Source organism: Mercurialis annua, linkage group LG4, assembly GCF_937616625.2.
Source record: "Mercurialis annua linkage group LG4, ddMerAnnu1.2, whole genome shotgun sequence".
In the NCBI taxonomy this organism is placed as follows: domain Eukaryota; kingdom Viridiplantae; phylum Streptophyta; class Magnoliopsida; order Malpighiales; family Euphorbiaceae; genus Mercurialis; species Mercurialis annua.
In genome coordinates, this window is record NC_065573.1 from 19,391,334 (window position 1) to 19,463,422 (window position 72,089).

Consider the following 72,089-nt stretch of genomic DNA (forward strand, 5'->3'; position numbering starts at 1 on the left):
TATTTAATTTTTTTTGCTTGTGATTTTAAAGCTTTGAATTTATGCATTTGTTTTGTATTTTTTGATATTCTCAGTGTTCTTCATTTTCTTTTATATTTATTTGTTTTAATCTTCCCGTGTTTTAAATTAAGGATTTTTGTTGTTTTTCAGTTTTCCTGCCATAGTTTTTAAAAATGGTGAATAGGAAAGAGAAGCGTGATATAGCCTTGGAGTGTCTCTCTCTTAGGGGCTCTTCTCTTTCAGATGAACAAGTCATAGAAATTTATTCTAGGTATAATTTTCCTGTGACTATGAATTTAAAAAATCTGGTTCCTTTTTTGAGCGCATTGCTACCCTGGTTCGTCTCAGGAAATAATATTGTTTGAAAAACAATTTCTTAATGGGCTTAGGTTTTCTCTAAACCCTTTAGTTTTTGACGTATGTTATGAGTTGGGCGTGCCCCTTGTAAAACTTCAGCCTGGTGCTATTCAAGTTTTGGTTGATTTTATAGAGTCTTGTAGGCTTCAGGGATAGTCCCCTTCGATGAATGTTTTAATTACTTTTGTTCCTTATCTTGAAATGATGGTATCTTTTTCTTCACCAACGGTAAATCGGGGCGACATGTTGTTTGCCTTGTCTCAAGGGTTGGATGTCGAGGTTTTTCTTAATTAAGCATGATTTTTCCCTTTCTAATCTCTTTAAAAGTCTCTCCTTCATGAAATTAAAAATTTCGCCTTCTCCTTTAAATTTGGTCGAGTCAAATTTGGCCTTTGATTTTTCGTTTCAGTGCGTCTTTCAAAATCATATTTTATTTGTTTTAATAAGTAGTCATCTTAGGCATCGGTGATCGCCTTTGGAGGATCCCCCCTAAAAGGCTTACTGTGAATTATCTTCTTCAAAGCACATTTCCTCCACGGAAGCAGTAGGGGCGACCTCGCTCATCGAGATAAACAAGTCTACTTCAAAACCAAAAATTTTCCTACAAAATAACTTAAAGAATACAAATCAAAAGAATACCTTCGATAACTTCTTCATATAAAATATCAGTCATCCACCGCCAAGGTTAATGATTTTAGGATGGTTCCTGACAGCGCTGTACACTACTAGAAAACAGGGCATTAGTGACAGAATTATCCGTCGCTAATGCCCTTTATTCCGTCGAAAAAGTGAATTTGCGACGGACCTGATCCGTCGCAACAATTTTGGTCGCTAAACATGTTAGCAGCGAATTGTAATTTCCGTGGCAAAATTAGCGACAGATACGGCGTCGCTAATTTTGCCACAATCTGTTGCCAAAGGTCCCCAGCTGAGACCACTTTGGCGACGGATATTGGTTGTTTTGTGACGGAATTTTCCGTCGCTAAATGTGCCAATTGGGAGACAAAATTGGTACCTAAAAGATGATTCTCAAACGCTACCTGGTATCGAACACTAGAAACACACAACATCATCAATCTTAACCATCGATTGTCAAAACCCATGGCAAGCATTATATCTTCAAGATATTTCCACTTCATTCGGTCATATGCTTTTGCCATATCCATTTTCAAAGGTGCAATAGCATGTTTCCCCGCTCTCTTCCGCTTTAGATAGTGAGCAATTTCAGAAGCAATCAAGATTTTATCAGTAATTAAACGGTTCGAAATAAAAGCACTTTGCTCTTCAGAGATAAGTGATAGGATAATTAGCTTGAGGCGATTAGCCAGCAGTTTGGCGACAATTTTGTACAATACATTGCATAGAGAAATTGGTCAAAAATCACTTAATACATTAGACTGTGCTTTTTTAGGAATAAGCACTACATTTGTATCGTTCAAACCTGGAGGCAACGAACACTGATTTGATTTGCAAACAAGCATTGGTAACATCCCTACCCACAATGGACCATAAATGTTGTTAAAAGGCATGATTCATACAATCCAAGCCAGTGGATTTATCAGGGTGCATGCTTTTAAGGGCTTCTATCACATTTTAGCTTGTGAATGGAGCAAGCAAAGTATTGTTTTGGGCAGCAGCAGCTTTCATCGGCATCAAGTTACAAATAGGAGTGGAATCAATTTCTTATGATGAAAAAATGGAGGAAAAATAATCAACAATAAGCTCCTCAAGACCATCCCTTTTGCATTTTCATTCACCAAAACTATTTCTTAAGCGAGAGAACCCATTCTTCCTCTTTCGACCGGTTGCAACTGCATGGAAATACTTACAGTTAGTATCACCCTCACGAAGCCAAAATATTTGTGCCCTTTGCTTCCAATACTCTTCTTGTTGTATGAGAAGCGTAAAATATCAGTGCCGTTCCATTTCAAGATTTTGAATGGAATGAACATCGTGGCCTTGTTGAAGCCACCTTATTCTTTGTTTAGAAACATCAATGCGACTTTGTCAGAACCACAAGACTTCAATGCATTTCCACAATTTTGGATCTGTATAGGAACAATGGTGTACCTATTCCATCCATGGTTAATAATCTGCCTACAATCTACTTCCTCAAGCCATAGATTTTCAAAAAATCTATTATGATGACGAATCTCTTCTCCTTGATGAGGAAGCATCATGATAGCCGCATGATCTGAGCTAAAGAAAGAAAAGTTTATGACTGAGCAATACGAAAATTTAGTAATCCAATCAGCATATGCCATTGCACGGTCTAATTTTGCCTCAATACAGTTACTAGTGCCCTTGCCTCTTTCCCAAGTAAACTCATACCCTTTCATCCTTAAATCAAGCAAACCACAGTCATGAACGACATCATTGAACTCTCTGACCAAATTATCCTGATACAGAGCACCCCCTCTCTTCTCATGGTATGCCAATATGTCATTGTAATCACCGATGCACAACCATGGGAGAGTAGATGTAGTGGCTAAATGTCGCAAAATCTCCCAAGAAATATGTCGACGATGCCTATCCGGCTCACCATAAAACCCTGTCACCCGCATCTCATCCTTACCTTCCAATGCGATTCGCACATCAATATAATACTTAGAGTATCTAAAATATTTTTTTGAGCTATAACTTTAAATTTTAAAAAACCATTTATTACTATTTTTTTTAAAATTTGTTATTATCAACAAATAATTTAATAAGACTAAGAAAAATAGTCAAACATAAAAATAGTAATCGTTAATTTGGATAATTTAAAAATAACTAGTTTCGCATTATGTGCTATGCACGTGGCTCGTAACGTAATTTGTCAATGTATATATTAGTAAATTTATTATAATTATATCAATTTTTTATTTATAATTAATATTAAATTAGTTAAGAATTTTTGTAAAAGTAAATATAATATATTCGGTTATTAATTTTTTTTCATATTGAATTTATTTTTCTTTTGGTTTTATAATAACCATAATTAAATAATTAACTTAATTTTATTAATAATATTTTTAAAAATAATAAGATAGAAATTTAAATAATAATATACTGACCAAATACAATATTTTAATTTTGTAGTTAGATCAAACTAAAAGATAGGTATTCCTACTAATTTGGAGACAATTTAGCTACCTATTCTAATTAGGACTTTAATTATAATAGTGATTAATTAAATAACTAATTAGTTAATGACTATAAAACCTTTATTTAGTTATAAACTGAAAAGGATTATTTAGTAAATTTGTCTGCCCCACCCATCCGTGCTTTTATATATAGTACTAGTTTTTCGCCACGTGCTACGCACGTGAGCGGCATTTACATGACCGGTTATGTATTTAAAAATAATTAAAATATTAAATAAAATAGTGTCGATAGTGAATTATTATGGATTATCACGTGCGTGATAATTATATGACACGTTGTTTATTTACTAAATATAATATTTTAATAATTATTCTATGGTCGACCATTTTTTTAACTAAATTATAGAATTTGTTTATTATCTTCATTGTTCTATTTTTTATCATTATCTTAATTACATTTTAAAAACTGATGCTTACATTATATATATGCCAAAAAAAACATGTACTGTAATAAAATATAAAAAGAATCAAAATAATAAATTTAGAGTGTATAAATATATAAATTAGAAGGTGTTATGGTTAAAATCTATGTATAACTTGAAGGATTGCTTGTAAATTATGAAACATAATTGTAGAATCGATAAAATTTGGAGGGCCATAGTTAAAATTTAAGGAGAATCCAAAAGACAAATATATAAATCATAAGGACATACTTGGAAACTCTTAGAAATTTGGGGGACCGTGACTCCTTATCTCCATGTACCTCTGCCTCCGCCAATGCTTGTAGATAATATTGCTATTAATAATCAAGTAAGTTGATTAGCAAATCCATATTTTGATTTTTTTTATTATTAATTTAGCTTTCAATTATACTTCACCTTCAGTTTTATCAATTTATAGAGAATCTACAAATTTCATTGTGAGTAAATTTATTAGTTAGATATAGAATGTATTTATATGGACTCCATCAATTGGTAGACTTCTTCAGCAATTAGTATAGTTGTTAAGTTTATTTAAATATTAAATTCTGCAATTGTAGCATGATTTTTTAATAAAAAAAGTTAATATTAAATTTTGGAATGTAACATGATTTTTTAATAGAAAAAATTTAGGTGTTCGTGTTTTAATAGGACATAATTAGATAATATATTTGTTTATGTATGTGCTTAGCAATTATAGTTATTAACATTTATCCAACTTCTAAATTTGTTGGAATTTTACTTGTATTCAACTATTCATTACTCCCTATAACGTGATCTTTATTTAATTATATACACTCCTATTTACTTTTTAATTTGTTAAATAATTTTTATATATTAGACTCCTATTCACTTTTTATTTTGTTAGAAATTGACTTACGGTTAAATATTCATTATTAAAATATAAGGTTAATTTTATATATTAAAGATTAATTATTACTATACTGTGTTATTAGCTATATAATTGGCAAAAGAACAGTACATTAGACACTTAAATTTGGATTGTACCCGTTTATGAACTTTTTTTTTGCATGTTGCTTTATTTAATATAGTATTTCATCTTTTTTATTGAAATTAATTTTTTTATGTATACTATATTGAAATTAGACTCTAAATAATTGCAATAGTCTTAATTTCTTTTAGACGTGGATGTTAGATTTTTAATTTGTATTTTCATGCAATTAAGTAATGCATACTTGAAGATTGTTTGAGTTATAAAAAGTCCTATTTAACATCATCTTAGTTTTTTCTCTCTCAAATATTTTCCTACGATTTTAATTTTGTAGTTGTTTATTAGAATTGAACTTCTACATTTTTTAATTGTTTTTAAAGTTTGTTTCTTATTAGAATTAGACTTGTGTTAAACTTCGTAAACTACGCACGTGAGCGATATTTATATGACCCGTTATATATTTAATAATAAATAAAATATAAAATAAAATAATTTAATTGTTAATAAATTACCATAAATAATTTTTTATTTGTATGTTTTAGGCATGTAAGTGATAATTATATGACCCGTTGTTTGATTTAACTATCAATTAAATTATTAAATATAATATTTTAGTTATAAATAACTGGTTTGAATACTAATTTAGTTATTTTCCCCATAGAAATAGACTTAACCACAACTAATACTACATTTTATGATATACACACCTAACTAAATTATAATAAAATTACACTCTTATACTATTAATATTTGTTTCTACGGAAAAAGAAAAAGCAATTTCCCAAACCAAATGTAACTCCATTTGTATGGTTAATAGTTTTTTTTGTTAGAATTATACTTGTAGTGAATTACTATTTATTCCATTATTTCCTTAATAATTAATACCCTTTAAGTCAATGAGCTAGCATGTATTAACCTGGAAAATATAATTTGTGTTGGATTTTTTAGAAATTTGATATGCTTCTTTAAAAAATTGAATACCTAATAAACAATTTCAATAAGTTGAATAAGCTGTCAATTTATAATCTAATGCTTATAATAAAATGTGACCTATAAATCAATTGCACAACATAAACTATTACTGAAAATACACAACATTACATCATTACATCATCACATCATCACAAAATTATTGCATTAAAAAAGTAATTGGAAAAAAAAATCAAATACCTGAGGTTTATTAAATTGTACCTGAAGTTTTTCAAGTAAGTTGAACAAAACAGGGCAATTTCCAATACTCCTAATCATGGTTATAGAAGACCAAACTTTTTGGTACTCATCCCTCGAGGCTCGAATGATACATAGCTTCGTAATGGGATTCACATGCTTGATTTGAAATGATCCAAGCGAAGAAGTTAAACCACACTCCCCATAATTTACCAAAACGCTGTCTTTACATGTACCAGTTTTTAAAACCAACCATTGCTTATCCTTTTACATGCTCAGATCTAGCCCGGGCTGAGATTCAGAGGAGGAGGTGTTCCGGCGTGGGGGCTTACCTGAGGTTTATTAATCTGTTGAAAGGTTTGCAGAGCAAAGTGTTCCGGTAACGCTATTTATAAAATTTAAAAAGAGTCATGTTAACTTAATAATTCTTATTAAAATTATCTGCTATGCTAATTAGACTTCTACTTTACTCAGAATTAAACTTCTATTAATTTTATATTTATTTTAAAAAAATATAATTGTTTATTTTATTAGAATTAGAGTTGTACTTAAGTTCGTAATTTTTTTAATTATTGAAACCTAATAGCGTAATTTTGCCTGTCCCCCCCTTCACACTTATAGTATAGTTATAGATAGATAGATAGATAGATATAAGTCAATATATATTTATTATTTCTTTATATAAGATGACTAAATAAGATAAATGTTATTGTCGGTCGGTAGTACTAATATAGCATGTCCCAGTATTAGGTAAACATTTTGGTATTCCTTATCATCAAGTTGATATGGCCGAGTTGGTCTAAGGCGCCAGATTAAGGTTCTGGTCCGAAAGGGCGTGGGTTCAAATCCCACTGTCAACATTTACTTTTTCTTTTTTATTGTCCTTATCCTCCTAAGTTTCCCTAACATAAATTGCTTTATTTTCATTGTCCTTTTACTCCTAAATTTTCCTAACATAAATCGTTTAACATACGAGAAATTCTTGTGTGAACCTAGTTCGCCACGTAGGATTATGAACCCTCCATTAAATACATGACACGTGGCGTAATTAAATACCATAACTAATCAATAAATATAACATTAATTAGTGATCTTTTAATGAAAATTAAATGCTATTTATTGATTGGTTATGGAATTTAATTACGCCACGTGTCATATATTTAATGGAGGGTTCATAATCCTACGTGGCGAACTAGGTTCACACAAGTATTTCTCCATACATACGAATCACATAGCTCGTAATATGATGGTCTTTCTGTTTCAAGTTTTTTTTTTAATATTTTAATATTATTTACATGTTTCATATGGCTCGTAACATTATTGTCTTTTTATTCTCAAATTTCTCTAGTATATTAGTACTCTTTACGTATTTCCTATATGGCTCATAATATTATCGTCTTTTTATTCTCAAGTTACTTTAATATATTAACATTGTTTACGTGCTTCATACGTGACTCGTAATATAACACATGAATGATATAATAGTTTTAAAATTTAAATTTAACTAAAAATAATATTAAATAATAACAACTTATTAATATGTAAATAAGAACAATCATTTACTTTATTAACTAATTAACATAGAAATTTATAATATAATCTTTAATAATAACTAAGTTAAAAAAGAATATTACTCATATTGAACCAGTAGTGATTGTTTTTTATTTTTATTTTAATAGTAAAATAAAATTAGGATATAATTTATAATTAACTCAAATTATAATTTTACTCAATAGTGATTTAAAAGCATAACGTCTTAAAAATACTAATACTTCATAGGTGAGATCAGTTCTAATCACTACTTTTAAAATTGTTCCATTTAGTTTCACATTTATTGTGTCAATTGTGGTCACTTTTAAAAGTAATTTTAAATTGGCCAAACCCATACTAAAGTCTCTATACTTTATACATTTTTTTTGGTTGGTCGTTAACGTTCAAGTTTCCGTTATCTAGTCCCTGTACTTATCATTTTTTCGATTTTAATATCTTTGAGTGGATGAACTAAGGAGAGTGTACCACACTCTCCGTTACATACCAGACCTCCGTATGACATGTCCAAATAAAAAAAATAAAAAAAATATGACTAAAATTTAAGGATCTGTTATCACCTTTTTCCTCCCCCTCAACGGAGTTAATTTTTTCCGAGCTACTTTTTTTTTAAATCCGGCCATAGAATTTCTTCTCCTCCATTAATGGAGGAGAAACCTGTCATTAATGGAGAAAAAAAACGGGTCTAGATCATAGTTACCAGATTCGCTCACCCCTCTAGTACCGCGAATCGGTTCGTACGTACCAGTTCGCGGTTCTCCGGCGACCTGATTCTCCTTGGTATGCGTATTGATTCGTTGGAGAAATGGTCCGATTCGCCGCCATTGTTTTTCTTAAAGTTGCAGGTTTTAGGGTTTTTTCAAGTAAAGCAGAAGAAGAAAACAGAAGAAGAAGAACAAGTGGGTCACGATATAAATTAGTTTTGTAAACTTCTACTTTATTAAATGGGAAGTTTTTGGGCCATTATGTTTAATTAAATGGGCTTTCTAATAAGAATCTAAATAAGGGAAAGGGATACGTTTTTATTTAGTAGGCAACTTACCTGACTTTATATATTCCCAACGACAATTAATATTTTTAATAACTAAAAAATGTTCCTTATTCTAATTTATGACATTTTAAAGCTATATATGAGTAAATTAGAAATGCATTATTGACTATCGAACCCATAATATTATTTCGGAGTACCGTGTCCCGAAAAAGCGAACCGAAGAGTCCTACCCCCGAAATATCGGATTCCCCGACTATAAGCGAATTAAGTACCCGTTCCCATACCGCGAATCTGGTAACTATAGTCTAGATGTAGTTCATGTCTCCTCCAATAATGGAGGAGACGAGATCTATAATAGAGAAAACGCAACAGGTCTCCTCTATTATTAATGGAGCAGAGACCTGCTGGCCTCTCCTCCATTAATGGAGGGAAAAAGACCACCACTTTTTCAGTGGTAACTGGCCGGCCGGAGTGGGTATGATGGTGGTCAGAGTGTAAATGGGTAACGATTAGATTAAAATTTTAGAATTATTTTTATTTTAAAATTAAAATTAAATCTCGAGATAAATTGATATTTAATTAAATTAAAGAAAAAATTATGTGGAGGGCCAGTCAGAGCGAGGGAGGGAGATGACGGCATCGGAATTAAAATTACGGACTAAATTTTATTTAGAACTAAAAATTAAATCTTGAAATAATTTGAAATGTAAATAAATTAGTTAAAATTTTAATAATTTTATTTTTATGTCTTCAATGCATTACAAATTTACCTATAAAGTCTTTCTATATACATTATTTGAAAAAGATAAAAAAATTAACATGAAAAATATCTTATGAATAAAAATTCGTTAATTAAAATATAATACACAATCACTTTTTTCAATTAGAATAAAATGGAATGAGCATATAATTCGAATTTGTGAACTTAAGAGGTTGTTTTGCCTAATGCTTGACTCTTCTTGTAGAGCTTGACAATTGAAGATTTGATGTCTCTTTTTCTACGTTGACATTGTACTTGTAGAGCTTGAAGCGTGATGGTTGCTCATAGACCTCGACATTCGGTTGTATCCAAAATACGAACCATATTCGAAACGTATGGATTTGATTTTAGTTTATAACTAATCGAAAAACTATATATAAAAATATAAGTAAAAGGTACAAAAAAATCCTCGTAGTTTTTATAAAAGTACAAATCATCCCTTTTACTTTTTTGGGGTATAATTAAGCCCTCTTTGTTTTCAAATAGAACAAATAACCCCTTTCATCTAACATAATTAGAAACACTCGTTAATGGCTGAAAAGTCTCTCATAATCATATAGAAAAAAAGTTCAAAAATAATTTTAATATTTAAAATATTTACCAAAAATTAGAGGGGGTAAGTGTCCCAAAAGTAAACTAAAAGGGTTTATTTGTCGATTTTAAAATAATAAGGGTTTAATTGTTCAATTTTAAAAATACGGAGGCTTAATTGTGCCCAGATAAAGTAAAAGGGCTGATCTGTACTTTTAAGAAAAACTCGAAAACTTTTTTGTACCTTCTGCCAAAAATATATAAAATAAACTAAAATTATTTTGGTAGTCTTGATTTAAGAGTCCAAACAAAAACTTAACGGCCAGAGATACGTTGTTCCTCACTTCCGTCTTTGGTGACTATATATTAATTTAAGTTTGTGGTACTGTAATAATAACTTTTACATTTCTTTTGTTTATGAGTGTTTATCCCACGCAACAGTCATATCACATTATTTCTACGACAAACCAATGTATTTACGATAGGTAGTCTTTAACTATTGCTTATTCTATTATTTTAAATATTTTAATATAGCAAACGCGTCATTCGTTTTTTTTTTTATAATTGAACCCACAATCTAATAGTTTGCTGTCTAACGCTTATATCATTTGATTTAGGGCTACTGGTAAAAAAAACCTAAATCTTTACGACTTGTTGCAATTATATCCAATTTTTTTAATTTTTGCAATAATATCCAAATTGTATTTTTTTGTTGCAATAATATCCAAATTGCATTTTTTGTAGCAATAATAGTCAAATTGATGGTTAAACTTGTTGTTTTCAATTAAGATATTAGGCTAGTATTATTTTTTGATGTATAATAATATAGTAAAAGTTCTAAAAAAATAGCAAAAAAACTCAAAAAATTCACATAAAAAGTGTAATTTGGATATTATTGCAACAAAATAATGAAATTTAGATATTATTACAAAAATTAAAAGATTTGAATAAAATTACAATAAGTCGAAAAGATTTTGTTTTTTTTACTATTAAGCCTTTAAACTATACCAAACGGCTCAATCGTTTGTTGTATAAATAACGTGACATATACATATAGATGGTTAATTTTGATATCAATCCGAATGATTTTATCGAAGTAGTGCATGATTGGGTCTGATTATTACAAATATTTTTGTTAAATAGCCGAATATAAAAGGAGAACGGAGAAGATCATCTTTACTTTTAAGTGGGTTGTTCGATGATATTGAGCTGATTCTTTGACATTTTAGTCTGTTTCTGACTATTCCAATATTATTTATTAATCACCAATCTTTTATTCATTACCATCAAGGATCTGATTCTGATATATATCCTAACCCTAACTAACATCTTAACTAATTTTCTTATTTATTTCATTGTTTGATTTTCCTGAACAGAAGAGTTGGATTAACAGGATTTTGTACAACTTGAGACTAGTAAAAGAGTTGGATGAACAGAATTGTAAATTACGATACATAATATACCACTTAAATAAAATTATATTGGCCTAATGCTTTAAAAAAATCCCGACCTTTCATCTTCTTTTCAATCCTACCCTGACGTTGTAAAGTAGTCAATTTTACCCTATTTTGCATTTTTTTCATTTCAATTGTACCCTATAACATGAAATTGACTTTTTTTTATTTGGCAAAATTCTCTAAATTGATTATTTTGGCATTATATTAACTTTTTACATTAAAATGACTATTTTTAAAGAATTTTGTTGAATTTTTGTCAAATAAATAAAGATCAATTTTATGCTTCAGGTTACAATTGAAATAAAAAAAAATATAAAATGGGGTAAAATTGACAAATTTTCAACGTCAGAGTAGGATTAAAAAGGGAATAAAAGATCGGGTTTTTTTTAAGACATTAAGCCAATTATATTATACACCTTTCATCTTAATTATATTATACACCTTTCATGTAAAAAAAACTTCTTTTAAAAAATCATTTTTAAAAATAATAATTTATAAGCGTATCAAAAGCTAATAATTTTTTTACAAAACTACAAAAACTGTACATCGTACTTTAATCAAAGAAATACGTGGTCTTTTATTAGTCTTTTTAATTTAAACTAGTGAAATAATTAAAATATATTTGACCAAATTTCAGTAAATTTTATAATTTTACATAAGTTAATTTCACTGTTGAAGATTAGTGAAATTTGTATTAGAAGAATTCATAAATCAATTTTATTTTTCTAAAATATTTTTATGAAAGTTTTTTATATTAACTTTTATCTTCTTCTTTTTTTTTATGAAAGATTCAATTTTTTTTAAAAAAAATAGATGAGTGTTCCATTAAAAATTTAATTCTTATTATTGTAGAGTAGTAAAGTAATTTAAATTTTATAAAGTGATTTGTAATAAATCTTATTTTATGTCAGATTATTAAAAATGATTTTATATTTTTCTCTAAATATTTACATTGTTTGAAATTAATGAAAATTATTTTAACATAAAAATATAAAAAAATGAATTTAATTCTTAATATGTTAGACCAGTAAAGTAATTTTTAATTAATTAGAAATAACATGGACCCTACAAAATTAATGTAGAAGAAATTATGCCTCGTACACTTTTTCTTTTGATTTCTTTTAGCAAAATTTCATTCTATTTTTTTTACTGCTGTAAAAATATTTCAAAAATATGTTATTTCACTAATCTACCAACAATCTATTAATAATTATCAATAATCTACTGGGAGTGTATTTTTATAATAAAGAAATTAAAGCATATTTTTACAAATACTTAACTTTTTTTTGAACTATTTTACAAATACTTAATTAGAAATAGATATGTTTATAGAAAAATCCATTAATTTACACAATGTGATAGCTGCAACAACTTGACCTAGAAAATTAGTAACCTATGTTATAGGAAGTTAAGGATGTTTAAATGAAAAATGCTTGAAACATAAAATGACGAAACAATTTTTTAATAAAAATATATTAGAGATATAAATTAAATTATAAATTATAAATTCTAATAAATTTTTGTATAATCCGCTAGTAACAAAGTCGAATCTATTTTACCAATAAACTATAGTATAAATGTTACAAACGCTGAGCAACAAACTGTTAGATCGTGGGTTATATTCTTTTCACAAACGTTCCCCCAACGAACTTATCAAAAAAAAGTCGTATCTATTTTGAGAATAAGATAGATTCCAATTTGGACAGCCATCATAAATTTTAAGCAACAAAGGAATTATATTGAATTCAGAGCTGAAGAGAAATGAGTTTGGGTTGTACTTGTTGGGAGTATGAGTTTATAAAGACCGACTGAAATGCAAAAATCAAATCTAACCGACAAATTCAATTTGGTTTAAAATTATAATAAAAAATTGGATGTTCGATTTAATTTGATTTTTATTCTAAAAAATTTGAATTTGATTTTATCGTAAAAAAATAGAAGATACCTGAATTGAACTGATTGGTCCAATTTTTTTAATAAATACACTTGGTTCTAAAACCGGGAAAAATTATATCACAAAAATTTGCATTGACCGAATGCAAACCCCTAAACAAGAGGTCAAAAATAGACTAAAAATTAAATTTAGACGTCAAAAATATCATGATTCCACAACTTAAAACAATAATTAATTTTTGACAAATACTCTGTAATCCATCTTTTTAACTCACCTTTTATAATCCTCCATGGCAATGTTTTGTCCAATTCCCTTATAAAAAGTATATATTTCAAAAAAATAAAAAATTAAACCATCTACTCTTTAATTGTCACGCTAGGCGGCGGGAGGGTTGAGCAAGAACGAAACCAAACCGAAAAACCAAACCGAACCGAATTTCATTGTTTGGTTTTGTTTTCGGCATAAACAGTTTGGTTCGGTTCCTATATTAGATAAAGTTTGGCGTTTGGTGTTCCGTTTTGTTTGGGTGTTTTGAAAACCGAAAAAATTGAATAAACCGAACTTTAATATAAAATATATATTATTTTAAAACATAATATACATATATATTTATATTTTTTATATTTTTTATTTTTATATATGAATTAATAATTGTTATTTTAACATATATAGAAGTTTATTAGCCTCTAATTATTTAATATTTGAATTATTTTTAATAAAAAAAATAATCAAATTCAGTTTAACTGAACTAAAATTTTCAGTTGGGTACGGTTGAATTTTTTGCCTCCAAACCAAAAGTTCAGTTTGGTTTGTAAATCTTCCAAATTTCGGCGGGTCGGTTTTGGAAAATTTTCAACTGCACCGACCAAATCGAACTGATGCTCAGCTCTATCAGGCGGTACAAAAAAATGGATTAAAAAAAGCGGGTTATTGTTATATTTAAATAGATCACATTTTTTATATTAATGTTATCAATTTCATTCATTTTGTAATGATCTACAATAATGGAATATTAAATACATAAAATCAGTATCTTTAGTTTAGTTCATTCTTGCCGGTTACCAAACGAAGTAATACTACTTTAAGTTTCTTCTTTTAAAATCTCTATATCTCCATTACCTTCACTTTCTTCCAAAATGGAAAACCCTATCAAATCAATAACCCACATTTTCTTCACAATCTCAGCACTATTAATCACCTCCGCCGCCCAAGAACTAGCCATCGGCTTCAAAACGACGCCAAATCCATCAGTCACGTCGTTTCAATCTGTACTAAACGACTCAACAGGCAGTTCCTCACTGGGTTTTCTCCGAGTCAATCGAACCCAACTCGCCCTTTCAGTTGTCCACCTTCCTTCTCTAGAACCACTTTGGCAGACTAACCCAACGATCCCCTCAGCTCGATGGTCAGACAGAACCGAGTTCTTCTTCAATGGCAGTCTCGTAATATCTGATCCACACTCAGGGACATTCTGGTCGACTGAAACTCAAGGTGACAGAGTTGTTCTTCTCAACACCTCAAATTTGCAAATACTTAAACACCACGTAACGGACTCTTCTCCCTTAGTTTTATGGCAAAGCTTTGATTATCCCACAAATACCCTCGTGGAGAATCAGAATTTAACGTCGAGCATGGCTCTGGTTTCATCGAGCGGGATATATTCTCTCCGTTTAGGTGACATTTTCATGGCTCTATACGCTAAATTCGATCATAACTCTGACCAAATGTATTGGAGACACGAAGCACTCGAAGGAAGAACAGTGATCATTGAAGGAGACGGCCCGTTGCTTGCTCGGGTTGAATCAGACGGATACTTAGGTATGTTTCAAAATAAAACAGCTCCGGTTGATATTCAATCTTTTAACAGCTTTCACCGGAATATTAGCCGGTTTCTTTTTGTCCGGTTAGAGCTCGACGGTAACTTAAAAGGATATTTATGGGATGGTTCCAACTGGGTATTGGATTACCAAGCAATTACTGATACTTGCCAATTGCCTAACCCTTGTGGTTCCTATAGTTTATGTAAACCCGGGTCGGGTTGTTCTTGTTTGGACAACCGGACGTATTCGGGTTCTAGCGGGTGCCTTTCTGTTAAGTCAGACGGTGATTTTTGTAGTAGTGGAGAACATGATGGAGTTGCAAACGACATGTCGGTTTTGAGAAGGAAAGGGGTTGAGCTGCCGTATAAAAAACTAATGAGCTATAAAACGACGTCGTCTTTAGAAGAATGTGAGGGTTTCTGCGAAAATAACTGCAGCTGTTGGGGTGCAGTTTATAATAATGGATCCGGATTCTGTTACTTTGTGGATTACCCGATCCAAACTTTATTGGGCGTGGGTGATGAGAGTAAGTTGGGTTATTTTAAAGTGTGGGAAGGTACAGGGAAGAAAAAAGAAGGTGTTATTATTGGTGTAGGGATTTTCAGTGGGGCCATTTTGATTTTATTTGGTGCAGTCGGGTTTGGAGTTTATAAAATATGGAAGAGAAGAGAACGAGCCAAAGGAATATTTGAGGAGGAAAATGGTATATCAACCGGCCCGTATAAGAATCTCGGGTCGGATAGCTTTAGATCAATTGAAATGGGTAATAGATAGTGACGTAAGGCATGACATCATGTTCAAGAGTTTGGTCGGATAAGAGTTGACTGATTTTATCATTAAAAACAGAAAGAAGATCATGGTGACCTTTTGTCACTTTATATAGTGATTGTGGAACGTGGGACCCAGATTAAGTTATTGGGAAGTGGGTCCATTTTGATTAAAATTAAGATTATTCAATTAATAATAATATATTTTTGTTTATACTACAATTTAATTAATATTTAATAATATAGTTTTGTATAGATTTGTGCTTCTAGATATTGTTCAATTGTGTCGTTCAACTACATGTGACAAGTTCTCAAAGTAGGCGATGACTTTAGTGCCCTTCAAGAGAAAATCCTGTTTGGAAGGCAAGAAAATTGAAAAAGAAAATATCATGAAGCCAAGAAAAGTCTCATTTGTGTCAATTTTTATGTAACATCTTGAATTTATACTTTTTAATTGTTTGATTCTTTTGCAATATAAGAGTACAAATAATTTATGAAGGGTATTGTTGGAAGCTGATTAAATATCTAAAATAAGAAACTTTAAAAATCAAATAATAACAAGTGTTTCAGTGAGTGTTTGATTTAAGTAAATACAAATTAGGATATTATCCTAATCATAATCCAAAACTAATTAGGATTAGAAAATCCTGAATTGCTTCAGATTTAAACCTAAAAAACGCATATAAATACAATAATTGGCACAACTTTCTTTTTATGAATTATACTCCATAGTACTGATATTGCTCTTTGATTTGGGTAATTAAATTTAAGATAATTAATAATGGATTATGATTATTACACAAAGCTAGAAGACGAGGAAGATCATTCATTGTGGAGGCTAACAGATTTACCTATAGAATTTATGTGCACCTGTTTGTTCTGGTTAACGGTTGGAATTAGTGTGCCGACGTTGTTGATAGTTAGGTTAATTAGTGAATGTCCAACCACACAATCTGATCCTGTTTTGAAATTTTTAATCTCAAAAATTAGTGTAATTGAGGTTGTTTATTTTATTTGGTTTCTGGGAGGATTAATGTTGACGGTCCATTTTTGTTTAAAAATTGCAAGATCAAGAAGGGTTGTTGCTGCGCTTATGGAGGCATGAAGTGGAAAAATTAGGGGCTTAATTGAATGGTTTTTTTCAGACTTTGAATTTTTGTATTAATGGAAGATGGACTTCGGAGTTGTATGGATAGTTTTTTGTTATTTTATGTTTAATTTTATTATTTTTTGTTATTTTTTCTGTATATAAAGAAGTTTATTACTGTTGTTAATTAGTATTGTTACTTTTTTTTTTTTGACAATAGTATTGTTACTTTACTCTTTGGTTATAACTTAATTAGCTTAATGAATACCTATATTAATTAATACATCTAATGCACCAGTGAAAGAAGTTTTAACCTGAAAACTGTTATAAATTTAATGATAATATAGATAATGCTTGTAGACTAAACTAATGAATATTTAGTGAACACTTAATAATGCAATAAGAGAGCAAATATTTGGGAGGATTTTACTACTTTTGTAAGTATATTTTCACTTGTAAATTTTACATGGAATGGAACCTATTTATAGGCAATTTCACCCCCATGTAATTAATGCATTTACATGCATGTCAAATATGGAGGGTTGAAATATTTTCACCTAATTAGATAGGTAACTTTGAATTTGTCATCCATAATATTCACACACTATTATAACACTCCCCCTTGAATGACAAAATGTTTATTCTAAATTACGCTATGTCGTACTGCCTCATTAAAAACCTCACTAAAGAAAAATCCAATGGGATAAAAACTTTAGTCAGGGAAAAAGAGTGCAGTGCGTAATTTCTCCCCCTCATTGCAACATAGATAATCCTTCATGTATTTCGCAGATGGCGCATCCCAATATTATGAACATGTTTTCTAAATATTGCTGTAGGAAGTGCATTCGTGAAGAGATCAGATGAATTATTATTTGATTGAACATACTGGATGTCAATTTCTTGATTCTTTATAAGTTCTTGAGTGTATGAAAAGAATCTTGGAGGTATATGTTTGGTTCTGTCACTCTTGACGTATCCTTCCTTGATTTGTGCTATACATGCAGCATTATCTTCATATAGAACAGCTGGACTCTTATGGACTGGAAGACCACAAGATTCTTGAATGTGTTGTGTTATTGATCTGAGCCACACACATTCCCTACTTGCTTCATGTAATGCAATAAGTTCAGCATGATTTGAGGAAGTGGCTACAATTGTTTGTTTCTGTGACCGCCAAGAAATTGCAGTACCTCCACTTGTAAATACATATCCAGTTTGAGACTTAACCTTATGAGGATCAGACAAATAACCTGCATCTGCATAACCAATCAATTTTAGATTTGAATCGTTAGAATAAAATAAACCAAGATCAGTGCTTCCACGAAGATAACGTAATATATGTTTGATTCCATTCCAATGTCTCTTCGTGGGAGCTGAACTAAATCTTGCTAATAAATTGACAGAAAAGGATATGTCAGGACGAGTGCAATTAGCTAGATACATAAGTGCTCCGATTGCACTGAGATATGGTACTTCAGGACCAAGAATATCCTCATTTTCTCCACAAGGACGAAATGGATCAGTTTCAACATTCAGTGATCGATTAACCATAGGAGTACTTAAGGATTTGCTTTATACATACCAAAACGTTTTAAGATCTTTTCTATATAATTTGACTGATGCACTAATACGCCATTGTGCATATGTTCAATTTTTAAACCAAGACAATATTTGGTTTTTCCAAGATCTCTCATTTCAAATTCTTCCTTTAAGTACACACTTGCTTCATTGATCTCACTGTCTGTTCCAATAATATTTAAATCGTCAACATAGACGGCTATAATCACAAATCCCGATGTTGATTTCTTGATAAAAACACATGGGCAAATAAGGTTATTCACATAGCCTTTATTTATCAAATAATCGCTTAAACGATTATACCACATGCGCCCTGATTGTTTTAACCCATACAAAGATCTTTGCAATTTGATTGAATACATTTCTTTGGGTTTTCTATTTAATGCTTTAGGCATTTTAAATCCTTCAGGGACCTTAATATAAATATCGCTATCTAGCGATCCATACAAGTATGTTGTTACAACATCCATGAGACGCATTTCTAATTTCTTAGAAACTGCAAGACTGATCAAATATCGAAATATAATTGCATCCATGACAGGAGAATATGTTTCATCATAATCAATTCCAGGTCTTTGAGAAAAGCCTTGAGCAACAAGTCTAGCTTTATATCTTGTGATTTCATTTTTCTCATTTCGTTTTCGTACAAAGACCCATTTGTAACCTACCGGGTTCACATCTTTAGGTGTGAGGACAACAGGTCCAAACACACTTCTCTTGTTAAGAGATTCTAATTCAACTTGCATAGCGTCTTTCCATTTATCACAATCATGTCTATTTTGACATTCAATAACCGATCTCGGTTCGGGATCCTCATTTCCATTTATGATATCACATGCAACAGCATAAGAGAAAATTTCGTCAATATTTTCCATTGTGTCTCGATTCCACACAATCTTTGTATTATTGTAATTAATTGAGATTTCTTCTTTATTCTCATTTGTGTCCTCTTCTAGGGTACTGTCTTGATTAATTACATTCATATCCTCTTCTGGGGCATTGCCTTGGTTAACCTCATTTATTTCCTCTTCTGGAGTATTTTCTTTATCTTGTGTTTCTTCAGGAACACCTTTCTCTTTGCTAGCATGATCGAGATTTTCTGCTCCTTTTCTTTTCCGAGGATTTTTATTTTTTGAACTGATCGGTCTTCCACGCTTCTGGCGTGTCTTTGATTTATGAGCGACTTTATTTTCAGAATTCTCTTTTGGAATCTGAACTCTAGCAGGGGCATTAACTGCTGGTATATATGATTTAATCACTCTTTTTGTATCTGTAAATGCATCAGGTAATTGATTTGCAACAGCTTGCAAATGCACAATCTTTTGAACTTCTGTTTCACATTGTTTTGTGCAAGGATCAAGATGCAATAATGAAGGTTCACACCATGCAATATTTTTATCTGATTGTTTATTTTCTCCCCCTAATGGTGGGAACTCTTCTTCATTAAAATGACAATCGGCGAAACGTGCTGTAAAAACATCACCTGTTAAAGGTTCAAGATACCTAATTATGGATGCGGACACATAACCAACGTATATTCCCAATCTTCTTTGAGGACCCATTTTTGTGCGTTGTGGTGGTGCAATTGGCACGTATACAACACAACCAAAAACCCTAAGATGGGCAATATCTGGTTCTTGACCAAATGCTAATTGTAATGGGGAGTATTTATGATATGCACTAGGTCTAACACGAATTAATGATGCAGCATGTAATATAGCATGTCCCCATATAGAGATAGGTAGCTTAGTTCTCATCATTAATGGTCTAGCAATAAGCTGAAGGCGCTTAATTAGAGATTCAGCTAAACCATTCTGTGTATGTACGTGTGCAACAAGATGCTCAACTGTGATTCCAACAGACATGCAATAATCATTGAATGTTTGAGATGTGAATTCACCAGCATTATCAAGTCTTACCCTTTTAATTGTGTAATCAGGGAATTGAACACGCAATTTAATAATTTGGGCAAGAAATCTTGCAAATGCAACATTGCGAGTTGATAATAAACAAACATGTGACCATATGCTGGATGCGTCAATCAATACCATAAAGTATCTGAATGGTCCACATGGTGGATGAATTGGCCCACATATATCACCTTGAATTCTTTCAAGAAATAAAGGTGATTCATTTTCAATTTTAGCCGGTGAAGGTCTCACAATTAATTTTCCAATAGAACAAGCTGTACATGACATATGACTTACTTGGGGAATTTTCTCACCTTTCAGTGGATGTCCTCGTGCACTGTCAATTATTCTCCGCATCATTATTGATCCTGGATGACCCAATCTTTCATGCCATAATTTTAGTATTGAAGCATCACAATACTTTTTCTTTTCAGCCATATGTGATTCGGCCACATTTATATATGTATAATATAAACCAGAAGAAAATGTGGGTAATTTTCCAATTACATGTTTCTTACCTGAAACATTTGTTGTAATATGAAGATATTCCATATTATCATCATTTTCTGTCTCAATATGGAATTTATTCAGACGAATATCTTTAAAACTTAACAAGTTTCTTTGAGACTTGGGGGAAAATAATGCTTCATTAATGGTAAGTACAGTTCCCCCTTGTAATAGAACAGTAGCTCTTCCGGAGCCTTCAATTAATTTTACCTTACCAGATATTGTACTGACATTTGTCTGACATCTTTTAAGATTTGAAAAATATTTTTGGTGTTTGAGTATAGTGTGGGTTGTCGCACTATCCACAAGACATATTTCTTCATTACTGAACTTGGACGAAACAACATGCTGAGAATTATCCATATGCTTTTTAATTCAAACAAAGAAAAATTTATCATAAGAAATTATAGAATAACACAACAATACATAAGTAAATAATAAAAACATTACAATACATGCTGGATTAGTTTTCATTATTATTGTTCTCAAGAAAATCGGAAACATCTAAATGTGTCATGTCTATAGAGTCATTATGCATTAGACTGTGGTCAAAATCATCATCAGAAACAAAATTTGTTTCTATATTCTTTCCATTTTCCTTGAGGGAAGCTTGGTAAAGCTCAACAAGATGTTTGGGCGTACGACAGGTACGCGACCAATGCCCAGTCATGCCACATCGATAACATTTACTATCGACATTTTTCACTTGATGTTTGTATTGTCCACTGTTCCTGTTTTCTTGTTTCTCCTCCTTCTTATCCCACTTCTGGTGGTGATTCTTATGCCTAAAAGAGTTATTATAACCGACATGGTTGTAATTATTTCCACCTCGACCGTAACCATGACCACGACCACGACCACGACCACGACCACGAGGAGATCTATATGCGCTCGCATTTACATTAGGAAATGGAGCAGAACCAGTGGGTCGTGCTGCATGATTTTTCATTAACAGTTCGTTATTCTGCTCAGCCACTAGAAGGCAAGAAATCAGCTCTGAATATTTCTTAAACCCTTTCTCACGATACTGCTGCTGGAGTACCACATTAGATGCATGAAAAGTGGAGAATGTTTTTTCTAATAAATCTTCATCAGTAATTGTTTCTCCACACAATTTTAGCTTTGAGCTAATTCAGAATATTGCAGAATTGTATTCACTAACACTTTTAAAATCCTGCAATCTTAAATGCATCCAGTCATAACGAGCTTTTGGAAGAATTACAGTCTTCTGATGGTCGAAGCGTTCTTTTAAACTATTCCAGAGAACAAGTGGATTATCTTCACTGAAATATTCATTTTTTAATCCTTCATCAAGATGATGGCGAAGGAAGATCATTGCTTTTGCACGATCTTGAGTAGAGGCATTATTTCCCTCTTTAATAGTGTCCTCATGACGAGAGGCTTGCAGATGTATTTTTGCATCTAGTATCCATGACAGATAATTTTTTCCAGATACATCAAGTGCCGTAAATTCAAGCTTTGTAAGGTTTGACATGATTAAACTTTGGAATACTTTACCGAATTTTCTTGAATTAGGGAATCGTAAACTGATAGAACGATCGTGCTGATAACGTGTTATAAATTTAATGATAATATAGATAATGCTTGTAGACTAAACTAATGAATATTTAGTGAACACTTAATAATGCAATAAGAGAGCAAATATTTGGGAGGATTTTACTACTTTTGTAAGTATATTTTCACTTGTAAATTTTACATGGAATGGAACCTATTTATAGGCAATTTCACCCACCATGTAATTAATGCATTTACATGCATGTCAAATATGGAGGGTTGAAATATTTTCACCTAATTAGATAGGTAACTTTGAATTTGTCATCCATAATATTCACACACTATTCATAACAAAAACCAAATAAAGGATTTTTTCTCCGCTGAAAAATATTTATAGTAAATTACTATGAAGCCCCTCACATTTGATAAAATTTACACTTTAATCCATTCTGTTTGTAAGCTAAACTATGTGGCCTCTTACTTTTGCTTCCGTCAACATTTTAGTCCTCCATCAATTTTTAGAGTTAGTCAACGAAGTCAAACGACTTATGGGTAAATTAATTATCAAAACCGAGGGACTAAATCGTTAACAAAAACAAAAGTGAGGGGTGGAATTATTGAGAAAAATAAAAGTAGGAGACAATATAGTTTCATTGACTTCGTTGACTAACATCCAAAATGGACGGAAGGACTAAATCGTTGACAAAAACAAAAGTGAAGGTTATATAATTCAATTTTTAAATAAGAGGGACTAAGCTGTAAATTATGTCAAATGTAAGGGGTGTCATAATAATTTGCTCCAATTTTTAAGAGAACTATAATTCGGAGTAGATAATAATCTAAATATAAGGTAATTGATTTTGACCATCATTGAACTTTCCAGATTTTTTTATTTTAGTCACTAATTATTTTTTCATTTTGATCATTAAACTTTCATTTTTTTTCATTTTGGTATTTCAGGTCAAAAATGCTTAGGTGGCAGCCGGAAGTTGACATGTGACAACCGGATTTTACAAGTTTTACGTTAAAAAATTTATCACATACACATAATTTCACTTTGAAAATGAGTTTTTAGATCAAATAATGCATATATGGCAAGTTTTCAGGTTTAAAAAAATTAATTTCGACTGCCACCTAAGCATTTTGGCCAAAAAATATCAAAATGAAATAAAAATAAAAATTCAGTAATTAAAATGAAAAAAAATAGTTTAGTGACTGAAATTAAAAAACTCAAAAGTTCAGTGATCTTCAAAATCAATTACCCCTAAATATGTTATTGCGTTATTAGAATCATGAAAGGCTTAAATCCGGCTCGATCATTAAACTGGTGATGACAAAGGATTCAGAGTTAAAGGTTTAATTGAGGTTGAAAATAATAAAATATTAAATAATTATTTGTATAATTTTATGAGAAATAAATATTTTATTAATAAAACTATTAATAAATATTATTGTACATTACATAAATTAAAAAAATTATTAAAATAATAAATAAATAAATATCTTTTATTGAAAGAGTTTAGTCCAACATTTCAAACAACTTCTATAAAACAGTATAATATCTATTTTATCGAATAATTGGATTAAAAAATACGACATATATATATATTTTAACGTCCGTTATTCGATAACTAAATTTAAAATAAATGAATATTCTATTTTAGAGTGAAAATACCTAAGTCATTGAATTTATTAATTTATAATTTTTATTTATATTTGTGTCTAAGGACTCAATTGAAATCTAAATTGTTTTGGTCAAATTATTTAACTCAGTTGATTAACATAAAAACTGGCGGAAGAATTAATCACGAAAATAAAAATAATGAATCATATTATTGAAATTTTAAATATAAAAGACAAACATGTGAATTATGATATATGTGAGAATCTCTGATTTAATCACAGTATATCAGAAAAAATTCTCAAAATAATTTGCATTTAATAATAATTAAATTTATTATTGGCTTAATATATTTGCGTGTTCCTGCACTTTTCTCTTTTTGCACATAAGGTCCCTGCACTAAAATACCCCATCATTAAATCCCCGCACTTTAACTTCCCTAATCCTGAGGTCCCTCTGTTAACCTTCTGTTAGCGCGTGTAGCACACGCGTTGTTAATAAGACTAGAATTCATTTTTGTAGTTTGATATATACAAATAAGGCACCTGTACTTTTAATTTTAGGTCCCTGCATTTTTAATTTATACAAATAAGGTCCCTGCACTTTGATTTATAGAAACGATGTCCTTGTAATTGTTTTCATAAAATAAAAAATTTTATTTATTTTAATATATGTATTTTCAAAATTATATAATTTTTTTAATTAATAATATAAGATGCTGATGCAATTTAATTAACTTTTTATTATGTTTAAATTAACAATAAGAATGTAAATTAAATTAATAAAAATATTATATTTTTTTATTTTTTTATTAGATTATATTAACCATCACTTTATAAAAATAATTATGATTTACATATTAGAGTATATATCGTAAATGAGATCCTTACTCGAAATAAATTTAAAATTAATTTAAAATTAATTTGAAGGCAACTTAGATAAAATTAATAAAAACATTAGAAATCCATTCAGACTTTCGTCTTATATGTCTCCTCTAGAAAATGAAGTAGCCAGCTTTGTCTTATAAGTTTATATAACACATTCAAATTCGAAATTGACATATATGAGGATCGACGTCTGTTTCCACCTATAAGTGCAATGTTGTTATATTATTTAAAAAAAATAAAAAAACATTGCTATAGAATATTATTTTAATATTTTAATAAAAAATTTAAAATAGTTTTATTTATGTGACTTAATATTTACTTGTTAATAAATAGAAAATCTAGTTCACTTTTATTTTTTAACATGATAAAAAATTAATTAATTTTATTTTTTTTTATTTAAAGCTAAGTAATAATAATTTAATAAATTTAATAAATTTATATTAATGATCATTTTATGAAAATAAATATGATTTAATTATTAGAGTGCGTTTCGTGAATGAGGTCCTTACTCAAGAAATATTCAAAATTAGTTTAAAAAAAATTAAAAGTGACATAAAAATATATTAAGAAATTAGAAATCCATTCAGACTTCCGCTTGATATGTCTCCTCTATAAATGGAAGTAGACAGCTCGAACTTGTAAGCTTATATAATATACTCAACTTCGAAGTTGACATATATCAAGATGAACGTCCGTTTACACCTCTAAGTACAATGTTGTTATATTATTTAAAAAATAAAAATTTATCGGGATAGACTATTATTTTAGTTATTTAATAATAAATATTAAAATTATTTTTATTTCTCTAAGTTAATATTTACTTTTTAAAATAAAAATTAAATTCACTTATATTTTTCAACATAATGAAAAAAATTAATAAATTATGTTTTTTATAGATGAATAATAATAAATTAAACATTTAGTAAGAATAATTTAAATATTCAATAAAATAATAGTTAAAAGATAGAAATTTTGACATTATTATTATTTAAATATGTTAAATTCATACCCATTAAAAAAATATAAGTTTTTATATTTTATACTTAATTTTAGTTTTATTAAACTAAAAATTAATGTATATTTATGCACAATCTCTATATTTAAAAGTACAGGGACGTAACATTAAAAATTAAAAGTTTAGGGATGTAAAGTTAAAAAATTGAAAGTGCGTTAACGGCGTCAACACTCGCCTTAACAGAGGGAACTCGGGATGATGAAAGTTAAAATGCATGAATTTAATGATGGAATATTGTAGTGCAGGGACCTTATGTGCAAAAAGAGAAAAGTGTAAGGACACGCAAATGTATTAAGCCTTTATTATTTTTATAGTAAAAATAAAGAAATAAAAATAGCACTAGCTAGTTACATTTAAACCTTTCATGATCCCTTCCAAAATTAATAATACAGCAGGAATGTGCATAGGTCAGTACGGTTATCGAACCGATCTTACAACCAAAACCCATCGATTTTTTACTTTTGAAAAAAATAATCTGACCATACCGAAACTCCAAAGGCAACATTTTTATATTTTCAAATTATTCAAGTTTGAAATAATTTAATTTGTTAAACGAATGTGTATTTGGATGGCTCTTATAATAGCCACAAAGTCCACATTGCTTTATTTATTTCAAAGAATGACTCATTTTTTTCATGAGATGGTCATTCTTTTTTCTATTTATATATTGTTATCTCTGACAAAAAAAAAATATTTTTATATTTTCCTTAATTAAAAAAAAAGAGTAATTTGCAGATTCTAGAAATTGAACACATGATCTTCAGTGAATACAAAGACCTCTCCACCATCACCCCCATACCAATACTTAATAAATTTATTTAGGCTTAATACATCTGTGTGTTCCTGCACTTTTCTGTTTTTGCACATAAGATCCCTACACTAAAATATCCATCATTAAATCCCTGCACTTTAACTTCTATCATTCCCAGGTCCCTCTATTGAGGCGAGTGTTGACGCCGTTAACGCACTTTCAGTTTTCTTAATTTTAGATCCCTGCACTTTTAATTTTTTAATGTTACATCCCTGCACTTTTAAATGTTGAGATTATGTATAAATATGCATTAATTTTTAGTTTAATAAAATTAAGTTTAAGTATAAAATATTAAAACTAATATTTTTTAAAGGGTACAAATTTAACATATTTAAATAATAATAATAATGTCAAAAATTATATTTTTTAGCTATTATTTTATTGAAAATTTCATTCATTCTTACGGAATGTTTAATGTAGTATTATTCATCTATAAATAAAAAAAAATTATTTATTTATTTTATTATGTTGAAAATAAAAGTGAATTTAATTTTTTTAACAAATAAACATTAACTTAGAGAAATAAAACGAATTTAATATTTTTTATTAAATAATTAAAATAATATTCTATACCGATAAATTTTATTTTTTAAATAATATGATAACATCGCACTTAGAGGTGTAAACGGACGTTGATCTTGATATATGTCAAATTCGAAGTTGAGTATGTTATATAAACTTACAAGTTCGAGCTATCTACTTCCATTTTTATAGGAGACATATCAAGCGGAAGTCTGAATGCATTTCTAATTTTTTAATAATTTTTTATGTTACCTTTTTTTTAAACTAATGTTGAATATTTCTTGAGTAAGGGCCTCATTCACGAAATATACTCTAATATTTAAATCATATTTATTTTGATAAAATGATTGTTAATATAATTTTATTAAATCTTTAAATTATAAATTATTTAACTTTAAATAAAAAATAAAATTAATTAATTCTTTAATTATATTAAAAAATAAAAGTGAACTAGATTTTTTATTTTTTAAAAGTAAATATTAACTAACCTAAATAAAACTAATTTTAATAGTATTTATTAATTATTAAAATGATACTTTATATCAATGATTTTTTTTAAATAATATATAACAACATCGCACTTACAGAATTAAACAGATGTATTCTCAAAAAAAAGTAAACAGGCGTCGATCCTCATATATGTCAATTTTGAATTTGAGTGTGTTATATAAACATACAAAACAAAGCTGACTGCTTCCATTTCTAATAAAAAATAATAATAATAATATTTTTATTAATTTAAAAAATTATTTTTACTGTTAATTTAAACATTATAAAAAGTTAATTAAATTACATTAACATCTTATATTATTAATTAAAAATTATATATTTTTTAAAATAAATTTTTATATGAAAACAATTACAATGACTTTTTTTACATAAAATTAAAGTGTAGGGACCTTATTTGTATAAATTAAAAGTGCAGGGACCTTATTTGAATATATCAAACTACAAAACTGAATATTACTCTCATTAACGGCGCGTGTACTGTACGCGCTAACAGAACCTTAACAGAGGGACTTTGGGATGATGGAAGTTAAAGTGCAGGGATTTAATAATGGGGTACTTTAGTGCAGGGACCTTATGTGCAAAAACAGAAAAGTGCAGGGACACGCAGATGTATTAAGCCATTTATTTACGGTCGGTTTCATTTCTCTGAACTTTTCACAACAAAAACCGAAACCAAACTGAATATTTTTAACACCGAACGGGACCATATTTTTGGTTTGGATTGGTTCAGTTTTTTTGATTTTGGTATTCTTGCAAACAAAGGATCAATTCACCCTCTCAATCTGACACGAAAAAATCAAAAAATTATTTTGAACGGTTTTGAATTAAATAGACCCACAACTTGATAAAACCGAACAAACCATACCGTCCTTCAGAGAGTTTAACGCATTCTCTGATTTAGAAAGACAAAAAAATTCAAACAGTGTTTAATATTATTTTTATTTTCTAAATTAGTGATTATAAATTTTTAATTTTCAAATCTTCCCTTACATTTTAAAACCTAAAAAATCATTGTTTTTGAAAAAATATTGAAAATTTTTGTTGACTTTTTTATATTCCGTATCCACTGGACCACTACTGCCGCCACCAACCGCTGGAGGAGGATCACCAGCTCCTCCTCCGACGTCCCGTTACAGGTGGGTAATGGCGGTGGGTCTCTGTGGCGGCAGGTTTCAGTGGCAGTTTTCGGAAGTCGGTGGTGGTGTGGGTCGTTGCAGTGTGTTAGCATTTTTTTGTTAAGTTACAGGTTACATTGATCCGCTTTTGTCAAATTGCGGGTCTGTTTGATATGTTTTCTTGCAAAATGATTTATTTGATATTTCGTCCTAAGTTGAGGGGGTAAATTGAATTTTTATTCGTATTCTTGCACAACTCTGTGTTTTTGATTTTCCCCAAAATAAAAAATTTAGGATAAAATTATTACAAGAATTACTGTCAGTGTTTGATTTAAGTAAAAGTTAGTAGATACAAACAAAATATTTAATTAGGATCCTAATACAAAACAGATTAGGATTAGAAAATCCTGAATTGCTTCAGATTTAAACCTAAAAAACGCTTATAAATACAATAGTTGGCATAACTTTTCTAATGAACTATAACTACAGTACTAATACTGGTCTTTGTTTTGGGTAATTAATTAAGATTAATCATGGATTATCATTATTACAAAAAGCTAGAAGACGAGGAAGAAGAACATCAACAAGGTTCATTCAGGAGTCTAACACATTTGTCCGTAGAATTTATATGCACTTGTTTGTTCTGGTTAGCGGTCGGAACTAGTTTACCGCTGTTCTTGATATTTAGAATAATTAGTGCAAGTTCAACCACCCAATCTAATCCATTTTTGAGATTTTTAATCTCAAACAGTACTGCAATTGGACTCGTTTATTTGGTTTCGTTTCTTGGAGGATTAATGTTAACGGTCGATTTTTATTTGAAAATTAGAAGATCAAGAAGGGTTGGTATAAATATGAGGCATGAAGAGGAAAATTGAAGCTGTAATTCAATGGTTTTGCGGACTTTAAATTTCTGGGTTAATGGAAGATAGATTTCAGGATATTTTTGATAGTTTTATGTTTAATTTGATTATTATTTAAGTCTATCATTGCTGCTGTTTCTTTAGAAAATAGAAGTTTATTACTTTATTGTTGGCTATTATTGGATTGTGGAAATAATTGGTTAGAATTCGGGGTGAGCATCGGTCGGTTCGGCACCAAATAGACCGAAACCGATGGTTTTGGAATTATTCAAACGGTAGACCAAACCGTGTTATTTTTCCCCAAACACGGCAATTTTTTTGACTGGTTGGTCGGTTTAGTTTGATTTTGGTTTTTTGATTTTGGGCAATTTTATGTAATAATTCATGTTTTTATTTTTTGTAAAAATCTCTCAAATTTTAAAAATACTTTCCATGCCTATTTTTTTATAATTAGTCTTCCTATTTTATCCTATGGTGTATTTTATCGATTTTGTTTTTATTACACTTAATAATTTACTCCATTTTCTATAAACCGGACCATTGATCGAATTATTGTTAACCGGACAACTCGGCGGTCAACCTGGTCGGACAAACAGTGATTTGTGGTCTAACCATTTTTAATGGTTGGACTAATATTGGATAGATAATTAAAAATTAAATAAAATACCATTTTGTGGTTAAAGAGACTTGAACCCTTAACCTCTTGTGAAAAAAAAACATTATGATTTGTCATTAAGGCAAAAGCTCATTGTTCTCAATATTTACTCTCTATATATATAGCTGATTATAAATTTAAATTAACTTATTAGAGTAAAATTAATTCTATAATACAAATTAAACATAAACTAAATAAATTTAAATTAAATTTATTACAAATTTAATTATAAATAGTCTAATTTAATTTATTTATTAAATATTAATATAATAATAAATTTATATATATATTTTACACTTTTTATTAATACATGAGTAATACTAATTAAATATTTCACTAGTTAAGTGGTCGGACCCTAAGTGGTCGTGGTCGGATATGTGGTAGTGGGACCCGCCGTTGTGTGCGTGTGCGAAAACTCAATGTAAACTCAATGACGACTTAATGTCAACTCAATGACAATTTAATGTCAATTTTATTATATATATTATTAAAATAATTTATAAATTGATAAATAAATTAATAGTAATTTAAAAGTGAATTATTTAAAATTATATAATTGAGGTTATTTATTATATTTGATTTCTCGGAGGATTAATGTTGACGGTCCATGTTTGTTTAAAAATTGCAAAATCAAGAAGGGTTATTGCTAGAGGGGAAAAAAGAAGGGTTGTTGCTGCGCTTATGGAGGTATGAAGTGGAAAAATTAAGGCCTTAATTGAATGCTTTTCTGACTTCGAATTTTTGGATTAATGGAAGATAGACTTCAGAGTTGTATGGATAGTTTTTTGTTATTTTATGTTTAATTTTATTATTTGTTGTTATTTTTTCTATATACAAAGAAGTTTATTATTGTTGTTATTAAGTATTGTTACTTTGCTCTTGGTTATACCTTGATTAGCTTAATAAATACCTATGTCATTTGATACATCCAATGCACCGGTCAAACTAGTTTTAACCAATGTTGTTAAATCCGGCCCGATGATAAATCCGTTGAGACTAAAGAATTAAAAGTTTAAGGTTTAATTGGAGTTCAACCAAAATTAAACCCCTATTATAAGAGTACAGTCGACCCTCTGATAATTAATACACATGGTGGATCAAAAATTTATTAATTATTAGAATTATTAATTTATTGAATTTATATAAAAAAAATTATAAAAGATATTTTAAAACATCTACATTAATAGATCTAATATTTTTTTTTGATGAATAAAATTATATTAAAAAGCCACAAGAAATGGTAAAGCCAAATCTCTAAACTTTCGCACAAGAAGTGGCACATACAAGATGGCACACTAGAGGCTACGGTTTAAAGAATAGCAAAACAATCAAACACCAGAGTACATGATTTGATAAGGATTTCTAAAAAAATCCAAACCAGAATAGCTAAAATCTCTATTACAAGACTTAAATAAAAAAACTGCTTTCATGAAGCCATTAAAAATAATCGTCTCCTTATTTGCAACTGAGCCAGAAAAAATTCTCCCGTTCCTGCACTTCCATATTTTCCAAACTATCAGAACCCATAATAACTGCCATAATTTCTGATAAGGACTATTATAAACAATACTCTCCCACTGAATCATGAAGTCACAAAAAGAACTCGGGTAAGACCATGCTACGTCAAGCTTTTGAAGAATACCACACCATATGCTTTTAGCAAATTCACAATGAATAAGAATATGTGCTTGTGTCTCGACAATATTACACAGGGAGCATAAGAAATTATCCGAAGCAATAATAGAACGTTTGGCTAAAAAATCAAGCGAGGGGACTCTATTATGTAAAGCAAGCCATAAGAAAAACTTAACTCGAGCAGGTGCCGCTGATTTCCACACTTTCATAAAAGGAACATCATTCTTATTCACATTTTGGAGACCCGAACTATAATTCCTATTTGCCATTCTTTGAGAAACTGAAACAGCAGGTGCACGTGGATCCACAATTGCATGGCCTGCATGGTAAGAGGAGTCATTATGATGCAAATCAAGAAGCCCTTCATGGACTGAATTAATTATGCGAACAACGGCAGCACTGAATGCATCCCTGGCCACACCGGTATTCACAACTGAAGCATCATTGTCCCACACCTGAGATATAACACTATTAACAAATCTGCAGAAGGTGTTAGCCGAATAAATTCCAGAGCTTGAATTTCATAAAACTACATCAACAACAGTGGATGTGTTGTCCAAACGATTAAAAATATTAAGAACTGAATTAAACAGTAATGCCTCTGAACCTCGCAACCGCCGACGCCGACGCCAACCCATAGTCCGAATCTCATAAATAGACGCTCTTTTTTGATTCGAAAGGTTGTATAACCTTGGGAATAAAAACGAGGCCGGACCATTAGCCATCCAATTATCGTTCCAAAATGAAATAGAAGAGCCTCTACCAACATCAAATTTGATATTTACAATAAATAATCCCCGCGCATATTTATCCACACAACAAGATTTACGAATTCCTTTCCAAATAAAAGATAATTTCTTCGCGTCCCCGTTATGAAGACAATCCCAACTCTTAATGGAAGAGCAAGTCGAGATTACTTTAAACCAAAGAGAATTGTCATTATTAATCCTCAATTTCCAAACCCATTTAAATAATAGGCTTTGGTTCCTGATATGATGATTAGTAATGCCCAAACCACCTTTATCGAAGTCTTGGCATATAGTCTTCCAAGAGATCTTACTTAGAACCCGGTTGGAGACATCCCCTTTCCAAAGAAATCGAATCATGTATGATTCTAATTTCTTATAAACAATGTTTGGCATGCTATGCAGAGACATATAATAAACCGGAACACTGAAAAGAACAGACTTGATAAGAACCAATCTTCATGCAGGAGACAGCAGAGAGCCTTTCCATAAAGCCAAACGCGATTTAAACCGCTCAATCACGTGATCCCAAGCACCAATAGCCAATTTCCGCCCAGATAAAGGAAGACCCAAGTACTTAACTGGAAAAGAATCAACCTTGCAACCAACAAATTCTGCTGCTAATAACAAATCATCATCAGACACATTAACTCCCATAATAGAACTTTTGTGTAAATTGATAGTCAAACCAGAGATGATTTCATAACATCGAAGAATTCTAGTAAGGTTCTGAAGCTTCTCCATATCATAAGGAAGATAAAGAAGCGTATCATCCGCAAATTGAAGTAACGAGATAGGGTCCTGATCATCCCTAAAACAGTAACCACTAGTATAACCCATTTCACCTGATTTGTCTAAAATGCGTTTCAACCCCTCCACCGCAATAACAAACAAATAGGGTGAAATTGGATCCCCCTGCCGAACTCCTCTTTTCAGGTTAAATGGCTCAACCGGACTGCCATTAACTAAAACTGAAGTAGAAGCTGACGATAAACAAACACGCATCCATTCCAACCACTTAATAGGAAAGTGCATACACCGCATAACACTCAGCAAATAATTCCATTCAATACTGTCGAAAGTCTTATGAAAGTCAAGTTTAAGGATAAGAAGCTTATCCTTTCTTTTCGATGCCAAATGAACAAGTTCATTGGCAATCATGGAACAATCCAGGATGCTTCTGCCCTTCAAAAAAGCATGCTGACTATCAGATACCAAATTAGTGACTAGAGGCGCTAATCTCAGAGAAAGAGTCTTCGAGAGTAACTTAACGAAGCCATTTACTAGACTAATTGGCCTATTGTCTTTAATGTTATTCGACCCTGCCACCTTAGGAACTAGAACCATAAAAGAAGTATTAATACCAGAAGGGAGATGATTCGATCCATGAAATTCAGCAAAGAATTCCAAAAAAACATTCTTCATAAATGCCCAAGCACGTCTGTAAAAAAAGAAGTTGAACCCGTCAGGCCCTGGAGCCTTTCTTTCACCACAAGAAGAGAGCGCTTTAAAAATTTCCCCTTCACTAAAAGGAATAATCAGTTCCCCTGCCTGAACTTCGGTAATATGCTCAAAACTCAGCCCCGAGAGATCGAAATCTACCAAGTCCTGCTGTCTGTAAAGAGATTTATAAAAATCCCTTATACAAAGCCGAATATCACCAGGCTCCACAAAGACCGAATCTTCTACTTGAATACTAGATATAAAGTTATTTCTATAGTGTTTGGAGGCAATACTATGAAAAAACTCCGTATTTCTGTCTCCTGCAGTACTCCAGTTAAGCCTTGATTTTTGGACCCAAATCGATTCTGCCCTTTTTTCAGCTTGCCAAAGAGCAGATGTAAGATTACCAATTTCTGTCCTTTCCTCCTCAGAAATCACATGATAATCGGCCCTTGCTTCTTTTGAAAAAATCTCTGCTGAAAGCTCATTATTCCTTCTATTTTGGTCTCCAAAAGAATTCTTGTTCCAAGTATTAATAGCTTGCCGAAGCTCCTTTAATCGCAGAGTGAGATTAGTATGATTCGCGCAAGCTATAACCCAACTATCCGCTACAAACTTTGCAAAATCCGGGTGATCCCACCAAGCATCCACTGACCGAAAAGGTTTAGGCCCCCAATTGAAAGTATTCGCTGACCGAAAGCATATAGGAACATGATCGGAGTGATTACCAGGCAAGGCATTAAGTGACATGAAAGGCCAAATCGTACCTGCTGTTGCAGAGATCAAACAACGGTCAATACGCGATTTGGAGTAAGAATTTTGCCAAGTGAATAATCTGCCCTGAAGTGGCATGTCCAGCAACTCAGAATTATTCACAAAATCACCAAAAGCCAACATAGATGGAGAATAGCCAACCCCATTCAGTATGTCCTCCGGATGAATAGTCTCATTGAAGTCACCGCTAATAAAAGTAGTGCCAACAAAACTTAACAAAGACCCTAACTCCTGCCAAAGCAATAATCTCTCTGAAACAAAGTTACTAGCATAAATTAGGATGTGACGGCAATTAACACCTTGGAAAAGAAAATCCATCGCAATCCATCTAGAACCTTTAGAGATCGACACATTACTCAATATCACAGGATTCCAGATTAAGAGTAAGCCACCTGACGCACCCACGGATGGTATCCAATCGAACATAAATTCCAAGTTCGGCCATAATTTCTGAACTAAAAAGTCGTCCACAAACTCCCTTTTAGATTCAACCAAATCAATAAAAGCAAGTTTATGTGTAGAGACCAAATCACGAATAAATTTTTGTTTCCCCATAAACAAAAGCCCACCTCTACAATTCCATGATACAAAAGAAAGCTGTATCGACATGGAAAAAGTAAAAACCCTGAAAAAATAAAAGCTCAAACTTGTTGACGCTTCCTGCTAGATTTCACCTTCTCTGTCAACTTTTTCAAGGTTGCCGATCTCGTTTCCCTTTTGAAGATGCCTAAATCGTGACCAATTTGCCATGTTTTCCCCGCTTCATCTTCCGGAGTAGAACAAACATTGCCTTTTCTTACTGTAACATTTTGTCGATTCATATTGGCAATATCAGAATCAGAAATATCGTTGTGTGATTCCATCTGCATATCAGAACAAGGAGCAATATACCCCAGGGAATTGAGATTCATTAATTTTCTAGGGGTTGATCTGTTAGACACCAGATCAACACTGGTCTCTTTTACAAGATCAACTTCAACTTCACCCCTAACCTCAGATGAATTACCCTCAGCAATTTCAATAACAACTGACACAAGGTCTTCCTTAACACTGTCTGACTCTGATGTAAGGCGAGTAACATCACATGAAGTTTCATCCGCAACCGCATGGAGATCATCAATAATATTTTTAATTGGAAGACCTCCAGAATCCTTGATAATCTCGGCCACATTAGAATCATCTAAATACCACCCACTTGACTGTCAAGATGAACACTGTTATTTCCTAAGTTGTTGGAAAAAACAACGTTATTTTGCTCCTCAACAAACACATTGTCCTTCAACGTAATATTAATATTATATTATAAAAAAACTAACTAAATACACTTTACAATCACTCAATTTAAAAGAAATAATTTTATATTCAATTTAAAAAATATCAATTGATATCAAACTAAAAAATAATTATTAAGAAGTTGTATTCATAAAGTAAAATAATTTTTAATATTTTTTATATTAGAGATACTTTACTTACTTTAATTTATTTATCTAATAGCTTCTTTTAAAATTTCTCAAAAGAATAAAGAAGTCATAATTTGATGGAATTTTAACTTTCACTTTATGAATAAAGGTTAGTATTGCCTCAAATAAATCATCAATTGTTATATATTTTTTTAAAAAAAAATCTCTCTAATAATTAATATTCATGTAGAATATATTTTAAATTTTATTAATTATTAAATAATAGAATTATTAATTATCTAACGTGGAATGAAGTTGATTCTCTCAATTTTCTATTAATTATTAGAATTATTAATTTATAAAATATTAACTATTAGAGGGTCGACTGTATATGTATATAGAATATTATAACTTTTAATCATCATATATATACTAGAAAATAAGGAACATATATATAAAGAGCAATGTAGCGTAGTGTTCTGAAATAATTCCACAAAAATATTATGCAATGAAGGTTTGAATCTAAACAATGTCATTAAGTGCTTCATTTTTTTTTGGTATAAGATAAATGTTGGTTTTTTTGCTGTTAATTGAACCGGAACGGGTTTTACGGTTATTTTGACCGGTTAATTGTTCCAGTTTAACGGTTACCCAACCGGTTTAGAAAAAAACTGCGAGTCTTAAATTAGAAGGGTTTTAGAGCAAACCAAACCGCTGATTGACTAGTTCGCGGGCATATATGAGTTGTTAAGGCACTCTTCTATCTTGAGTGAGGTCGCGGATTCGAACCGTACTCATGTATACACCCAGAAAAATATTGTTCTCACTGCACTGTAAAAATAGCTCTATAAACACTTCTATTGCTCTGTATTACTCTTTTTTTTTGTTTTCTGAAATGAAAAGAGGGATCAGTATTTATAGGCTCAAAAAAGAGCTGCTGGGGAAGAATTAAATATGAAAAATAAATGCTGAAAACGTTCAAGGGATATGTTTTATCTGAAAAATAAAAACTGTTATGTAATAAAAAATTATTTACGTATCTAAAAAAAATAATGCCAACCGAACCATCCTACCCAGACCAGGCCGGCCGACCGGACGACGCGCGTGGTAAATACGAAAGGATTTAACTCCTATCCCGTTCACAAAATTGGGTACTCCTTGGGGCCCAAACCCATATGAGAAATCCAAATTTATAAACTCAGTAAATAGAGTTCTCCTGAGTAATATGGGAAAACACAAAACTCCCCATATTTTCATTTCTAATAACAAGACACTTTTCTTTTATTTTTTGAAATTTAATTAATTCCAAAAATATTTTTTCAATTAAAAAAGATCAACATATATTTATTTATAAAAGGCAAAACCCATACAGAGACCCCTTTACTTTACCGGATTTGTTCGAGAGACCCCTACTCTAAAGTTCACGTTCGGGTTTCTGTACTTGGTAAATTCCAATTTTCATGTTCTTTTGATGGACTGGAGGAACAAAAAATTTGTAAATAAAGGGACTGAAAAAAACTAAAAAAGACCTGAAAATCAAAAATTAGGTTAGAAAAAGGACCGGAAGAACAAATAAATAGTAGGACTTCCTGAACATAAATGGTATAGTATAAGGGCTTCTAAATGGATTTAGCCTTTATAAAATCCTAATATGAATTCCGATTCTAATCAGGTTTGATAAAAAAATTAAGTGCTGAATTTCGACTTGAACCCACTCGACAAGGATTTTCGGGGCAATATTCAATATAAGAGTAGCCCTGGCTGTCGGGTGGTCAGACTTTTGAACAAGCCAAACGAAGCTCAACCTTAATTGAAAATACTATCTCCGTTCTAATAGAGTTGTTCACTTTACCTTTATCATACTGTTTAACAAAAGCAATTATTGTTTATGGATTTTGTAAAATTTTCCTTATTTTTTTTGTCATACCCCTATTTAATATAGGATTCACTTATAATTTACTTTCAATCTACTCATTAGCGGATTTTAAATAGGGGTAATATAGAAAAATTGAGTGTAAAAAATACTCCCTCCGTTCTTTTTTAGTTGTCCATTTATCCAAATGAATTTGTTTATATTTAGTTGTTCATTTATAATTTTAAAATAATATTAGCTATTATCTTACAAATTTAACCCTCCTTAATAAATAACTCTATAACTCAATTTACAAAACATTTATTATATAATAGAGTTATATTAGTATTTACTTCTATTATTTAAGATAAAAATTTCAATATTTTAATATGTACAATTTTGACTAAGTGGACAACTAAACAAGAACGGAGGGAATAGTTATTTTTTAAAAATGAATAAGAGTTTTGGGATAACTTTGTGTCTTAAAATGCACAACTTTATTAGAACGGAGGAAGGATATAATAATACGAAAAAATGACAGAAGGAAAATTGATTGTGTTGTTGACTTCACAAACTTGGTTAAATTTGAAGGTATTGGATAGGATTAGAAATGATTAATATGAGGATTGTGGTGCATTGTCTTGTACAAGGCATCCTCAGAAATTGGAATAATGGTCATCATTTGTTGAGCATGCACAAACTCTTCCAAACATGATCACTCTTGGTTGGCCAACAAGGGGTAAATACCAAGAGTCAGTTGCTTCTATCATTATTACATAATTTGTTCAAATTAAATCGAACTGAATCAATTTTTCTCTTTTTAAAACCGAATTGCACCAAAATTCTGAGAAATAATAATATAATGTTTCAAACCAAACCGAATAGATTGATTTTTGGTTCAATTTGCTTATTTTTGGCTCGATTAATGTTATAATCTGATTGATTTTAATTTTTTAAAAGGCAAAATGTAACTAAACTGAACGTCCAAATTTTTATAATGCAATTTTAAACTGGACCAACTAAATTTGTTGGTCTAATTAAATTGTTATTAATTTCAGACGGTTCTTACACTCCACACTGATGACAATTGCGCAGGTTGTCTTTATTGGTCACGGTAGTGCAGCTTCAAATTAGAGAGTTGACAAGTTATTATATCAAACAGGATCTTATGTTTCCCCTTTCGGCAAATTGCGGCATTTCCACTTCAAGTTCTGTAAGACAAATTATTATCATCCTATAATTTAAGGAACTCTAGATTTTCATATTAAAAAAAAATCATGATAATAAAATAATAATAATTTGTGTACTTTTTTCTACTTCAAGTTTTATATGTACCTTTTTCTATTTAAAAAATTCAAAATGAATGTCTTATTTAAACTTTTCTGAATAAAAAAAAAATCAATTTAATATTTGTGATTATAATTGAAAGTGAAAAGTGTAAATTTAGACAAAACTGACGATTTTATATGATTATGATATAATTAAAAAGGGATTAAAAAACGAGTGTTTTTTAAAATATTTTGCCTATATATCGATTCAGCTATGTTTGAATTTTAAAACATTGATGATAACTTGACTTAATTACTCAGATAGTTTGCTTGTTAAGTTGGTTAATTATGCGCATAAGCAGTTTAATGGTCGCTTTCTGTTCCCCAAATTAGTAGTTGTGGTCAGGTGGATCCCGAGGAGAGCTGCAAAGTCACTAAATCTAACCAACTTTACTCCTAACCCTAAATCCACAAGTCATTACATGTGGCATCTTTCTTAATACTAGCTCCTACTACTATCACCATAATCTTTGACTTTAACATTTGCTTATAATTCAATTTCTTGTATTATTATATAGTAGTAGTAGTACTACATATGATTATATAAACTAATACTTCTTCCGTCTCAATAGAGTTGTATACTTTGAGAATTTTTTTATCCCAAAATTCTTGTCCACTTTTAAAAAATAACTAACTTTTACACTTAATTTTCCTATATTACCCCTATTTAAAATCAATTAATAAAAATAAATTGCAAATGGATCCTATATTAAATAAGGGTATGACAAGAAAATATTTACAAAAACTATAAACAATAATTGCATTTCTTAAACTGTGTGATAAAGGTAAAGTGAACAACTCTATTGGGACGGAGGGACGGAGGAAGTACTACATTTGATTAAAGTTTAAACATCTTTTGTGTCCTTTTGTTAGTAAATGAATGCTGAAATTGAGTAGTAATTAATGACTCAGGATAACTGATCATGGGTGTATTCAAACTATCATTTTATACTTCATTGTTAAGAATAATGTTTAAAATTCTATATATTAGAATTCTATAGTTTGGAAGTATTTGATATTATGATAAGAATAATTCAATTAAAATTTAACAATCCATAGTTTGTAACCCTTAACATAGAAAGAAAACTTTAATGATGTTGTGTTTCTTTAGTTGAAGTAGGTGAATCTAAGGATCATCTTAAATTTGTAGGGTCCAAAAATCACTCTCATGAATTCATCACCATCACTTTCAGCTAGCCCACCTCTAATTTATCCAATTATGTACAAGCTCTCGATATATATTTTTAGACATGTCTATCAATATCTCTTGGTTTTGGCTTTATCTTCACCTAGCTTAATTATTCTAATCATACAATTTTCATTAGGTTGAATTTTGTTAGTATACATTATAACATAAGCAAATAAAAGGGAAAAATACACCAAAATTAACTTTAAAAAGAGTAATTCAAGATAATTATATTAAAAAATTAGATCAAAGCCACACCGACTAGAAATAATAATTTATATAGCCGATTTATAATTTAGTTGATTTTCATATGATAAAAGTATAATATTATTAAAAAAATATACTTATCTAACAACAATTATAGCCCGTTTATCAAATATACAGTGCTTTTTAAAACTTCATTAGTAATTTGGTATATTATTTTCTCGACCTTTATTAAATATACATATAACTCGTTTAGAACAGTCATGATGCAGTATTGTACTTTTATGTGTATAATGCTATTCCATTTGATATATATAATATCTTATGAAGTCAATTATAAACGAAATATAAAAATATATAGCAATAAAAAAAATGATGAATTAACTAGTAAAATTTTAAATCACAATTTATTTGATAATATGAGTTATAATTGTTAATAAATAAACATATTCGTATCATTTATTTGTCTTCTAGCTTTGTCATATTCTAGATTAAGTAAAGAAAACCATATTGTAAAATAGATATATTTGGTCAGGTCAAACTCCATGAGCTGATGCTAAATAATAAATTTAATTTAGTAAACTGGGAATGAACTGGCACAAAAGGCAGTGCAAGGAGATTTAAGGTTATTTATAACAGAAGAATCCTAATTAATGCATTACATGGAGCATCCATGAAACATGGTAATATAAATATTTCTATTTTATCTCATCATTTATTGATTTCTCACTGCCTTTCAATTAAATTTAATTAACTTTCTAACAGTTATGCTAGCAATTGGAAAGGACAGTTTCACATGGGGAGGAAGACTGAAGACTGAAGACAGAAGAAGAGTACCCTTTCTTTTGTCATCTTCAATCTTCTTTTTTTCTTCATCATCAAATTTCCAAATCTTGAAAATTTCTAACATTTTAGGGTTTTCATTTTCTTGATTTTCTTGAATTGGTAATTTCTTGGTTTTCTTTGGTATACAATGAGGAGTTTAGCAACTTGTTACAGTGAACATGCCATTAAAGTATCAGATTCATATTGTTCCGGTCCTTCGAATCGATCTTATATTTCTCCTAATCAAACACCTTCAATTCCTAATTCTGTTACTTGTATATATAAACTCACACTCTCTTCAATTTCTCTAAAAACCTTGTTTATCACCCTCAAATGGTGCAAGAAACTCTTAATTAGCCAACAAACTTTATTTTCCATTGATGTTAGTGATTCCATTTCATCCCCTTCTGCAAAATCTAATTCAAATTCCCATTCTTTCAGAAAAATTAAAGGCTCGAAAACATTCCAATCTTGCAATTCAAAGATTGAGGTTTATTGGGATCTTTCTTCTGCTTATTATGATACAAGTCCCGAGCCGGTCAGCGCGTTCTACGTGGTGGTTTTGGTTGATTCAGAATTAGCCCTATTTCTTGGGGATGAAGATAACGATATTAATGAAGAATGGTTCAAGACCAAAACAAAATCATTGTCCGAATTGAAGTCTTCGTTAGTTTCGCGCAGCGAGCAATTCTCCGGGAACGGGATTTATTCAACGAAAGCGCAGTTTTCTGATTCAGGAATGTCACATGATATATTAATCAAGTGTAGTGGAGATGAAGAAGATCCTAGTCTTGTACTGTCCGTGAGCATTGACAAGAAGATAATTTTTAAAGTGAAGAGATTGAAATGGAATTTTAGAGGGAATCAGACAATTTTCTTGGATGGATTATTGGTAGATATGATGTGGGATTTGCATGATTGGTTCTTTAAACAGACATCATCATCAGCTTCTGGTTCTGCTGTTTTTATGTTTAGGACAAGAAGTGGATTAGATAGCAGATTATGGCTTGAGGAGAAGAGTTTAGGGCAGAAAGGACTTGACCAATCAGAATTTTCCTTGTTAATTTGTGCCTGTAAGAATCCTGGGTGATGGTTTTTTTTTTTTTTTTTTTTTTGCAGTTGCTTTTTTATTATATATACTTTGTTTATTTCTTTCAAAAGAAAAGAAAAGAAAATTCTCTTTGATGATGTGAATTGCTTTCTTTCTTTTCTTGTTTTTCTTTTCTATATAAAAAAAAAATCATTCCCTTTTATACGTCGTCGTTTGTAAGTTACAGGGCTAACTTTTTAAGTCAAAATTGTAGGCATTTTGTTTTTATGTTGCAAGTGTGCATCAGAATATAAAGTAAATTTTGGATTTTGTAATTTGTAGTTATGTTTTCAAACCTGTAATTTTGCATGTGTAACACTTCTACTGTGTTTTGACTGCTGAGATTATGCGTTTTTCGTTTATGAACTTAGATTTTTCATCGATCAGACTTGGTTCGATTGGAACGGGACAGATTCGGTGTTGAAAGTTTTTAAAACTGACCACTAACTATATCTCCGGTAAAAACATAATATCAGCTTGGTCCGAATCTCATCGATCAGACTTGGAGTATTTTTTATTTGGTTATAAAACAATCCTCCACTTTTTCTCAAAAGTACATATAAGTTTTTTTACTTATTTGGACAGAATTAAGTCTTCGAATTTTTAAAATTGAACAATTAAACCCTCGTTGTTTTAAAATTGAACAAATGAACCCTTTTAGTTTATTTTTAGGACACTAATCCCCTCAAATTTTCGGTAAATATTTTAAACATTAAAATTATTTGTGAACTTTTTTTCTATATGATTATAAGAAATATGTTAGCCATTAACGAGTGTTTCTAATGGTATTGGACGAAAAGGGTTATTTGTTCAATTTGAAAATAAAGAGGGCTTAATTATATTAAAAAAAGTAAAAGGGCTGATTTGTACTTTTGTGAAAACCACGAGGATTTTTTTGTACCTTTTGCCAAGGCTTAAATGCACCAAAAATCGCCAATTTTTATGTGTCTTTTGTATTTATTAATTTTGACATATTTAACATGAACTTTTTAATTTTTACAATTAAGACCAAATTTGCGTCTACTTTGAAAAACGGTGTCGTTAAAACGGTACCGGTGTCTTAATTGTAAAATTTTAAAAGTTCATGTATTTTTTTACCAAAATTAAATGATTATATTAAATATCAAAAACACGCGAAAGTTTGTCATTTTTGGTGCATTTAAGCCTTCATTTTATTGTTTAAATTTTACACAGCGGTTAGGTTTCGGGTTAAATTTTGTTTGAAGTCACCAAATAATAGTGTTTTTACAAAACGGTTATAGAATTATTAAAAATTACAAAATGGTTACCGAACTATAGCTCTTTTACATAACAGTTAACGAACTATAGAAGTTATAAAACGGTTACCGAACTGTTGTTTTCTTACAAAAAGATTATCATCTTAATGATGTGGATAAGGAAAAAATAAATAATGAAGTATCATTTTTGTTAAAATAATAGTTCGGTAACAATTTTTTATAAATATTATAATTCGGTGATCTCAAAAATATTTAACCCGTTGGGTTTCGTAAAATTTATTTCTAAACAATTTTAGAATAAAAAAAATTGAAATTCACTCACAAAACTATATATTTTATGGAGAATTAGGAATCAATATGAAATTAAGTTCCAATATTAACAGAGAAGTGAAAAATGTTTCATTTTAAACTTTATTTGTAGAAAATTCCGATTTTTTTTTATTTTGATTCATTAATCAATAAGCAAAGCTGAATTTTCAGCCAATATAAAATTGGAAAGTTTAGGAGAATACCTAAAAAACTATAAATATTTGTAAATTTACGTCAAAAACTGAAAGTTTGTAAGCGTATCTAAAAAAATTAAATATTTATTTTTTACTCTGCAATTTATTTTTGTACTCCGCGGTTTCAAACAGTTGTAAACAATTTCATATTTACAAAACATTTCAAATACAGTTTCCAATAGAGTTTCAAACGGTTTTAAAAAAAATTGAAATTGATTTATAAACCGTTTCAAAGACAGTTTCTAATTGGGTTTCAAATGGTTTATAACGGTTTTTTAAAAAATAATTTGAAACTGTTTTACAAAACATTTCAAATATACTTTCTAATAGAGTTTAAAATGGTTTCAAAAAAATTAAAATTGTTTTATAAACCGTTTCAAAAACAGTTTCTAATTGAGTTTCAAACGGTTTATAACGGTTTCTTAAAAAATAATTTGAAACCGTTTTAAAAAACTGTTTCAATTACAGTTTCAAAAGGTTTCAATTTTTTAAAAAATTTGACATCTTTGAAACCGTTTATAATACAGTTTCAAACAGTTTAATAAAAAGGAGTATTTTTACAAATATTTTCAGAGTAAAAAAAATTCGGAGTAAAAAAATAAATTTTCGAAAAAAAGGTAAAAAATTAATTTTTAAAAAAACAGAGTATCTTTGCAAATATTTTTTAAAATGGAATATTTCTTACAATTTCCTTATAAAATTTGCAATTTCAGGTGGGACATATGCACGACCCATTAATGAAACTCATCCCTCATATATAGAGCCTTTTTTGCCATAAAATGAGCTACCATATTCACTTGTCTACTAACATATTTCACTCTGAGAGTTAACTATGATAGAATTAAAAATCTTCCTAAGTTAAGAATTTATCAATAATTCTATAAATTACATTGTATAGACTAATAGATCTGAATTCATCCATTAGAATTATAAACAATTAAATAATAATTATATATTTAAAATAATTTATTTTAATTAGTACTCTAAACAATTATTTTTATATAATATTATAAATAGTTTATTCTAATTAGTAGTACTATAATTCTAATAATTATTTTAATAGTTTTTAAATTAATAATTACTATATTTTATTGTCGGCAAAAAAAATTACTATATTTTATAAAATATAAAAAAATATTAATATAAATATATCTATACTTTCTCTATTCCTATTTTTATATATAGTATAAATTTATAAACTTGTGAAAACAATATCACTCCCATAATTCTCTAAGTAGGAAGCCAAATGGGCTCATACTAACTATTGGACAACACTTGCCGAAACTTTGTTGGCTTGACAAGCCCAAATTCTTTATAAAAATATTTATAAAAATAGGTGTTGATTTTTTATTTATTTATAAAAATACTGAGTTGAATTAAAAATATTTATAAAAATATCAAAAAATAAAAATTATTTATAAAAATACAATATGTATATTGTTGATATAATTTCAGTATATTTAAAACTTATGAAACAGGGAATTTGAAAGATTTGGTTTAATATTAGTATAATTTTTGTATATTTTTTATAATAAATTTTTTATATATTTTTATATGCATAATTTTAATATATTGTTAGTTTAATTTTTAGTATTCGATGTGGTGTAATATTGATATAATTTTTGTTTTATATTAATAAAATTTTAATATGTTAAAGTGTGTACTCTTGGTATAATGTTGTTATAATTTTAGTATATACTTTATGTTTATATACAATATGCACAAGAATTTAGTATATTGAAATTACACCAACAATATATATACCGTATTTGTATAATTATTTTTTAATTTTTAGTAATTTTGAAAATATGTTTAAGTCAATTGGTTATTTTTGTAAATAAAAAATATCAACACATATTTCTGTTATTATTTTTATTTTTTTAATAAATGGTGTAGTTTCCTCATAAAAATAAAGATCAAATGCTTTTTAATCTCTCTTTTCGAAAAATAAAATACAATTTATTGATAAAGATTAAATACAAATAGTGAAATTCGTATAACAAGTATGAAATATATAATTTTTCAAATTTTGATCTGATAATAACTAAAAAACTACCCGAGACACAAGTAAAAAAATAATTGAAAATAAGTAAAATCTAGACATTAAACTCGCTAAGTTGACTAAGCGATGAACAAAGTTCATTTGGTGCGAGGTACTTCGATTTAGCGCTCTTTCGATTAGGCTGCTGATCTGTTTGATCCATTAAAACCTACTATTTTTTTTATCATCATCTTCAATGAAATTCTAAGAAATTAGATTAATAAATCTTTAAATTTTTTAGATCTATAAAATCTTAAATTTAAAATCCGAACAGTCACTAAAAATACCTGAATGATATAAGAGATTAATCTACAACTGAAAATAAAATTATAAAAAGTTTATTCAAACACACGATATAATTTGTATCGGATAGATACACTCTGTAACAGGGAGATTTGTTGAACAAAAAATTAAAAATCATAAAAATAAGTAGTATTATAGATGGAAAGAGGATGATTTTCCGATTAAAACGGGAAAATCACAGTCTCCCACCTTTCAAAAAATAAAGATAAAAATATCTATAGAGGAAAATTAAAATATTTAAAATGTAGATATAATAATTAAATGTTTTTTTCTATTTTTTTGATAATTGGAAAAAGAAAAGTAATTGTAGGAGGATTTGAATTTACAATCTAACAGTTTGTTATTTAGTGTTTACACCATTTAAGTTATAGCTCATTGATTGCTTTTTTTAATCTTAGTTGACTTGAAAGTGAAAAAAGGAAAATATTTTAACAAGTGCGCTAAGCGCCATTCTATTAAGTGGGATCAAATTTTACTACAATCACTAAAAATTTCTTCTCTCAAAGGCAATTTACATGAAAGCATCTAACTATCATGTCAATCCAGCAGGTCTAGTGTTAATCTAAGCACGGTTTGGATTATAAAATTTTAAAAACCATGAATTTAAATTCCATGGTATGTAAATTCTATAAATTTATAAATTTCATTGTTTGCATTGAAAATGAAATTCACAAATTTATAGGGATATTTTGTAATATAATTTTTTAAAAACAATATGTAATTTTTTTTAAAAATGATGGATTTTAACTTTTCCCATACTTAGGTGGGAAATTAGATGAGAAATTTTTTAGGATGAGAAAATTTAAAAATTTATAGATTTTTATAACTTTTTAACTTATCAAACAATAGATTATGCTAAAATTCATGAATTATGTAAAATTTATGGATGTTGGTCCTCCAAATCTCTCAATCTAGACTATTCTCTAATGTATTTTAAATGTGAATTGGAAAAGATTGTTGAGTTAATCATATTGGTGGTGATTTTGATTATACTACGTACATAAATATATTTTAATAAAATTTGAATCTTAAAAAATGGCATTGTAATTTGTAGAGATTACACATAACTTTTTATGTTTATTTTTTTAGTTAGAATTAATGTCGGATTCATAAGTACAAATGATTAATTTATCTATTCAAAATGATTTACGCAAAGGACTCTGTAACATATATTGACATGTTGTTTGAAAATCCTTTCACATGTAGTAAATTTAAAACTGTTAATTGTTGTTTTAGCAGTGATAAAATACAACATTATCAGAAAAGAAAATAATAACTTAATATGTATAACACTGAATAAAATTGTATATATAAATATAAAAGATTCACCGGCCCTAATCGAAAAGATTCCTAAATGTAGATCAGCTCTTTTGCCAAGAGATTGGCGAGGGCGAGTGATCAGCTCTTTTGCCAAGAGATTCCTAAATGTAGATTCACCGGCCCTGATCGAAGTTATGGCAATGCGAGACGCTATCCGATGGGCGATTCACCTCCGCCTTCCGGAGGTGATTTTTGAGGGAGATGCAAAGATAATTATTGATGCAATGAATCTTGATCCAACTTTAGACATTGACTGTGATGTAGTTATTCAGGACTGCAAAGCTATTGCTGTCAATATTATGCCTCATAGTTTCCGGTTTGTTAGAAGGTCTTATAATTGGGTGGCACATTTGTTGGCCAAAAAAGCCCTTAGAAATGTTGATTTTTGTTGTAATACTCTAGCGCAAGTTGTGTGGGTAGATTCGAGACTCAACGAGTCGGTTCCCAATCAATGAATTACTCATTTTTCCAAAAAAACATCCACTCCATGGCCTCACTAATCCAAACGGTTATTTCCAAAAAGTGGTAAAAATTCTGAAAACCACACTTTCAAAATCTCCCTTCTTCTTTTTTTCCCAAAGTTACTAAGATAAAAGAAAGACAGAAAACTCCGATGATCAATTCCTAACTCTAGACAACCAAATGAAATATTCTTTTGCTTCTTGAGCAAGGGAGTGAGCTTCCGAGTTGTCCTTCCTGGGGATATGGGCAAAGGTACAGACTTCGAAGAGTGATTTAAAATGCCAAATATCATTACAGATACCCCAGCTAGCACTCGAGTGAGGAATACCCGAGTTGATAGATTGGGATACCAGCGCGACATCTCCTTCAAAATGAACCTTTGTCCACGCCTTACTAATACACCAGTTCATCACTTCTCTTAGTGCTAGGAATTCCAGAATCCCTGGATCCCATATATTCCTGAAGATCGCTGAAAAACTCCCCACTCGACGTCCACTGTTGTCTTTTGCCACACCAGCTACTGAACCAAACCTATAGCTGCTGCACACGTGCCTGCATCATATTGGATTGTCAAACAGTGCTGATTCAAGACATGGGTCCCAGGAGGAGATTCAACATCACTAAGGGGAGGCCTCCTGAAAACAGACGCTCCTTCAGACTGGATAATACTGGCAGCCCCAAACTCCTGCTTGTAGGTACTAGCATTCCCAATAGTGTCCTCCACTGACCAGATATTGTCTTTGAAAATTAAAGAATTTCTGGCTTTCCAAATCGACCACAAGAAAAAGCAGAAAAGAAATTCACTTTCTCTGGAGTCATCCAAATCCTGGAGCTGAGAGGTAAGACAAATCCATGCTTGTGAGAAGGAGCTGTACTGATCATCTCTGACTAGGAGGGAAAGCGGAGAAGAGAACCAGACTCTCCTAAAAAAGTCACACAAGAAGAAGAGGTGTAAACGGTCCTCCTGCTTCCCACAGCGGGGGCACACTAGATTGCCTTGAAGTCTGAGGTTAAGATTTTTGGCTGTTGGAATACCATTTGAAAGAACTTTCCAAAGAAAAATCTTGAGCTTGTTTGGGATTTGGTAGTTCCAAAGGGCTTGCCATTTAACTCTTGGGATCTCTGAAACTTGGGACAGATGGGAGTCTTGATTACTGTTTAAGGCAATGTAGTACCCTGATTTAACTGAAAAACGCCCCGACATGTTATGATGCCAGCATTGCTTATCCGGAACTGATGAGAGGGGGAGAGGGATAGAGAGAATAGCAGTAGCATCTTCCTCTACAAATAAAGACTTAAGCAGTTCTTCCTTCCATCTATGGGATTGTTGACAAATAAGCTCGTGAACTTTAGCTGGAACTTCCTCCCTATTGATACCAGGGATAAGTCTCGGAGAGAAAGGGAAGGCAGAAGGGATCCAGGGCTCTGATAGAGTTTCCACCTGAAGGCCACTGGATATTTGCCATCGCCTACCCAGGTTAAGCAACTTTAGACCATGTTGCAAGCTTCTCCAACCCCATGAGGGATTGTGCTTTCTATGAGCTTTCCAAATGCATGAACTAGGAAAATATTTCCCTTTCAGAATTCTGAAAAGTAGGGATTCTTGGTTATGCTCTATTCTCCAAGCTTGCTTAGCAAGTAAGGCTTGATTAAAGGCAGTGAAATCTTTGAATCCTAAACCTCCCTCCCATTTACTTTTACACATTTTGTGCCAAGCAACCCAGCTCATTTTCCGTTTTTGTTGAGTACTACCCCACCAGAACTTTGACATGAGACTGTTAATTCCTTTGCATAGAGACAAAGGCAATTTGAAACACATCATTGAGTACACTGGAATAGCTGCTATCACTGCTTTCAGAAGGATTTCCTTGCCTGCCATGGAGAGTAAATTTTCCTTCCAACCCAACAGCTTCCTCTCTATTTTATCTATGATTTCTTTGAAAGAAGTTTTTTTGGACCTCAAAATAAAGGGTGGGAGACCTAAATAGGAGCTTTCAGAACCAATGTTTTGAACTTTCAACAGATTGGCCAAGGTTCTTCTGGTGTTCAAATCTGTGTTTTGACTGAAAAAGATAGCAGACTTGGAAAAATTTATAAGCTGCCCACTTGCCCTGCCATAGTCTTCAATAACAGAAAGTAACCCAGTCACATCTTGATGAGTTGCTTGGGAGAAGATGATGGAGTCATCTGCGAAGAACAGATGACTGATCACCGGACATTCCTTGGCAATCTTGATTCCCTTGAAAACATTTCTAGCTACTGCCTGCTTAATCTTGAAACCCAAGCATTCTGAGCACAGGACAAAAAGGAGAGGGGACAGGGGATCCCCCCTGTCTTAGGCCCCTGCTGGGCCTAAAAAATTCTCAAGAATCTCCATTTATCAAGACTGAATAGGACACTGAAGTTACACACTCCATTACCCAATTAATGAAAATCTGGTTGAAGCCCCAGGCCTTCAACATTTGGTATAGGAATGTCCACTCAAGTTGATCATAGGCCTTGCTTATGTCTAGGTTTAGGGCAAACTGAGTCTGATGCCCTGGTAAGATTTCTCTTATTCTCTCCATCATATCATCATGCATTCCACAAGTAACAGTAATTTATATTTCAAATTCATTTATTCAATATTGTCCACAAGTATAAGAATTCCAACAATTCAATTGACGGTTATTTTCAAAAAGTGGGTTTATTTTTCAAAAGGGTGCATCATTATCACCATTATCATCATGATCTTTAATGATTTTAATTTGGGTTCCATAAAAATTACTCTCTTGGGTGATTGTCGAATTGGAAAATCAAGTTTCATGGTAAGTATTACATAAATCAATTGCAATTTTTTAGTATTTCATGGCTTAGCAACAGTAGTATATACTTAAATCCTGAAATTCCACATTTCTCTTCTCAATTGCAACAATAGATGGTGTGTATGTCTAGATTTTTTTTTGAAATTTACTATCATGCTTTTGTCCATTTTTTTATTTTTTGTTCATGTTTGATTGCTCAAAAAATTGCATAATGACCATTCTAAAATCTGTATTTTTTATTTGGCGTGATTATATATCACATTCCTGGCGCTTTCATTTTAGAGCATTTTAATGGTATTTTTTTTTATTAAAGATCATATTTGGATAGATAAAAAGATTTTTTAATAATAATGAATAGAAAACTAATCTAAGTTAAGCGAATTTCTAATTTTAGAGATTGTAAAGTTTAAAGTGCAGAAGTTAATTAATTGCGAAAGAAGTAATAAAATATAGAATATATATTGTGTTTTCTAAAATATAAGTTTGTTTTGAAGAGTTAAACTGACTTTTATTTTATTTTTGAATATAAAAAGTCCATTAAAGCATTGTTTAATTTTTAGATTTTTTATACAATTTTTAAAGTATCTATTATAGATGTTCTAAAAAGTAAAGTTTATATATTTGGCTATATCTTGAATTTTGGATGGAATATGTAACTATTCAATTCCGAGGCAGGTATGTGAAATTACTTTATTACTTTATTTTAAATTAATTTTTTCTTTTTTTATATTACTTTATTTTATGTGTCATTATTTTTGTTTCATTATTTTTTATAATGCTTTTTTCATAACTTATTTTTATCTAGTGGATTTTTTGTGGTTGTGATTTTGCGGATAATATCAACGTTATTAAAACCGGACCGGACCGGCCGGTGCGACCGGATTAACCGGAAACCGGATCTTTGTCCGGTCCGGTTAGATATAAAAGTCAACTTTTTCAAAAACCGGTCAAAAATCGGATTGAACCAGAAAAATTCGGTTTTTGACCAAAACCGGCCAAACCCGGTTTTCAGAAAAATTAGACTAAAAAGTCTCTTTTTTGTCCAAAGAATATTTTTGTAGTCCCATTTTACACATGTCCACATCTCATCTGTTTATTTTTCTCTTTCTTATACATATTTTACTTTTTACACACACTTTATTTTATTTTTTCTCTCTCATACATACTTTATTCTCTTTTTCATACTTTTGTCTCTTTCATAATAACTCACATTTTCTCTTTCATATACAGCACTCATTTTTTCTCTCTAACACAAATTAATTATTCAACATATTTTTAAATATTAATTTTTATTATTATATTTCACACAATATATTTACTAAAATTAATTTTTATTTCTCATATATAATAATTATTTTATATACTCTTAAATATTAATTATTTATAATTATATTTTACTTTTTATATAAAAAAACTCTAAAAAATGGTATTACATAATTATTTTATCATATTTTTTTATAATATTATAAATTTTTAATTTAAAGAATTTATATTTATTAAAATTAAAAATCCGATCCAACGCGGTTGAACCGTGAACCCCCAACGAATCCCGTTCCGGTCCGGTTTTAAAAACATTGGATAATATTATCTTAGCTAGGGCTCTATGTTGGCATAGTAGTACCGATTGTGATACTCTTTGGCGCGTCGGATATCGATAAAGGAGGTGTTACTCACAACTGATGCTGCTAATTCCTCCTCTACCAATAACAGAGATGCCGAAGTAATTATATAAATCTAGTATTCTAATTCTTAAAAGTTAGATTTCAAATGTAATTGGGTGGCCCATTTAGTGGCTAAAAAAGCCCTTGTCGATGACTGTATCTGCAGTTTTCATCATTCTCTTATGGAATGACTCCATAAAATTGTTGAGGAGTCGTTCATCTCTGTATTTTTCATGTTTCATTCAATAAAATTTTAACATTTGATAAAAAAAAAAAAAATTGAAATGGTCAAGTATGAAGCATGCCCCCCATGAATTCATAAATTATTATGTAATGGCTAACCTCACCTGTTCTTTATTTTATTTTTTTGAAATCACCTCACCTGTTTGGATCAAAAAATATATAAAAGAAATTAAGGAAGAAAATTAATTAGTTAAGATAGTGGCAATTAAAAATTGATTATTCCTTTCTATTTTTAATTGCGTTGGATCCACGCATGGTAGGGGCAACTTGTTCTGAGTCATGTTGTCGTCACAATTATTTGCCACACTTAGTTGCAACGACATTACGTTCAGTAGACAAAAGTGGACTACCTTAGAGCATCTCCAATGCAATGCTAAAATGAAGTGCTAATGCCATAATTTAGCATTTAATCTTAAAATACATCTCCAATGCAGTGCTATAGTTTGTGCTAAATTTAGCATATGCTATATCACGTGCTAAATTTAGCACGGACTATAGCATATGCTAAAATTCAATAACCAATAGCAATTCACTATTAATTACAATTTTACCACGGTCATTTTTTGCATTTATTATTTTAACCTACTTTTTTTATTTTATTTTACTTTTTTCATTTTAAATTTTGTGCTTCTATTTAATTTTACAACATCGATTTGATTTTTTAATAGTAGACAATACGTCAATATAATAAAAAAATTAAATAATTTCTTTTTATATAATTCATCGATTCTTTTAATTATATCTTTTGAAAATCTCATTATTAAATTAAAAAAAGTATTACATAAATTTTAGTTTAAAATATTTAATTAAAAAAAATTATTAAATAATTAGCAATTAATAAAATTAAGAGATAATTATCTTAATAAATAATTATAACATTTCTTTTTAACTTTGTGCATTGGAGTAAAATTTGAAATGCTATGCTATCTATAACATTTTACCACTTTTTCATGCTAAATTTAGCATAAAAAATAGCATCCCATTGGAGATGCTCTTATTTATTTGGAAAAGAGAAATGCTAAATCACACGAATGTAATATAACACTAATCACACTAATTCGACTTTTTTTAACAAAATCATAAATGATTATCTTTGTTATAATGAATTCTCTTACAAAAATTCAATTTTCTTCGTCTTTTCTTATTCGATTCTTTATAAATATTAATATTATTTCTTACCACAATCACTGAATTCACATATTAAGTGATTGTGTATAACTTTTTTTAATTATATTATTTTTATTATGTCATATATAAATTTTAATAAAAAATATAAATTTTTCTATTTTATATAATTTTTTAGACTAAATCTATTTTGGAGTCTCTAAATTATACGGTTTTTCTTTATTAAGTCCCTCAATTTTTATTTAGCTTTCTCAGATCCTTAAACTTTTGTGTTTTTGGTTCATCACATTTTGATTTGACGTTCTCAGATCCCTAAACTTTCATTTTTTGGTTCATTAAGTCCTTAAATGGATCGCCGTTTAAGGACCTAATAAACCAAAAAATAAAAGTTTAGGTATCTAAGGAAAGCAAGGAACCTAATGAATCAAAATACTATAGTTTAGGAACTCCAAAATGGGTTTAGCCAACTTTTTATGTTATCTGAATTATTTATAATATAAATCAGTCAATTTAAATGTTATTTAAAAGGTTTAAAATTTAGAAATTAAGATTTTAAATTTTAAATTTTTATAATTTTAAATTTCGGGTTTAAAGTTTAGAGTTTTTTTTTTGATATTTTTTTTGCTTGGATTTAGAGTTTAATGTTTGGATTTTAGATTTTATTTTATAGTTTAATATTTAAAGTATAGAATTTAAAATTTAATGTTTAGAACTTTAATTTAAATAAAAAATTAAAATTAAAATAGATGTTTGCAATTAAGGAGTAATAAAAGGAAAATAAAAGAGTATGTACATTACATCCATTGATAAGTGTAACTGTTAGTAGAATAAATCGTGTAATTCGTGATATACCATTTCGTGTCATGTAGCACTTCTCTTTGGAAAAACACAACAAAAAAATGATTACTCCCAATTTCAATCATAAGAACAATAATTAATTTGTACATTTAATAAAAAAATTCGATCCTTAAGCATATTAAATTAAATTTATCCTGAGTGGCAATTAGAAAACAGCACAGTTTGATCGGTTAAACAATATATAATTAAATTTAATTGATAAAATAATTAAAACAGGTGATGAAAATAATAAGTTGGAGTATAATTTATTATTAAGATATTATGATTGTTAGAAATCATCAAAGATTAGACTCGTCTCGTTTATTTCACGATGTCCTTAAAATAGGTTTACCATCATGTGTTTTTAACATAAATTTTTTATTACAGAAATGTGAATTTCGCTTGTCTTTTAGACTAAATTAACGAAGCAAAAGCACTACTTTCAATGAATTAAATTTTGCGATGCATTTGTACCGTATGACGCGAAAACCTTCAAATAAAATAATTAGTTGATAGTAATATAAAATCACCAACTTCAACAAATAAAAATTGTCAATTAATTTTACACTGCGTTTATGTCAGAATGATACCCGCACATTCTTTTATTTCTTAATTTGGTTGTTTGTTTTGCATCATGTAAAAATTTTGAGGGCCCTTTGACTTGTTTGCTTCTTGGTAAGTTAAAACGTACACTACAAAAAAAATTTCTATTTGGCCATAAATATTTTTACAGCTAATTTTTTTTGCTGCTAAAAAATATTTTGCAGCAATAATTTTAAAAATTGATGCCATTAGTTAAGTTATAACAGCATTTTACAGCAAATTTTATTACCAATTACTTAAGACAATGTTTTATTAGCAGCAACATGCAACAATTATTTTTGTTACTATATGTTAATAGTAACAATTTTAATATTTTGCTGCTAATTTTAATATTTCTTGTAGTGGAAGTATTAGTTTATGTTGGTTTTGTGTTCTATAACGCATAGAGATCAGAATTGTACAATTATACCTTTAAATGGTTAAAAATTGAATGGAAATTAATGTTTAATAAATTACTTTTGAATTATAAAAAACTCGTCTCATATCACAAAAAAGTAAAAATTTAAATATGTTTATATTGATGTACCACTAGAAGAAATACTAGAATCAGCAAATATTTCTGTTGCTAATAGTGCTAAAATTGTTACTAAACATATAGCAACAAAAACATTTTGGCATGTTGCTGCTAATAAAACATTGTCATAAGTAATTGATAACAAAATTTGCTGTAAAATACTGTTATAACTTAATTAATACAAGCAATTTTTGAAAATATTGCTGCAAAGTGTCTTTTAGCAGAAAAAAAAATTAGCTGCAAAAGTATTTGTTGCCAAATACGGAATTTCTTGTCTCGTTCTACACGATGTCCTTAAAATAGGTTTACCATCATGTGTTTTTAACATAAATTCTTCATTACTGATATGTGAATTGCGTTTGTCTTTCAGAATAAAATAACAAAGCAAAAGCACTGCCTTCAATGAATTAAAATTATCGAATAATTTTGCGATGCATTCGTACCGTATGATGCAAAAACCCTCAAATAAAAGAATTAGTTAGTAATAATATAAAATCGCCATCTTCAACGAATCAAAATCGTCAATTAATTTTGCACTGCGTTTGTATCAGCATGATACCCGCATCCTTTTATTTTTTAATTTGGTTGTTTGTTTTACATCGTATAAAAATTTTGAGGGCTCTTTGACATGTTTGCTTCTCACTAAGTTAAAGCATATACATCAATATAAACATATTCAAATTTTTACTTTTTTTTATAATATGAGACGAGTTTTTTAATTCAAAAGTAATTTATTAAACTTCAATTTTCATTCAATTTTTAACCATTTTAAAGGTGTAATTGTACAATTTTGATCTCCATGCGTAATAGAACACAAAACCAACATAAACTAATACTTCCACTATAAAAAATACTTGAATTAGCAGCAAATATTTTTGCTGCTAACAGTGCTAAAATTATTAATATTAATATATAGCAACAAAAAAATTATGGCATGTTTCTGCTAATAAAACGTTGTCTTAAGTAATTGATAACAAAACTTGCTATAAAATGCTACTATAACTTAACTAATGCCAGCAATTTTTGAAACTACTGCTACAAAATGTCTTTTAGCAGTAAAAAAAAAACAATGTTGTCAAATACAGAATTTCTTATAGTGTTCTACAAAGTGAATCATACTCAAAATTAAATTTTAAAATAATAAACCGCTATATTATTTTTCAACAATGATAATTTAGGGGTTTCTTTTCTTTATTTTAGTAAAAAAAATAAGACGAACAAATGAAAATACTCAAGCGTGAGCAGTGACGAATACAGAATTTTTATTCAGGGGGGTCCAAAATTAAAATAAAATAATAAAAACTATATAATGAACTTTTAAATGAAAATAATATAACTTACTAAATATTTATTTAGAAAAATTAATAAATATTTATCTAGAAAAATTACTGAACTAGTATAAATATATTACCGTAACATTTTCGCTTGAAACCGTTTTATAGTAAGATACACTAGAGTGAATCTTAAAGTAAATGTAAGAATAAATTTTAACATGTGAGAAAAATTTGGAATATGGTTTTCGAATAACTAAATAGAAATTAAAAAATGTAAATATTTTTATTTTATAGGTATTTCTATAAGAAAAAAATTAAACTCCATCCATCGAGCAATTTTTTGTTTTTTGATTTTATGAAGTGGAATATTGTGTTAAATCTACATATAGAGCGGCTATAATTTAGGCCTTCAAAAAATTAAATAAAAATTAAAAAATGTATGTATTTTTATTTTATAGGTATTTCTATAAGAAAAAAATTAAATGCCATCCATCGAACATTTTTTTGTTTTTTGATTTTATGAAGTGGAATATTGTGTTAATTCTACAATTAGATCTACTATAATTTAGGCTTAACTTGTAAATACATCATAAATCTTATGCATTTCATATACAAGAATTGTAACAAAGGTCATATTAGTCCATTTTGAGTTTTAGTTATTTTTCAGTCCAGGGGGGCCCAATGAACCCCTTGGTCCTGTACTGTATCCGTCTCTGAGCGTGAGTATGATTTATTCTCCGAGTGTTAAGTGACTCATTTCCCATGTATTTTTGGCATGAGAGTATGATTTGATGCATCATCCTAACTATAATTACCAAAAATAAAAATTGCAAAGTTGACTTGGAAGTGGTAAAGGACTCAGAATATTGATTGTTGATTTAGGAATGTCATATATTATGCATATATTTTATTTACTAAAGTTAAATTTTTAGTGTCAATGTAAAGTTTTAAAAAATGGATAGTGGCTACATAAAGGAACCGAGTGAAACGATAAAATAAATTATATATATGAACAGAACAAATTAAAACATAATAAAAAATAACAGATGACGGAGGGTAAAAATTGATCCTCCAATCTTTCCCATCAAGGCTAACCTATAATAGCTAATTCATGACGTTGAAAAGTATGCATAAAGGATAAGCAATATAATAAACTGGTTATAAACCCACATATTTTACGAGGAATTTAATTAACATCTATTTAGAATAACATATATTTTTTTAAAAAAATTCATACAAATTATTATGAGAAAATATAATAAATTATAATTTATGAATTAATAAGATAACATTGAAATTTAGTTTAATAATTCTAATAACTAATAATTTTAAAATATTAAATATGTATGATATAATTATTTTAAAGTATCCATTGACTTTTTTTAATTTCTTTGCAAATTATAATGCATTCACCTCTTCTTCTTTTTTGAGAATAATGAAAATTTCATTAATAGAGAAATAAAGATACAACTTGATCAAATATTGAATATATCAATACATTCACCTCTTTTAATAAAATGTAAATTAGTCATTATAATTTTTGATATGTTATATATTCATCACATATACTTATTGTTAGTATATTGATGTCTCTTTTCTATTGTTAAATGTGTACTCGTTAACCACATATGTGTTTATTTTTGTTATCTTTTTTTATAAAAACCTTTAAATTATGAAGATTTTATACTAAAGGTTTGTTGAATGTAGAATAAAAATTAGTTAAACAATTACATGTTTGTAATGTAATACTGGAATGGAATGAAAAATTAAATAATATATTAAATTTAGTGCATGCAATGGATACAATCATACAAACATAAAAAAAAATAGAAGAATACAATTTTTGCGATTTAAACGTAACGTTTAAAACTTTACGAAATAAATTTTAATCTTTCCAATTTTTGCAAATTGTAGCCCAAGTTATTTTCCAGCCATTATTTACTTATGTGGCAGTTATATTATTGGTATATTAATTTCCAACGTTTTAAAATTTTGCAAATAAAATCCCAACGTTTCGCATTTTTGTAACTTGTAGCCTAAAAAGATGATAAAATGGGTGGAATGAGAATTTGAGCTACAATTTATAAAAATTGGAAAGATTAGGATTTATTTCGTAAAGTTTTAAATACTAGACTTAAATCGCAAAAAAATGAAACGTTAAGATTTGTTTCGTCAATATCTCTTAATGTTTTTAGTTATGTATTAGTGCAAATTGAACGGAAATAATCAGATTGAATTAAAAAATTAACCAAATCAACTAATTAAATTTGATACAGTTTGAAATTGTCAATTTTTTTTTCAAAATAATTAATTCGATTTGATTCGGTTTGCAAATGTACAAACCCCCCACCTCCAACCAACATTAAATCTGATAACTTGTCTTAATTGGCCATTTCTAAATGGTACCATATACACAATTTAAGTTCTAGAAGATGACAACATGTTAAATTCGTGGAGTGTTCTAAATTTTCTGTACATGTTAAACAGAAAAAGACGACGTGTGAACTTGTGATATTTAGCTAGTAATAATTAATAAAGAGTTTTAAATTACAAGGACGCCTTCAAAAAAGAAAATCAAATTGAACAAAACCCTAGCAGCTCTGTTGACTTTCAAATTCTATAAAAAAAATCTTCAATTTATTATTTGTATTTTAAATAAAATTAATTTCTGGCTAATTTTAATTTCGACCTATTTTTTAAGTTTAATATTTTAGTTGAATTAGATCTGATCTAATTTAATTTAAAATTAGTTTTTTTTTCTTCTTTAAAAATAGAATTTTGGATTTTACTTTTCAAAAAAGTTGGTTTTTTGCAGCGACTATAGTCATTATTTTACGATGGCTTCCTTCAAATATAGATGTGTTATGCATTAATAAAAATAATTTCAATATCGAAAAAAATGAGTATAGCACAAAAACAACGCTTAAAGCTGCTAGCTGTAATAGTTATTTGATCGCAAATAGTTTATGACAGTAAAAAATAATTTATTTTCTTTCTTTAAAAGATTTTAATGAATATCTTATATAATATATTTTTATTTTATAATAGTGTTAATTTGATAGTACATGATTATTTTAAATTAATAAAAGACAATATATATAAATAAATTTATTATACCAATGGAAAATAGATGAGATATGTCCTTACAAATGTTAAAATTTGCTCATCTATCAATTTTTGATTTTTGATTGAAAATAATAATAATAATAATAATAAAAGTAGACAAATTTAGACTATATATGCATGTAATAGACCAATCAAAAATCAAAGCTTAAAAAAGGTCAATGACACGATGTCTCATTAAGAGTTTGTTCAAAAAAAGGAAAAATATCACATTAAGAGCATGACTATGAAGAAGAAAAGAAAGATAGGTGGCACCGAGGCACACCACTTAACACAGAGTAAGAAAAAAATAATAGTATCATAAAAAGATTATAATAGAAAAATTACTATTTATAAAGCTATTAAAATATTTTACAGTTATTACTGAGGAGTGCGCTAAGGTGATAGAGATTCTGAAAATTTATGAGGCTGAATCGGGTCAGCAAATCAACTTGAACAAGTCAGAGGTTTCCTTCAGCTCCACCGTGGCCGATGGTAAACGGAGCCAAATCAAAGAGTTGTTCTCGGTTCAAGAAGTAGGTCACCTCCCTAAGTATTTAGGCCTCCCCACTTTGATAGGGCGATCAAAGAAAATTATTTTTGCCTATCTGAAAGAAAGAATCTGGAAGAAACTTAAAGGGTGGAAGGAGAAAGTTTTATCTCGTGCCGGCAAAGAGGTATTAATTAAAGCGATTGCGCAAGCTATTCCAACTTATGTTATGAGTTGTTTCCTTCTCCCATCTACTTTCTGTGATGAGTTACATGGGATGATTAGCAAATTTTGGTGGGGTAACAACGAGGACTCTAACAAGATTCATTGGATGAGTTGGGATCGCATGTGTTCGCCGAAATCTGAGGGAGGGTTGGGGTTCAGAAACTTCCATTCTTTCAATCTGGCTTTGCTTGCTAAACAAGCATGGAGATTAATTCAAAACCCATCATCCTTGTGTGGTCAAGTGCTAAAAGCTAAATACTTTCCCCGGTGTGAATTCCTGGAAGCCAAGCTTGGCTACCAACCGAGTTATGTCTGGCGCAGCATTTGCGCATCGCAAGATCTGTTGAAGGCTGGTATCTGTTGGCGTATAGGTAATGGAGAAAATGTAAGAATCTGGTCGGATAACTGGATCTCAGGCCACCAGCCCCAAAGGCCTATTACCCAGCGAATCCTTCCCCCTGAAGCGCGTGTTAGCTGCCTGCTGGACTACGAGAATAAATGTTGGAATCAGAGGCTTGTTCAAGAGGCTTTTCTGCCTTCGGAAGCTGAGGCAATTCTCAAACTGCCCATTAGCTATCGCCTCCCAGAGGACAGGCTGCGATGGACCTCTACTAAAAATGGGTGCTATACAGTGCGGACTGGATACCATCTCCAACAACAATTACGCCGCTCTTCTGGTCCTGTAGGAAGCAGCTCTTCACTTTCGCTGCGCCAGGATAAATGGAAAGTTGTATGGGGTACCAAAGTCATGCCGAAGGTCAAACATTTCTTATGGCGCACTCTTCGCAACATAATCCCCTGTTACTCTGTTCTGAGAGAACGAGGTATCCTTTGTTCTGTGGTGTGTCCCCGCTGTGGTATGGGCGAAGAGTCTATCCTCCACGTTTTCAAGGATTGCTCGTGGGTCAGAGGCCTCTGGCTTGCCTCGCCACTAGGCTGTCGTGTGGACCTAATGCATGCCCCGAACATAGCTAGTTGGATTGACTCTGTCCGCTCAGTGTTACCCCATTCCCTCTTTTCTTACTTTGTAAATTTATTGTGGCAAATTTGGTATAGCAGGAATGTGCTGATCTGTGAGGGTAAACATGATAATGCAATGGAGGTTTTGGAGAGATGCACGAATATGCAGTTGGCTATTGACCATAGGGTCGAAGCTTCGAACGCCGCGACTCCTCCAGCGAGGGCTGCTGCTGTTTCTCAATGGTCACCTCCCATGGCTGATGCAGTAAAGCTGAATACTGATGTTTCCGTTGGCAATGATGGCTGTTTTATGGGTCTTGGATCGATCATTAGAGATGATGTAGGTCAGGTGATGGTTTCAGCTGTTAAGCGTATCCAACCGATGCAGGACGTTGCGCAAGGCGAAGCTCAAGCTATCCTCTTCGGATTGCAGCTCGCGAAGGATTGCTCCTTCAAAAGGGTAATGGTGGAAACTGATGCTCAAGTAGTGATTCAACAACTGAACTCTAACGCACATGACTTATCGCCCCAAGGTTTAATTCTTGAAGACATTCGCTCTCTAGCTTCTTATTTTGAGTCTGTTAGTTTTCAGTTTGTTCGTAGAGTTAGCAATCAGTGTGCCCATGCTTTAGCTCAGTGGGCTTTGAGTCAATCGGATGTACAAGTGATTATGGAGGATGTTCCAAATCATATTTGGCCGTGTATTATGCAGGATTTATCTGCCTTTGCTTAGTTTCAGTAAAACTGCATTTTGATGATCAAAAAAAAAAAAATATTTTACAGTTATTTATATAAACATTAAATAAGAAGTTTCAATTTTGAACAAATTATTTTAAAGTCCTCCTATTTATCATAATTCACTCTTTGATCTCTTTTATTTAAAAATTAAATGATTTGACCTCTCACTTTCTATTCTGTCAACAATTTAGTCTATCTGTCTATTATTGGTGTAACTCAACCAAGTCAAGAGATTTAGAGGTAAATTAATTTAGAACTTGAGAGACGAAATCCTAGACAAAAATAAAAGTGGGAGACCACATCGTCTTTTTAAAATTAATTTTTTTATTTAGTTCTTTGACTTTGTCTCTGTTAACTGACACCAAAATTGAACGGAATGACTAAATCGTTGACAAAAACAAAAATGAGAGACTAATCGTTTAATTTTCAAACAAGAGGGACCAAATTATGAATTATGACCTATTTGAGGGATTTCAGAGTAATTTGGTCTTTAATTTTCTAGATCACTGTGAACGGAGCGGGGTTTGGGGGCCGCTCGCCCAGCATTATGGTTGAGCTCTATTTTGGAAATGTTTGAAAAATATGGAGTAGCCACCTAACTCGACTAGGAAATGCCTTTTTTACCGACTAGATAACCTCACTCGTTTATGGGTGAGATTATCGTACACCTGACCAAAAGATTGGGTTCGTGGACATTCTATTAAAATTGACTTGTCGATTATGTTTATTTACAGGACATATCTCGTTTATTCTCATATCGACATTCATGCAGTTCATAGTATAATTTACTAGAATTTAAACCCATACGACAGTAGTAAAGGTGTTTACACTGGCCCAAAAAAGAGCTCATATGGGCTAATTCGGGTTTTTGAGCCCAAAAGCCATTTATTTATCTCTTTTAGTTATTAGTCATTTTCTTATGTATTTAGTTTAATATTTATCTAAATAAGAGATCGTATCTCATTAGGTTAGATTTTTTTATTAGAGTTTGTCCCCTATAAATAGTTAGCTTTAGGTTTGTATTTCTACACAACTCAAATTATCAATCAAACACAAACTTCAAAACTCTGTGCTTTTCTATCCCCAACCCCCGCGGTTGGTTAACTTAGGAGTAGGAGTAGTTCAAATATTAATCTCGCCTGGGTTTATTAACCTCCAGATTAATGTTTTCATTTAGATAAATCAAACCCTGTTCAACTTTTCGGACCGAACCGGTTAAAGCATCGAGCCACACAGTACCCATCTATAAATTCAAAGATTCGAGTATGGAAATATTTCCACGCGAACATCTTTTGGTGACTGTACTAGGGACGCGTTTATGGTGAGCACAAAAACCGGAACGACGAAGGAAAGTTACAAGTGCACTTGTTAACATAGCCGAGTCCAATCCGAAGTAGGTCGCACATCGCCAGGCGATTCAAACTCAGGCTTGGAGGCGATCATAATAAAGGGTGACAAGTCAGGGTTACGGCTGCCTGGGGACCTACGCACCCCCCGCTAGAACAATGACTGTCAAGTTACAGCCGCACGGGGACTTACGCACCCCCCGCTGGGATAAAGACCGTCGACCTCGTAGTCAAGTATCTGAACCAAGTACATGAGGAGGAGACAAATGATTATGTCTGCGACCTACCTCCCACTCGCCCCTCAAGGTTACGCGCGGATTTCATATGTGATGAGATAGCCCAAAAATCGGCGGGTACTTGATGGGCGATTAATCAGATGGGTGAGGCCATCAAAGCAGTGATGAATGGTCACACGATCATCCAAAGGGAGATAAAGGCGGATCTTGATAGCTTAATAAGTGTTCATGGAATCATGGGCGAAAGTCTTGTCGGGGCGATGTATCGTCGAGACTGCCAATAGAGTGGCCGAGTTGCCCCAAATATCGAATAGATTTGGAGTTCAGGGGGTATCAGCGAAACAAGGGCATCAACCCAATGAGTTCGGCATCCAAAATGGGTCAATGAGTATTTGAATCACCCATATGCGGAGTCTTCATATATGGATGAGTATGTTGGATATTAGAGAGTCTAATTTGAAGAAGGTTGCGCATCGTCAGGAGATTCAAACTCAGGCTTGGAGGCGATCATGACAAAGGGTGACAAGTCAGGGTTACAACTGCCTGGGGACGCACCCCCCGCTCGAACAATGACTGTCGAGTTACAGCCGCTTGGGGACTTACGCACCCCCCGCTGGGACAAAGACCGTCGACCTCGTAGTCGAGCATCCAAACCAAGTACATGAGGAGGATACAAATGACTATGTCTGCGACCTACCTCCTACTCGCCCCTCGAAGTCACGTGCCGATTTCATAAGTGTGATGAGATAGCCCAAAAATCGGCGGGTACTTGATGGGCGATGAATCAAGTGGGCGAGACCACCAAAATAATGATGGGTGATTACACGGTCATTCAAATGGAGATAAAGGCGAATACTAGTATCTTAATCATTGGTGAAAGTCTTGTCAGGGCAACGTATCATCAAGGATGCCAATACAGAGGCCGAGTTGCCTTAATCATCCAATGGACTCAAGATTCCATGGGGTATCGGCTGAGCAAGGGTAATAACCGAACAAGTTTGACATTCAAAATTGGGTTGTGAATGATTGGATTTGCCCTTATACCGATTCTTCATAGAGGGGCGAGTATAATAGGTGTAAGAGGGAGAGTACCAAGTTCTCAACCCCCAATTCTCCAAGTGCCGAGTCCTTGGCCTTCAAATCCATAGATGCTGAGTACTACATTAATTATTCGGCATTGGGTGAATCTAAATGTTTGAGGACATGATTAGTCACTATCCACCTTGATGGGTCCTTTTAAGTTAACCACGTCGGCGATCATTCAAAATGAATTCGATAGAGGGTGAGTATCATTTTCCCCAACAAAGGGCGAGTACCGAGTTCTCAGCCTCTTAGTTCTCAAGTACCAACTCCTCAATTCTTATGTCCTCAGGGCGAGTATAATAGGTACTAAAGGGTGAGTAACATGTTCTTAGGTGTTGAGTAAACATGTGATCCATATACCTTTTGGCGAAGTGGGTTGCACATTGTCAGGTGATCCATATACCTTTAGGTGAGTCAAGATGTTGGGGGCATGATGAAAGTCTTGCTAGGGTAACATATCGCCGAGATTACCAATAGAAGGGTCGAGTTGCATCAAACACCAAATAGACTCGGAGTTCAAGGGTTATGGGCTAAGTAAGGGCAACATCCAACAAGATTGGCGTGCAAAACAAGTGCTCATCCATGAGGGAAATTCTAATAAGATAACCTTTCGATGCTCACGAGCGATTGATGGTTATGTAAGGATTGTCACACCACTTGGGCCGAAACACCTTGGGGTTACGCATCATAGGACAAAGAAAGTTTTGTCCTTAAGCGTTGGGTACTCAACCCACAAGTCCTCGAGTACTACAATAATCATTCGGCATTGAGTGAGTAAGTGTTGAGGGCATGTCAAAATAAGGGTGATCTAGTGTAGATCTTTCAGAATGAAACTACTAGAGGGCGAACATCATTTGTCCAAATAAAGGGCGAGTACCAAGTCAGCCTCTAAGCGCTCACATATCAAGTCCTTCACCTTCGAATTCTCAACTTTTAAAGTACTACACCAATCATTTGCCACTGGGTGAGTCAAGATGATAGGGGCATCGCCGAACTTCTTGTTAGGGTGACGTATCACCGAGAAGTGGTAGCACCATGGCCATGTTTGGTTGCCCAAATTTGTTTTTTCAACGAGGCCTTGAGAGTGATGGGCGGTGTTTAAAGGCGAGTCAAAATATTGGAGGGCACGACCAATCTCTGGTCAAGTAGATAAACCAAGGCTTGGTACAAAATGGACCAACCAAAGTTGTTGGGCGAGTCAAAATGTTGAGGGCACGTCAAAATAAGGGTGATCATCATTCAATATGAAACCTACGAGGTTATTATGGCAAAGGGCGATAAATCAGGGTTACAACTGCAAAAGAGGACCAATGTACCTCTCGCTGAGACAACGATCGTCGACCTTAGAGTCAAGAATCTGAACCAAGTAAATGAGATGAATGACTACGTCCGTAACTTACTTTCCATTCGCCCCTCATAATCACACCAATTTCATAACCGTACATGTTGATCGATTTGGCCGATCATAATATTTTTGATAAATAATTACATTGATCGGCCACTAAAATTGTTTTTGTGACCAAGTATAACATCACAGATCAAGTGGAATATGAGTTGTTAGAGGAGAATAGATATGGCGATCAAATTTATTTGATTTTTTGTCATTGGTAGTCCTCGTGATGTAAGGTGCAGTGAAATGCAATTGAAAACTTGATTAGCTCGCCAAGGTGGGTTTAGTGAATGAGATGAACTCATTATTTGATATAATGGCGATCAAATGGAAGTTGAGATGGGAATTAGAGATCATAAAAATTTGTTTTAATACACAACGTGGATTTGGGCGAGGAGAAGTTGATGAACCAAAGGAGAAATTTATCATGCAAATTTGCACGTGGATTCGGGTGAGGTAACTTTACATAAACTCGGCACGTCTTGGACAAGGATAAGTCTATTATTCTACTTGATTAAAGATGACCGATTTAATATTGGTTAAAGTGGACATTTTAGTTGACATACATACTCGGCCAAATTGCAAAGTGTCATCAGATGGTGATAATCGGCCAATTCATTCCTTTATTAACAAAGTAAGTTATGACTTTGAAATTCCACTAGGTGTCCACATGTCAAATTTGGAGAAGGTAATATGGAGGAAAAGGAGCATCTTTGGCCCTCTAAATAATCAACCGAATACATGCACCTTGAAAGCAATTTGGTTTGATCGGCTACAGGCATTTACTCACAACTGATTTAAATTCGGCCAATTTATGAAATTGTGATCCGACGTATGTTTTTATGGGACATTTATAGCATCCAGTTGGCTCGCTTATGAAAGAAATATTGCGATCGGCAACATTTGTGCTCAAGTTTTATAACTCCAAGGCCGATCAATTTTACATGCAGTTACAAGAAATTTGATCGCCTAAAATAAATATCGAATATTAAATTTAATTTTCGGTCTAAGTGACCGATTATCAAATGATTTATGACACATGATAAAATTACGTCTCTTCACCTTTCTTGACATCCAGCTAAAAAGACGTGGGGGGCATTGTTTACACTGGCCCAAAAAAGAGCTCATATGGGCTAATTCGGGTTTTTGAGTCCAAAAGCCATTTATTTATCTCTTTTAGTTATTAGTCATTTTCTTATGTATTTAGTTTAATATTTATCTAAATAAGAGATCGTATCTCATTAGGTTAGATTTTCTTATTAGGGTTTGTCCCCTATAAATAGTTAGCTTTAGGTTTGTATTCTACACAACTCAAATTATCAATCAAACACAAACTTCAAAGTCCTGTGCTTTTCTATCCCCAACCCCCGCGGTTGGTTAACTTAGGAGTAAGAGTAGTTCAAATATTGATCTCGCCTGAGTTTCTTAACCTCCAGATTAATGTTTTAATTTAGATAAATCAAACCCTGTTCAACTTTTCGGACCGAACCGGTTAAAGCATCGAGCCACACAGTACCCATCTATAAATTCAAAGATACGAGTATGGAAATATTTCAGAGCCCTGTGCGTAGTATGGTGTAACATATATGTACAAGCATCGAGTCCAATCCAAACCACATAAAACGCACATATGACTCAATTTGGCATGTGAGATAAGTAGCAAGTATTTCTAATCATACATCTATTCCTGGAATATCTATCAAATAATAGGTAAGTGGCTGGTCTGCATCATTTTACATACACAAAACCTAAAACTGGATTTCTAAGCGAGATTGATTTTATTAGTCATCTTAAATGCCTATACAACCTTTTAATTACTTTTTATGGCAATCATATAATTTCTAGGCGATTTGCTGATATTGCTAGATTTGATTACTAATTTATGTGATCAAGTCCTTTAACCTATTAAATGTTTAGATTGAGCATGTTTTTGGAAATCTTTTAAACATTGTCAAAATACACAAAGAGCAAGTGATAAACTTATAAGGTCGGAAATACTTTTAAACCTTGTAGACCGGAGTGTCCGGCATTCGATGCAATTTGATTATCGGAGTGGTCAGAAAACAGAAATCTTTTTCTCATCGATACGGATCCAATGGTTCAAATGAGAGTCGATTCCAAGCTCGTACAAACAGGGAATCACGTCTGGAAGTTGCTAGTTTCATCGGATGTGGGCTTCGAGGCCCAATTGGCTTGACAAATTACAATTGTGGGCTTCGAGGCCTGAAATAAATTGGGTTTGACCCACTACAGCATATATTATGATTCTACAAATAAATATAAATGCATGGGCTCAAACGGGGCCCAATGCCGAGTTCAAACGAACCTAAAAACAGAAAAATAAGGTCGGATTGAAGTTTGGTGGATATGGGAATCAGTTTTGGATGAAATTAAAAGGGCACCACGGCACCACTGGGAGTGGCGGTGGCAGCAGTGTATTTTGACAGCGGCACTGGTGCTAGGAAGGGTGGCAATTTGTTATTCGGTTCGGGTTTTCATGTAAAAACACTCAAAAAAACATATGAAAACGAACAAGAAACACATTGGCATGTACTGGAATCGATATACAGTTCATGAAACATACTAAATCAGCTAAGAAGCATGCTTTTTATGTGAAATCATAGCAATTTGAGTAAGAACATGTTGTTGGCATAAAGACATTAAACATATCCCAACATGCATTCTAACCATTAGAATCAAACCAAAACAAGATATGGTTTATAAAACACGTTAAAACAACCTAATAACATGTTAATAATCAATTTGCATGGCAATCATAGCAAGAACATTGAAATTAGTAGTTATGCCAGTTGTAGCAGTTTTTATGGGAAGAACAGTCAAACAAGCTAAACATGCATCCTAATACACATAATTCATCAGTTATGATTAAACAAAATGAAAAGTTATAAAGGAATATTATATGTCTTCAGAAGTACTGTTATAAGTTCTTAACTCGTTTTATAGTGATCCGGATGTGGAATCCAATTTTGGATCAGTGCACAGTAGGGCGTTCTTTATTATTTAAATTGTAGAAGCTTGTTTGCTAGACTGGAATCGACTAGTGTGCGTGTGATTTTGTGTTGTGTGGTTCGGCCGATAAGAGGATTTTAGAGTTTGATTGTGCTTTTCTATATGTGTTGGTTCTGTTGGGGCAGCGGGACGTGATGGTCCGAATTGAAATATACGATTCGGATCTAGCGTCACTTGTTCGACCCACTCAACATCTTGAGTGTCCACATGTTTATCCTGATCCCCATCAAGTAGTATGAGACTCACTACTTCCTATAATTAGTAACTCCTTACTAATCAGGAGAATAAACAGAGGTGACAATCTTTCCGGGATAATATGATGCCCTTATTCGTAGGACCCCATCGATCATGAACTGTTATTTAGATCACATGTATAATAAATCTGTAACTCATATTCTTAACTCCTTAAGAATAGATTCTATCACAATGTGATAAGGACAATACGTAATACATGAACACTTAGTTGATGAGACACTTAGTTCAATTAGAACATATATATCTTTGCCATTGGGATTAGTTATACAAATATACATGATCAAATGGCCATAGGGCACATACTACTAACAGGTTCCACCCTAGGTCAATTGATTAAGGGGTCTATTTATAGAGGTTGGTGATGATTAAAGTTTACTTAATAGTTGAGTTATGTCACGTCTGTGTAAATGGATGAAGTGGTGAAATTAGGAGTGTGAAATGATGAGATGGGCAAGGTTGAAATTTTTAAGTTGATAATTACAAGATTAAATTCGTATTAAATCATTAATTAGGTGATAACTATGGCTAATTTTTTTTTTGGTGTTTATAAGTATTAAAAATGCCTTTTGGAACTTTAAGAGTTTGGGAGGATAAAGTATGACTAGAAATATATACTCTTGTCTTTAAGTGGACAATTCCTAACCAGAAATTTACAGACTACTTTATAATTTATTAAAACATAAAAAAATATCAGTATTTAGTAAGATAAATTTAATAATGAGAAAATTACTATGAGCCCCCATATATCATAATTTAAACTTTTGTCCCTCATATTTGAAGTCAAATGATATGATCCCTCACTTTTCTTTCCGTAAATGATTTAGTTCTTCTGTCCATTTTTGATGTTAATCAACCAAGTCAAAGAACTATTTAAAAAAAATGAATTTCAAAAATACGATATGCCCCAATTTTATTTCTGTCATTGATTTTATCCCAGATTTTTGAAAATTAATTTACCCTAATTGTTTTAACTCAATTGGCAAATACTAAAAATGGATAGAAAGAGTAAACTGTTGATCGAAACAAAAGTGAGAAATCATATTATTTGATTTTTAAACAGAAGGAATTAAAATACGAATTATGACATATGTGAAGGGTGTTAGAATAATTTGCTTTTTCATTACTCATATTTTAACATCCATGAAAATTATAAAATTTATAAAATCTTTTCATATATATATATATATATGGTCATCTTTAATGTAAGTAACTGCCAGTGAGATCTAACTCAAATGGCTAAAACTCTTCAGTGTATTTTTAAAGTTTCGTTTTTGAGTCTCAATATGACTAGTGGTAAGGCTATTTAAAATTTAAAAATCTAACTGCTAACCACTAGCTATTAACGTAATTAGATTTTATGTTTATAAAAAAAAGAATGTGTGAGTGACATGAAAAATTGAAGGGCTAACATTTATGAA

At 30.9% G+C, this 72,089-nt stretch overlaps 4 protein-coding genes and 1 non-coding gene across 5 annotated transcripts; 3 read left to right on the forward strand and 2 right to left on the reverse strand.

Annotated features, from left to right (window-relative positions):
• The first annotated feature begins 6,820 nt into the window (after window positions 1-6,820).
• On the forward strand, window positions 6,821-6,901 carry TRNAL-AAG (transfer RNA leucine (anticodon AAG)). The gene has a single exon. It is a non-coding gene; the product is annotated as a tRNA-Leu (tRNA).
• A 7,364-nt stretch (window positions 6,902-14,265) lies between these two features.
• LOC126679341 (PAN domain-containing protein At5g03700) lies at window positions 14,266-16,307 on the forward strand. Its single transcript, XM_050374356.1, has one exon. The coding sequence runs from the start codon at window positions 14,359-14,361 to the stop codon at window positions 15,814-15,816; it is 1,458 nt and encodes a 485-aa protein (XP_050230313.1). The 5' UTR covers window positions 14,266-14,358; the 3' UTR covers window positions 15,817-16,307.
• A 1,363-nt stretch (window positions 16,308-17,670) lies between these two features.
• LOC130015410 (secreted RxLR effector protein 161-like) lies at window positions 17,671-18,447 on the reverse strand. The gene has a single exon (XM_056105500.1). The coding sequence runs from the start codon at window positions 18,445-18,447 to the stop codon at window positions 17,671-17,673; it is 777 nt and encodes a 258-aa protein (XP_055961475.1).
• Window positions 18,448-21,354: 2,907 nt separating this feature from the next.
• LOC126678405 (uncharacterized) lies at window positions 21,355-22,386 on the reverse strand. The gene is made up of 2 exons (XM_050373303.1): window positions 22,054-22,386; window positions 21,355-22,011 (listed from the first exon to the last, which is right to left on the reverse strand). Exons 1-2 carry the CDS (start codon window positions 22,384-22,386, stop codon window positions 21,355-21,357), a joined length of 990 nt encoding a protein of 329 aa, XP_050229260.1.
• Window positions 22,387-41,497: 19,111 nt separating this feature from the next.
• Window positions 41,498-42,992, forward strand: LOC126676651 (uncharacterized). The gene is made up of 2 exons (XM_050370906.2): window positions 41,498-41,656; window positions 41,739-42,992. The coding sequence occupies exon 2, from the start codon at window positions 41,947-41,949 to the stop codon at window positions 42,886-42,888; it is 942 nt and encodes a 313-aa protein (XP_050226863.1). The 5' UTR covers window positions 41,498-41,656; window positions 41,739-41,946; the 3' UTR covers window positions 42,889-42,992.
• The last annotated feature ends 29,097 nt before the right edge of the window (window positions 42,993-72,089 follow it).

Bases quoted from the DNA above. Each gene is read 5' to 3' on its own strand.
- LOC126676651 (XM_050370906.2), top strand. From the start codon at position 41,947: ATGAGGAGTTTAGCAACTTGTTACAGTGAACATGCCATTAAAGTATCA.
- LOC126678405 (XM_050373303.1), bottom strand. From the start codon at position 22,386: ATGTCAAACCTTACAAAGCTTGAATTTACGGCACTTGATGTATCTGGA. The intron at 22,012-22,053 runs GTTAGTGAATAC...ATTAGCTCAAAG, and splicing joins GATTGCAGGATTTTAAAAGT to CTAAAATTGTGTGGAGAAAC.
- LOC130015410 (XM_056105500.1), bottom strand. From the start codon at position 18,447: ATGGTTAATCGATCACTGAATGTTGAAACTGATCCATTTCGTCCTTGT.
- LOC126679341 (XM_050374356.1), top strand. From the start codon at position 14,359: ATGGAAAACCCTATCAAATCAATAACCCACATTTTCTTCACAATCTCA.